At 38.2% G+C, this 62516-nt stretch overlaps 6 protein-coding genes, 1 non-coding gene and 1 pseudogene across 11 annotated transcripts; 6 read left to right on the top strand and 2 right to left on the bottom strand.

Moving 5' to 3' along the window:
• The first annotated feature begins 356 nt into the window (after positions 1–356).
• LOC149007220 (vignain-like) lies at positions 357–1959 on the top strand (annotated as a pseudogene). The gene is made up of 4 exons (XR_016175144.1): positions 357–859; positions 979–1211; positions 1299–1437; positions 1539–1959. The product of XR_016175144.1 is annotated as a vignain-like (transcript).
• A 922-nt stretch (positions 1960–2881) lies between these two features.
• GPDHP (NAD-dependent glycerol-3-phosphate dehydrogenase family protein) lies at positions 2882–7287 on the top strand. 3 transcript variants are annotated; one of them, XM_089165547.1, is made up of 11 exons: positions 2887–4568; positions 4874–4950; positions 5043–5115; positions 5209–5426; positions 5506–5613; positions 5824–5887; positions 5979–6016; positions 6101–6221; positions 6338–6392; positions 6491–6539; positions 6800–7287. In XM_089165547.1, the coding sequence occupies exons 1-11, from the start codon at positions 4166–4168 to the stop codon at positions 6950–6952; spliced, it is 1359 nt and encodes a 452-aa protein (XP_089021673.1). In that variant the 5' UTR covers positions 2887–4165; the 3' UTR covers positions 6953–7287. The 3 variants fall into 3 exon arrangements, with proteins under 3 accessions (XP_089021674.1, XP_089021672.1, XP_089021673.1); XM_089165548.1 differs by having other exon boundaries at positions 2882–4568; positions 5043–5426; positions 6469–6539; positions 6800–6848; XM_089165546.1 differs by having other exon boundaries at positions 2884–4568; positions 5043–5426.
• Positions 7288–9940: 2653 nt separating this feature from the next.
• Positions 9941–11310, bottom strand: LOC149007218 (uncharacterized). The gene is made up of 2 exons (XM_089165549.1): positions 11096–11310; positions 9941–10184 (listed from the first exon to the last, which is right to left on the bottom strand). Exons 1-2 carry the CDS (start codon positions 11198–11200, stop codon positions 10098–10100), a joined length of 192 nt encoding a protein of 63 aa, XP_089021675.1. The 5' UTR covers positions 11201–11310; the 3' UTR covers positions 9941–10097.
• Positions 11311–11664: 354 nt separating this feature from the next.
• On the top strand, positions 11665–24384 carry LOC149007217 (uncharacterized). Of its 2 annotated transcripts, none has more exons than XM_089167474.1 (11): positions 11665–12041; positions 12206–12334; positions 12668–12819; positions 12928–13021; positions 15967–16037; positions 16130–16236; positions 17504–17625; positions 20532–20620; positions 21252–21311; positions 22118–22222; positions 23292–24383. In XM_089167474.1, the coding sequence occupies exons 1-11, from the start codon at positions 11894–11896 to the stop codon at positions 23406–23408; spliced, it is 1194 nt and encodes a 397-aa protein (XP_089023600.1). In that variant the 5' UTR covers positions 11665–11893; the 3' UTR covers positions 23409–24383. The 2 variants fall into 2 exon arrangements, with proteins under 2 accessions (XP_089023600.1, XP_089023601.1); XM_089167475.1 differs by having other exon boundaries at positions 11956–12041; positions 12196–12334; positions 23292–24384.
• A 1641-nt stretch (positions 24385–26025) lies between these two features.
• Positions 26026–34159, top strand: LOC149007216 (uncharacterized). Its single transcript, XM_089167476.1, has 5 exons — positions 26026–26639; positions 28116–28152; positions 28248–28484; positions 28581–28628; positions 32845–34159. Exons 1-5 carry the CDS (start codon positions 26338–26340, stop codon positions 33334–33336), a joined length of 1116 nt encoding a protein of 371 aa, XP_089023602.1. The 5' UTR covers positions 26026–26337; the 3' UTR covers positions 33337–34159.
• Positions 34160–37029: 2870 nt separating this feature from the next.
• Positions 37030–38779, top strand: LOC149007215 (Transducin/WD40 repeat-like superfamily protein). The gene has a single exon (XM_089167473.1). The coding sequence runs from the start codon at positions 37046–37048 to the stop codon at positions 38417–38419; it is 1374 nt and encodes a 457-aa protein (XP_089023599.1). The 5' UTR covers positions 37030–37045; the 3' UTR covers positions 38420–38779.
• A 14957-nt stretch (positions 38780–53736) lies between these two features.
• On the bottom strand, positions 53737–53808 carry TRNAT-UGU (transfer RNA threonine (anticodon UGU)). Its single transcript has one exon. It is a non-coding gene; the product is annotated as a tRNA-Thr (tRNA).
• Positions 53809–55944: 2136 nt separating this feature from the next.
• Positions 55945–56379, top strand: LOC149007213 (uncharacterized). Its single transcript, XM_089167027.1, has one exon. It carries the CDS (start codon positions 55945–55947, stop codon positions 56377–56379), a length of 435 nt encoding a protein of 144 aa, XP_089023153.1.
• Positions 56380–62516: the final 6137 nt, after the last annotated feature.

Here is a 62516-nt window from a genome sequence, read left to right as displayed (position 1 = left end):
TGGCCCAATTAGGGCCAATTAAGATGGGAATGGGCTTGGCTTGGCCTGTAGGGCTTAGGGATAAGGACAATAATCATTGGCTTTGAACTAGGGTCAGGGCGGGAATGGGCTCAGATTAGAACATATAGGGCTGGGCTTGGGATTGCAAAAGCCCGGCCGGCCCGGCCCAAGTTGCAGCCCTAATTCTTACCACTTGATTTTGCATATTGATTAATTCGGCTTGTCCCTCATTAATTAATTATGTGATCGGAGAATGCTACAAGGTTTTCCCTCATTAATTAATTATGTGGTTGGAGAATGACAGAGGGAGGTTTTCCCCTGGGCTTCTTCTATAAAAACCAACATTCATGAGGCTAACTTCATCAATATTCCCATCAAAACTAAACTAGTTCTATAGCAATTGTAATGGAGAAGAAGGTTTTTGTTGTTGTTGTTGCTGCAGCTTTATCGCTTTCTTTGCTTCTGAGTTTAGCCCAGAGCTTGGATTTCCATGAAAGGGATCTAGAGACAGAAGATAGTCTTTGGGATCTTTATGAGAAATGGAGGAGTCTTCACCGTATGACTAAAGATCTCTCTGAAAAGAAAAAGCGCTTCAATGTATTCAAAGAAAATGTCAAGTTCATCGATGAGTTCAACAAGCAGGATAAACCCTACAAGTTGGAGCTGAACAAGTTCGCAGATATGACTAACCAAGAGTTCGGGAGTACCTACGCAGGTTCCAAAGTGATGCATCACAGCACGCGGCGTGGGGCTCCGCAAGGAACTGGTGATTTCATGTACCAAAGCTCCAAATACCCTACTTCCATTGATTGGACGACCAAAGGTGCTGTCACCCTTGTCAAGGACCAACGCCAATGTGGTAAGGAATATTCTAATCCTGTTGCATGCAACTTACCAGTATGCAACTACTGGTTTTCAGGTTTGATTTGATAAACCCATTAATGAGATGGTCGATCTGTTTTATGTTATCTATAATAGGTTGCGGCTGGGCATTTTCAGCTGTAGCTGCTGTTGAGGGCATCAACCAAATCAAAACCAAAAAGCTATTATCTTTGTCTGAACAGCAGCTGGTGGATTGTGATGATGAGAATGAGGGTTGTAATGGAGGACACATGGAATCTGCTTTCGAATACATCCGGAGAACTAGAGGAATCGCTTCAGAGGATAATTATCCCTATACGGCCACAAAAGATATATGTGACAAATCAAAAGTAAATGATCTATTCTTCTTCTTCAGTTAGTGTTTTAATCTATACAAAGGAACCGGGCTAGCTCTAATGGTCTTGATCAATTTCTAGGTGAATGCTCCATTGGTGACAATTGGTGGATATCAGAAAATTCCTCCTAACAACGAGTCTGCACTAGTGCATGCAGTCGCATATCAACCTGTATCAGTTGGCATTGACGTTAGTTATCCAATTCCAGTTTTACAAAGAGGTACGATACGCTACGCTACTAATTATAGAAAAAAGCTACCAGAATTCTCAACCTAACTACTAACAGCTGGATTAAATAACGTATGATTGGTGAATATATAGGGAGTGTTTGATGGACCTTGCGGGACAGATCTAAATCATGCAGTGGCGATAGTTGGGTATGGAAAAACAGTTGATGGTAACAAATACTGGATAGTGAAGAACTCATGGGGAGACGACTGGGGAGAACAAGGTTACGTCAGGATGCAGCGTGAAATCTCAGATAATGCAGGACTATGTGGTATTGCCATAGATGCTTCTTATCCCATCAAAAACATCCATGGTCTAAAAGACGAGCTCTGAAGTTAGAAGGCTCATGGCATTTTCGTTCAAGGTTTATCTGCTTATGCTTTGGTTGTTGAATAAAGCCTCTTGAATGCTTCAAGAGAATAATTAATTATTAAATAAAGCCTCTTGATCAATACTTCAAGATCAAGAATAATGAATATTGGCATTATTAAGCAAATCAAAGATATATTATTATTATCTTATTTCCAAGGAGATCGATAAGGCAAGATCAATTTTTTTTTTTTATTGCTGTGTCAAACAGCTCTTTGAAATTATTTTATAAGACTTTTATGCTTGATAATGATTTTTAAATTTGCTAAAATTTATATACTATTATTGGGATGAAACTAATATCCACCCACTATTATGCATAAATTATTTAGCACCAACTTTCAAAATTATAAATCACCTCCAGTTAAGATTTTCTGTTAAGTGATACATAAAATAATCTAAATGTCCTTATTCTCATTTAATTTATTTAAAATTTAAAATTCAAATTACCCAAATACCATTTGAGCAGTAAAATTATCCAAACACCCTTAGGTGGGTGAAGGAATTCTTTCCTATCCCACACCAGAAACTGGCCTACCACACTCCCTCCCCCGCCAGAGAACACTGCCCTCACCACCGGTTTTTTCCCTGCCGAAATACGCCCCGCTAGAATGGGTTATATGAACTTGTTGGAACAGAATACACAATGAAGTAAACCCAGTCAAGAGACTTCATGGGGTTTTCTACAGAGTTCGAATAATTAAATACTTTGAAATGCTATATCAGTAATTTATTTAATTTAAGATGCCAAATGCTTCATATGTATATGCTCGATATGAAAATACATGTATATTCTTTATTTATGCTATTTAATTATAAATAATTTTAGAACAAATTACGCACAGAGACCCCAAAACTGGATTTTTATTGGATATATTTGTCAAATGTATCACCAAAAACCTTTCAGACACGGTTTATTATAGTGGTATTTTTGAAAATAAACAATAATTTAATTGTTTTCAGTAATAAATTTGACAAATATATTCAATAAAAATTCAATTTTGGGACCTCTGTGCTTTTTAAACATAAAGTGGGGTGTCAATGCTTTAAGGCCTCCATTTTACGGTGCCAGTGCAATTTGCACACAATTTTATAAACAATAATTATGCTGAACTGTCATAAAAACTGCCAACCTTCACTAAGGCCAAGATGCGTGGAGAAAATGACCTTACATAGAAACTCCTGCGTTTACACCTTAAACGTGACCAAGATGCGTGCGTAGTGTAAGGTATATGTAGTTATCCTCCACCAACCCTGGTCGCTGAATCTTAACTCTTTAAGGTCCCAAAGCCTGGATCAAGGGGTTTGTTCTTAAAGATCACATCGATCGTACAAGTTACAACACGTGAAATAACAAGTGATAATAAAAACTGAAAACAACTGAACTGCCAACAAGAAACTCTATCCAGAGAGGGATCAATCAGATATCATAGAAGTTGCAAAGCTGCAATAAAGAACTCTGGGGGCTGATTCTATACACTTGTCACAAGATACACAAGTAAGGGTCGACGAAGGTCCGCTAAGATAAATTGACCTTACACGGAACTCCTACGGCTAAGACACGCCAAGAACAATTCGAATTTAGAATGTATCTGCAACTTCCCAATAACAAAAAGTTTTTGAAAATTTATGAATTCGTCATCTCCCAGCTAATCTAGTGAGAAATTCGATTCCCCGGAAGAAGATAATAAAGAAAGCCACGAATCAGATTCAGATAAAATAGTTTAAGATAGAATAACTAAAGGTGGGGGAACTGGGAAGTTCTCTGGAGTTTTAACATAGATTTGTTCTTAGAATAAATGAATTTAGAGTTATAAACAAACAGCTATTGATACAAGTAAGAGAGATGCTAAAGATGGCTAACCGTTCTATCCATGATCACTAAACATTCATCATCTGAAAAGGTTCCTTCTAACGCTTGGCAAACCACACGACCTGATTGTTTATATGAAGTGCAACGATGATTCCAACAATTAAGCTAAAGAAGCCACCTGTTTACAGATGATAACTTCAATGCTGAATCGTCTTCCTCAATTTTCATAATTCGTTAGCCACAAAGAACGGATCATTCACCCTTTTAAACACCTGGAGAAAAGGGGCTTCCAAAAGTTCACAACTTATTCCCAATTCTGAATACGGCCAACACCAAACCCTGATCCCAGAAACTTAAATTATGCAAGAAATCAGAAACCCATGAAGCAGAAGAGAGTGTCGTTGTGAAGGTTTAGCACCGGATCACATAAATATTCAGATCTCTGAATTGGGCAACAACGGCTCTGAAGTGGGTCTCTCTGTCGATCTTCAGTTTGACTAGAACAGAAAAGAGTGATGATCCACAAACATACGGTCACATGATTCCAGAAAACGTGTTCGTCAAAACATCTAGTCCTCTTTTTCAACCTGTATTGATTATAAAAAGTACCCCTTTTCGTGGTTTGCACATTCATTCGCCGCCCAATGTTTCACAGAAACGACCAGCAGATCTGCTATTTCCTTCTCTAAGTTTGATAACTAAATACAACCTTCCAGCCCCTCCCTGTTCCTACCCATCTGTCTACTCAATGGCTTCAGCTACGGAAATTCTACAAAAGAGACAATTTGAAGGGGAGATGACCATGCCAGAGGAGAACAGAGCTTCCAGTCGCATCCAACAGACGAAGAAATACAAAGTCACAGTTGTCGGCAGTGGCAATTGGGGTAGTGTCGCTGCAAAACTCATTGCCTCCAATACAATCAAGACGGACTCCTTCCATGGTAATTGCATAAATCCAAACCATCTGCATTTTGTTTTCCTCTGTTAGAATTTCTTATCATCATCAAAATCCACCAACTATATCACATATGAATCAATGTATAGGCAATTATTCCACCTTTATATTCAGATCCTATCAGGCAATGCCACTATGCCAGACGAATCAAGCCATAAACATGATAGCCTACAGTGAATTATTTCTCTGCGAAATACCCACGAACACATGTCACGCGTTTTCCTACTTTACTGAAATTATGCTTAAAAAATTAATTTTCTTTCAAAAATTGGAACAATGCCTCTATTTCAGATGAAGTAAGGATGTGGGTATACGAGGAGACGCTACCTACAGGCCAGAAACTCTCGGAAGTCATAAACCAAAAAAACGTAAACTCACTGTAATCCCTGCTTTTAATGCTTCAATCTCTCATTCCAGGTTTTCTTCTTTGCCTACTCTTTCTCTTCATTTTTCCCAACAGGAGAATGTGAAGTATCTCCCTGGCGTAAAACTTGGGAAGAATGTAATAGCAGATCCGGATCTTGTGCATGCAGGTATATTTTCTCTTCCAACTCTGGTTCCTTCAGTGGGAAATTGCCAAAGTTACAACCTGATGCTTTTTTGTTTTTTCTCTTCTTCCTCTGTAGTGAAGGATGCAAACATGTTGGTTTTTGTAACCCCACATCAATTCATGGAAGGAGTATGTAATCAGCTTGTTGGGAAGATAAGAGGAGATGTTGAGGCCATATCACTCACCAAGGGAATGCATGTCACCCTTGCAGGCCCACGCTTGATCAGCACCCTCATCTCTAAACGCCTTGGGATCGACTGCTGCGTTCTCATGGGCGCAAACATAGCTGATGAGGTAAGATATGTATTTGACATGACTTGATTACCCACCCATTTCTTCTGTGGATTTACTAAGACGAGTCTGCAATTCACAGATTGCTGGTGAGAAATTAAGCGAAGCAACATTAGGATATAAGGATAATAAAGACATGGCTGATACATGGGTTCATTTGTTCTCCACTCCCTACTTCCTGATCACACCTGTGAGTGTGTTGTCTCTCCTCTTTCCTTTCTTTCTCTTAATCCAAATCTGAATTCATCAATTCACCAATTCACAGTCATTTATGTTCATGATCACATAAAAACCCATTAAACCACAAGGTCTACAGGACCAATAACACTTCTACTGCATCATCACTCCATTGCTTCAAATCGAGTGACAGCTCTACTGTTCATGTTTCTTAAAACAACAGGTTCACGACATAGAAGGAGTAGAACTATGTGGGACACTCAAAAATGTAGTCGCCATTGGAGCAGGTTCACATTGCTCAGTTCTTTTCACTCCTTCCCTTGCATCTTTCTTTTGATCTCTCCAATGAAAACAGAAATCTAACTTTTGCTAGCCCAGGTTTTGTTGATGGCTTGGAGATGGGGAACAATACAAAGGTAGTAGACAATTACTTCCTGCTTCATTTACTAATTTACTTATACAGGTTTCCGATTAAAACAACTGAGCTACATAATTAACAGGCTGCAATAATGCGAATGGGTCTGAAAGAGATGAGGAAATTCTCTAAGCTGATGTTTTCATCCGTCAAAAATAGCACCTTCTTGGAGAGTTGTGGGGTAGCCGATCTGATCACAACATGCTGTAAGGAACCAGAAAAAATTTCTTCACTCCCCCTGATTCCAACACTTATTATTCTTCAACTACACATATACCACATACCATCAAGAAATATAGTAAAATACTTCTATTAATGGCAGTAGGAGGAAGAAACAGAAAAATTGCAGAGGCTTATGCAAGGAGTGGTGGCAAAAGGTTCTTCTTTGGCTAGCTTACTTTGGAAACAGAATCTAGAAACTTATTTTGTGAATTACTTTACCATTATCATTAGATGTGTTTATCTTCACCAACAGGTCTTTTGATGAACTTGAAGCAGAACTGTTACAAGGGCAGAAGCTACAGGTAAATGACAAAAATAATAAATGTAGAATATTACTTCTCTCTCATATCCCCATATCACAACCAGAAGAGACCTGAATAGAAGCCCCTGGAAGGGAGCTCCACTGCTGTACTCTTCTCTGCATTTCTCCTCTCTTTTCTTCAATTGGCTATTGGTGCAAGTTGCATTTTTATAATCCCTCCCAGTGCTATGAAACACAGAATCATAGGCATTTCTCTCGCATAACTTCATCACCTGATTCTATTTTTACTCTTTGATGAAGGGGGTTTCAACAGCTAAGGAGGTCTATGAGGTTTTAAGCAATCACGGATGGCTGGACTTATTCCCTCTCTTTGAAACGGTGCACAAGATCTGCATCGGTGAACTTCCTCCCTCAGCCATTGTTCGAATCGGCGAAAATGTAGCCAGGCTTTAGCTGATGGAAGATATAGAAGCACTACAACAGTTCATTCGGAGGTCACATTATCACAAAACAGATCATGTCAATTTGCCACACAGCATTCAGTAGGAACTCCAAAAAGAGAAATCTCCTGCAACAACTTATGAAGAATTCATGACCCACTGATTCTCCATTTTCACGGCAGTGTCCAATACCGTAGAGCTCCATTTTACTTTGAACCACTCTGATGACCAAAACTCTAAGCTTTACCCAAACCTAACCCCACCAATTTTTCCTGTTCTAAATAAGGACAGATTCAAGTTATTATTATATTCGTAATGAAAAATTATGATTTAGGCACAGGATTCCAACTCTTGGTGTAGGAGTTCCAACTCGCAACTCGCAACTCGCTTAGCATCCAAGCTAATCATTTGAAAACAAAAGCGTAAATGGAGATTCACTCATAACACTCCTCAATTTGTACCCAAGATGGGAATGTCAGTTAACTAATGATCGGAAGGCGAAAAATGAGTCACAATATGACAAAGTGTCACTTTCTCACGTACAAAGTGTCAATCAATCTCAATATGCTTTGTCCGAGCATGGAACACCAGATTGACCCATATGTGAAGAGCATTTAAGTTATCGCAAAACAAGACAACTGGATTGGGCTGAGAAATTCCAAGATCACCTAAAAGATAAACTAATCAAGTGAGCTCAGCAGTGGTGAAAGCCATGGTCCTATACTCAGCCTTGTGCTAGAGCCCGAAACAGTAGGCTGCTTCTTGGCACTGCAAGAAATGCAGTTAGCACCAAGAAAGGTGCAAAACCTGGTAGTAGAACAACGTGTCTATGGACACCCAGCCCAATCAGCATCAGAAAAGCCATAAAGACGAAGAGAATTATTTTGAAAAATACGAATACCATAATCCAAGGTACCCTTGATGTAACGAAGTACACGTTTGAAAGCAAGAAAATCACTAAAATCTTGGGAAAGTCAGATAAAGAAATTACAATTAGATATATAATATATCCGATTTCTGAAATTTATCCAAACATAGGTATGATTTCATCTGTTTACACCATCGATGTTGTCCAGATGGTGTTATTCCAAAGAGCTCCTGATACATTTTGAATGCCAAGGTCATCCACAAATGCAACAACCAAAAAAATTATAGCCCCATTGACTTCCATTATCTCATTTCTTATTTGTAAACTGCTAATACCACATTCTTCTACCCAAAAAAGAAAAAAAAATACCACATTCAACCATTGAAATTCCTTACCAATCGATTCTTCATCAATAAACAAGAAATAACTTAACCACACAAGAATTCATAATTTACATCAGAATTACCTCCAAACCAGCCCTATCCCCAGCAGAGAGCAGTTTACTTTGGAATTCTTTATTCCCCTTCCAGACTATCAGCCCCATCAAACAAATAGAAATACTGACTCCTTAAACAAATCAATCGTTTAGCCTTTAGGATATGCATAACAAAATTCGAAAATGATTATTTGATCCTGTCCTCCTCCCAACACACTTTTTTATTTTAAGAGAAAGACCCCTCCAAAACACTATTCTGTTTACCCTGTTGAACTACATACAGATCCCTATAATCGAGTTTATTGGGTTCTTGAGCATCCAGCTGACATAGAGGGGCTTCCAGTGTACAAGGCTATCATCACTGAGGGGTCTAGGGAAGGTCATATTCTATGCATTATTGACCTCCACTTCATGGAAAAGCTGTGGTTCAAACCTGCAAACACTGAATTGCAATGGAGCAACCTCACCATTGAGATACCAGATCTCAAAAGATTTTCCAGTGACGAAATGGTTTACGGTACTAAATTATCCATCTTCATTATTACTGCATGATAAACAACTGTGTAAGACAGAACAACAAATCAAGCACCATGGGGCCTTATGTTCTTTGTACAACAAAATCTCTAAAATGACCACACAAGCCACTCTCAAGGTTTTCAGGTCTTTCTATTCCTTCCTTTTTTTGGTGGTGGTTGGGGGGAAGATTTAATGAGTAAACGGTATTCTTACTTGGTACTACTATACTGAACCCATCTGACAAAAAACCACACACATATCAATATCTAAAATAAGCAAAATAAGCAAGGAAATTTGCTCAAACTCTTAATTTATAACATTAGAATAATTATCAGAATGTCACAAAATGAAACCTTTTGGAATTTTAACTACTTTTTCTACACGTTTTAAGCTGAAATAGAACCAAATAAGACGTTTGCCTGGACCTCAATCAAATAAGAAATCCATATACTGTCAAAAGGAAAATGGAGAAACATTAGATCAGTAGGCACTGTGACAGGGAAGAAAACCCTCATTTTTATCTTTTTCTATTTCTGTTTCTAGATAGCAAGCCCATCCTTCCCAGTTGTTCAAAATAAGATTGAAGACAGTTTTGAAACCAAGCAGGTAGTATAAAACAGAAATATCATTGTTCTGTCATTTTGTCAATAGTAGTTTTTCAACAACAGATTTGACAATCACAAAATCAGAAAGACAAATTAGTCACAATCAATTAATAACCCCAACAAATAAACCACTCGGAAGAATAAAAAATGAACTGTTCTAAGGACAAAATATTGTATATTAAGCACAACAAAACGCCAGATGATATTTGGCTTCCCCTATTGCTGAAGGTTCAATGAACATGTGAAATAAATTACCATTCCTCATTTCAACTCATGCATTATGCAGTGACCACATAAAACTGATTTCAATCACTAAATACTCAGCACAATTAATGACAACAAAAACATGCCTGAGAGAAGAGAACACATTAACTTTCCACTGATAGTAAACCATTCAGTTTGAAATGTTTACTGTGTTTCTGTGTGGAACCTGTAACCAAGAAATTAGGAAGAATAACAGAACATTTCAAAATAAGATGCTCTCAAGCATGTTATTTGAATCCATACATGATACAGTCACCACATAAAACTGATTATGATGAGCAAACACTCCAATTGACGCCAAAAAAACATACCTAAGAGAAGAAAACAATTAACTTTCCACAGAATTAACCATTCAGTTTGAAATGCTACAATGTGTGGAATCTGTTATTAAGATAACAAGGGGGGAAAATAACATAAACAATTCAATTTTGGAAGCTCACAGGCACAGCCCAGCTAACAACTGAGAAGCTTATGCTAGAGAATCATTTTCCTTGGCTTGCTGCAGTAGTTCTTGTCGAACCCTCTTGATCTCCATCTCTCTTTCAATTCTCTCTTGCTAACATAATGAAAAACAAATAAAATTATTAATCAAATGAAAAAAAAAAGTACTTGATGCTAAAATTTCAAAGAAAAAGATAACTGAAGACTCCCCTATAAAGAAACAGAGACATTATACGCTAATTTGAAGAGCCCCAAAGGCCAACTAAATCTATCATTTGAATCGAAGGACGCCATCCACATAAGAATACCCAGGATTAACACTACTTCGATAAATTCACATAAAACTTGGATAAGAAGCGCTTCATATGAACATGATGGTACAAGCCATTGATTACAGACAAAGTGATGCACAGCCAATCCAATGCACTACCAACAGCACCCATGAGACCATGAACCGACCAACATTTAGGAACACCGCGCAATACACTTTTGAGAAGCATGTGCAGTAATATTTTGATCACCGCACATTTGGAGCAAAACAAAAATGACGCTAACAAAGTAAAATTAACGTTGAAGACACAAAGCAAACATGACCCCCATAAATTTTATCATTTTATGATTGGTTCTGTTGTTTAGATGACTAATTTGATCGGTTTGAGCTTTCAGAAGATAGAAAGATGGCATTGGTCGACTCCAAGCTTGTAGGAACAGAACGAGACAAGCAAAGGAACCCAATATCAATATCAACGAATTTGTACAAAATGCAACATACCACCAAGAAACTACGAATCTAGCTATACTTGAAAAAGACATACATTTTTATTACCTAGGGTTTTCAATTCCACCCATCCCTACCTTAATCTGATCTGCAAGTCGCAAGATCGAGTGAAAAAATAACAATTGTCAAATATAGAGAAATAGGACCGCACTGATCATACGTGCAATGAATCAAAATCCATTTTGAGCAACAGATTGTAAAGGAAAGCGTTTTTTTGCAGAACAAATCAAAGGGGAGAGAGAGAGAACCTTCTCGTCCTGATGGAGAGCAATCCAAACGTGGAGTTTATCCATGGATTGCCAGAAAGCGAAGGCAGCGAGTGACATAGCAAAGTATGTTGAGACTTTCACCATCTTTCTCGCCTTCTGCTCTTCGGCTCTGCTCTTCTCTGATGTCCTTCCTCCGCGCAGGACTCTTTGAAGCGTTGGTGCCTGTGAGGCTGTAACAATTTAGGCACTACGACGGCCTTATGACGACGGATGTGCATCTTGAATCAACGAATATCTACCATCTATCTGTCTGCAATCGGTCTTTACCAATACTCATCATCGCCGTCCATTCTTCTCCTCCCTTTTTTTAGTTTTTGTTTTTTAAAAATGATATATATATATATATATATATATATATACATCAGCACTTAATGATATCATAAACATAGGGGTGTTTTTTATATAAATTTACTCTATGGAGGGTTTGCTTGATAACTTGAATAACTCAGGGAATGCGATTAAATTTAGGGTAATCTGGGGGTGGCGATGAAAATTTGTCAATTTAAAAAAATAAGGCGGTGCTAGGGCTAAAGATGGTCCAATTCATTTTTATTTTCCAATCGGGTCCGTTCCATTTGCATCCCTTCGTCTTCGACTGAGTTTCTACTGAAATCTGTGACATGGGTGTTGAGTAGCTTCCTTTGCTCCCTTCAACCTTCGTCTTCTCCGGGCAGTTATCATTCTCTCTGGATCCTCCCATTCATCAATATTACCAAAGAATTCCCAAGGGTAGACGCTGCTGTTGGAAAAGCAATCTCATTTGCCCAAGTCCCTAAGATGCAAGTCGCCTCAAACACTCGTAGAATTTCAAGGGTTGTGAGAGCCCAACTTCTGATTAACCAGGAGCGTTTTTCAATCTACAACGATGTCGACAAACAAGATACAATGCAGAGGAGCTTCGCGGTTCATGCATCCAAAATAGCAGGTTATACTTTTTCATCTTATTCAATTCGTCATTGTATATTAACTGATTGGACTGAACTATTGAAACACACCTAGCCATCTGTTTTGCATAACTTCTACATTTCTCTAGCTGATTTTATTGTGTCTCGATGAATGGACGAATAATCTGAATATAGTGAACGGCAGGCACCATTTGTGGCGTTTCATCACCGGTATCAAACAATGTAAAATTCATAGGGCATCATCCAATGTGCTCTATGATGGGTAGGGCTTATTTTTCGTCCGAAGCAATTGCATCAGAAGGAGGCCCTTCAGGTTACTATTCCGTTTTAGTTTAATCAGTGGATCAACTATTGCTTTCTACTAAAAGCTTTGTTTCTATATACTTAAAGAGAATAGTTCTCTGAAAGGCTCTTGCTATTATGACAGTCATAAAAATTTGTCATTTTGGATAACTTCATTTTTTTTTTTTAATTTGTAATTTTCTTTTTTGGGATGGGGGTGGGTTGGTGCGTGGTTGCCCTCTCCACTGTGGATGACTTCATACCCTGGAGTGATCAGCCTAGTAGAAAAAGTTCTCCATATTTAAGATTTGCTTTATTTATGTATATTAACAGGGTGATATCTCTTTGCAATTGATGATTGTAGAGGCAGTGAAGGAGGTGTATGAGAAAATGCTTAAGTCTGTTGAAGCTGGAACTATGCCTCCAAATGCGTGGATGTGGTCATTGATCGAAAATTGTGCAAATCGCGAGGACATTGGACTTTTATTCCAAATGTTGCAGAAGCTCCGAAGATTTGTATTACATTGAACTTTTTGCCTCATATATTTCTTCCCATTTATTCTAAATGCTCCTTTGCACATTAAATGGTGGGTTTTGAATGGATTATGTCTATTTTGGCTACAGAGACTCTCAAACCTTCGTATTCATGCAAATTTTAACTGCAATCTTTGCTTAAGAGTTGCTGAGGCATGTGCACGTGTTGGGGCCATTGACTTTGGTACGCATTTGAGAATCTTTCTCCTGTTTGTAGTTTTCACAAAGTTATCGTGCCATTACTACCAGAAAAAAAGTTACTGTGCCATGTTTCTCTACTCTGAAGATTCTTCTTTCTTTAGTCTCGTTACTGGATATTATCATGGGCAGATGTAGTTGGATCCCTCTTCCTCATTGTTTCACTAACAGTGAAAAGAAAAAGACAAAGAAAAAAATCCAATTAGAGGGCATCTATCCATGAGGAAAATAGGATGGCGGCTAAAACTAAACTCTTTCCTGTACAATTTTGTTGCCAAAATAACGTCCACCTTTGTATGATGCAAAGTACAATTTTAGTGAACTTAGAACTATTTGTAATGAGTATGATTTTAACCAGGAAACTGTCTTCTTCATCTGAAATACAAATCTCTCCTAAAAAAACCAGCTCACTTCCTGTTAGTCCGTGCTGTAATCCCAAAGACTTACGTAACATCCTAAATGTCGAATGAAGCATATAGAGTTCACCCAGGGTAGATTGAAGTTCTCAATAGTTTGCTGCCTTTCCTCTCTCTTGAAGGAACTATAAAGTGGAAAATAACTTTAAATTTAGTCCTTGAAAAGGGAATGAGTATATTTTCATGTCTCTATCTGTTTCTGATATGATGATTTACCACAAGGATCTTATCCCTTGTGGAGTATTTTGAGCTGAGAATAATGCACTATCCCACTTCTTGGTTTTAATATTTGGTGCAATATTGGATCATTAGCATTTACTTGAGGACACTGACTGTGCACATTAATGATTCATTTCCAAGTGTTTCGTTTTCATAGTTCTATTGAGATATTGAGATCCCTTATGCATGATAACGTTACCAGATCTTGGCCAAATATTGGCAGGATTATATTTCTAGCATGTGTGTTTCTTTTTCCTTTCAAATTCTGGCAAATGTTGGTGAAACAAGGGAAATTTGGTTAGAAGCTGCTAAAATTAAAAATAACTTTTTCTTGGCTAGAGATGCTAACAACAATGTCTTAAAATTAAAAAGTAAAGGGCTGCTTGAGAAACCAAACCACCTGCAGGAATGGATCAGAATCTGTCATTCTCTCCTATTGTCGTTTTGTTATAAATGGACAATGAATTAGTGTCATAGTTGTCAAACATCTCTCCAGAATCTTCCATCAAATAAGGAAAACCCTCTTCAGAATCTTGCATTCTCTTCTATAGCTTCAAATCCACAAGGAATAGAGCCCAACAAAACTATAGATGTGTCAAAATCGTGAACAAATTGATGGATGATTAAGTATGTGGTCTTATTAACAGAACAATCCTACTTCAACCCAAATAAGAACAATGAAACGGGAAGATCTTACCCAAGATGTAAGATTAAGTCTAGAGGGTTAAACTGTAGTCTAAGGCTCTTTTTGGTATCAATTCTCATTCTCTAGTATGCCTATTTAAAATAAATAAGTACAAGAATTCATTATTGGTCAAGAATGAAAAATGGTTTGGTGAATTTTGTCAAAAATAAATTATGGAATGAAAAATAAGTTTGGTGTCAAAATAAAAAATTGTTAGTAAATAATAGTGAGCAAGTGATAAAAGAGGGAAAAAGTATGATTTTTATTAAAAAAATGTGTATTGACTAGTTTACCCTCATTTTAAGTAAACTTGTGCATAAATGAAGAGAATGAAATTCTCACCATAATTCATAATAGACAAAAAGTTCATTATGAATTTTGGAAGTTTTTCCATTATTTTAAATAAAAATAAAACTGATAATAGATGCCAAACAACTTAAAATAATTAAAAACCTCATAATTGAGAATGATAATTGATACCAAAAAGAGCCTAAGAGGGTTTCTGGGTTGAGCCGGATTTAGATGTTTTTGGGATGAAGAATAGATTGGGATAAGCAATTGGTAGATTAGGGTTGAGAAATTGGTAAAAGCAGTTCAAGATACATTGAGAGGGTTGCAGTGAAGGAGATGTTGACACACCTTCACAGAGTTGCAAGAGTTGTCACAGTTTGATAGATGCAGAGATGGAACTTGAGAAATCAATCCGACCTTTACAACAGAGATATAGTGCGAGAGAGTGAGATAGAAGGAAAGGTTACCCTCATTGAGAATCATGGCTGGGATTGAGAAGCAGAGAACATGGTATAACTTGGTTCCTTTCACAGAGGTGGCAAATGGGATTGTGAGGTGTGAGTGAGGTGAGACACAAATGGTTTTACACAGCAGAGAAGGGTTGTGGGAAGAAGATTGAAGAAGAAAGAGAAATAGTAATTGTAGGTGAAATTTGGGATCAAACGGCATTTTTGTCTTCCTGAGAAAAATGTTAACTGCTTACATCATCACTTAACAGAGATTTACTAATGGCGGGGGTCTGAGTGATAATGTTTCATTCATTAAGGGGTCTCACTGGCCATTTGGGTAAACTATATAGTGGCATTACTACTAGGGGGTAACTCAAGGGGTGGCATTGATAATTACCCTATCTAATTTCGATCTTCGTTATTGTACTGATCCTGGCTGCAATCAATCTCCCACTGTTTTCCGCAGTTCAAGGTTGACTTTTCCATTTGCATAACCTAGTGAGTTGTGTGCTAGCTTCTTTTGTATGCATTGATTTTTCCATGCCGAAGAATAAATTCGCAGTAGCGAGGCATTATTTTGCAATAAAAGATTATGCAGTTACCGATCCCAATTCCTTCCCCCCAACTCCACCTGCTTTTCCTAGGTGAAGAAAAAAGAGACCTACTAACAATTGTTTGGTGTGTAAGCTGTTACTTATTGTCTATTTCTTAGTGACGAGTTCCCTGTTAAAATGTATTTCCTGCTCTGGAATCTGGACGTATGGAGTTTGTCACTTATTCTCTATCAATTCAGTAATTGCTTTATGAAGTATTTAATTGAGGATGGTCTGTTGAAACTATTTTAAGTAATTGAGTTGTTATGCATATGCAGGCAAGAAGACGCTATGTAAGCATAATGTGTATGGATTGACCCCAAGTGTTGCATCTGCTCATTACTTATTGGTAATATAGTGGTCCCAGCTTTTTATGATTGACTTGAATTTTGGATGCTTTCAACGTGGGTTTACTGACTGTTTTGGTTCATGAGAATGCAGTTGTATGCTAAAGCGCAGAAAGATACTAAGCTTATGGTGGAAATAATGAAACTTCTGAAAAAGAATTCTTTGCCATTACAACCTGGTACGGCAGATATCGTTTTCAGGTACTGTACTTATACTTTGATTTCACTGTATAGTTGAGACTGAGGTGCTGGAGGCAAAGTTTGACCTCTTGAGGCACCTCAGATGGTTGTAACCTTGTGTCCAAATGATTAGTTTTCTGTCTGACACTGCAACTTTGGCATAGACTTTGTTATTTTGGAAAGGTGATTGAAACATGGGGTGTCATCCAAATCAGAACAATTTTGGTGGCCATAGCTAGTTTAACCTTCAGCGACCTCTGCTTTACGAGGTTATCTCACTGTAAACACCTTGGGTAGCATTTATTGGTATCCCTTCATCAATTAATGATCTAACTTGCCTCTGAGTTGGCTGTTCTTATTTTCCTCAACCTCTCTCAAGCCTGAGGCTGTATCTTTGTTGCTCTTTTTCCTGTCATGTTTGTAGTGGATTGATTCAACCATTAATGCTGAAGTCTTAACAGTTCATGAATACCCTTTTTTTTTTTTTTTTTTTTTTTTGGGGGGGGGGGGTTGGAAGGGAAAAACTGAAAAGGAAAAAAAAGAAAAGCTGTTGTGACTTAAATAGATTGGAGGGCTTTTGAAATTTAATACAACTCCCTATGCAAACCTTGGTAATAAAAGTTTCCTTTTACTCTTGGGTTTCAAGATGTAAGTGAAAGCCCTGCCCTCTAGCGTCACACTGTCACTTCATCTTTAGTTGCTGTGTGCCATGCTATGCTATCCTTATAGACTGTAATAATTTGTAAGAGAAACTTGAATGGACTTTTCATAACCTTATGTGCTGCTTTTGTTAAATAAATTTTCTGACATAATACTTGAACTTCAACAAGTAAGATATCTAAGATGGTCGCGGCTTGTAATGCATAGGAATCTTATTGCCTAGTCATTCACCTACCAACTTGGATTATACGGGTGTTGTTAAGTTACAAGCATCTAATTCTGTGCCCATATTGAGCAGCTACTTCATGGATTAGGTCAGCTTGCCTAGACCTGGTCTGTTGGAATCTTTGGACTGACTTCACTGTGTTAGAAAGAAAAGTTTGCTACATGGTCTTTCTGTTTAAAGATCTCCATTCCTCATATATTGGTTCCCTTTCTGTGCTTTCTTGATCCATCCAGTCTTGAAGTTATCAAGCATGATATTGATCCAATCTTTTGAATTACCGAATGGAATCAATAGAAAATGATCTTTTATTTATATTCTTGCTGTTGCTTTTTGGAAAAGTTTAATATACTTTGGCTTGTCATTGATATGCATTATGATTATCATCGCCTCTACGAATTGCAGAATTTGTAATGAAACAGATAATTGGGAATTGATCTCAAAGTATTCAAAAAAGTTCATAAAGGCTGGAGTGAATCTTCGTCGAACAACTTTTGACACCTGGATGGAGTTTGCTGCCAAAATTGGTCTCTGCAAGTATTTATTTATTATTTTTTCTTGAAAAAGAATTGCCTGGAATTGAGTTTTATGAAGTTCCCTGGCTTCTCAAGTTGTTGTGCAACATATGGAATTGTTGGAATTTACTTTTGGATTAAACCTGTTGACTTTTTTTTTTCAATAATAATTTAAGCCACATAATGCATATTAATTTATTTCACATTGCTTTTTCTAGGATGTTCTTACTTTTCACGCTTATCTTGGTTTAGTTACCATTGAGATGAGGATAGAATTACAAATGAATTCATGTATGGAGTAAAGTTGCATCAAAACAAGATAAAGCTGACGGAAAATATGATTGAGATGGTTAGGTGACTTTGGTTTGTGCAATGAAGGCCATGGTTGTATAGCTGATTCACCAAGAATACTGCAGGTTGAAGATATTTAACAGTTAAGGGGGATTCTTATGCCTATAGACTCTTAAGTGGAATGTTGAAAGAGAATTGCTAAGTAGCCAATCTCAAGTAGTTCTGTAGTACAAGTGTACAACTAGCATGTACCCCTACATTAATGCTGGTTCTTGGATGCCTGGACCAAGAAGGAAATTTGGTGGAAAGAGTGTGAGTAAAAACAGACTGATTTATCAATTTGGCACAAAGATGAATGACAACAAAGAATGGTAGAAAGTTAACAGCAAACCAGAAAGATTAGTATCTGAAAATTTTGCCTGCAGGACTATTGAAGTTGTCCAGGAGGACCAGGACTGCTAATATAAGGAGTTCAAATATTTAAATCTGGTTATTTCCAAAGAAAGAAGGTGCTTCTGCAACTCAAGAACTTAGATAACCTTAAAATTGAATGAAATAACTAATTGGGAGTTGGGAAGGGAATAGTTTCACATCTTTCTCTATTTATTGCCATTATGACTATCTTGTGGTCCTAATCAGAGTGAAAATAATAACAAAACCTGTTTTAGGCTTAATAGACTTGTTAATATTCAAGTCATTAAAAGAAATCACTTCAGTGTTTTGGTTTTGCATTAGTAGTGAAAGTTGAACCTTGGAATTCCCTCTTTACACTTCTTTTTGAGTGCCATGAAACATCATTTTGCAATACATATAAAAAGACACATAATTATTTGAGATACAGTTCAAAATTTGTTCATGTAGGATGAGTCCAAACTCAAATAGAGACTGCCATTATTTTAGAATTCTTATTTTTGTACTTTCTATTTTCTGGTTGACTCAGGTACGAGTCATATTTAATGTAAAGCTTTAGAAGCCACCCCCATGGTTTTATGAAATGAAGAAGAATTGCAGAATGCTGTCATTCCTTGTGTGAGTGAAAGGCTGAGAGGCTTGGCTGTTAAGAGCTGACACCCCTAGGGTTGAGAGAGCCTTACATCTTTTCCTCCGTTATCTTTTATTTCCCGTTCTTTCAACAGATCCTTTGCTACTATCATTGCTGTTAATGTGAATCCTGTCTCTGTTGCTTCCTCTGTGGAGGCCGGGACCCCATCCTTGAAATTTGGTGCACATAGTCCCCTCGATATCTCCTCGATGATCCAAGTTTGAAGAGATTCTGTTGGCTGGTTTGGTCTCTACTTGCTAAGTAACTAAGTCTGAGTTTACATTCTATACTAGTGACTTGCTAGTTATCTTCATCTCCAGTCATCAATCAAATTGAGTTTTTAAGGGTTTCTTCACCCATGTTGGACCTTACTCATTAGAAATATCACTCCCACATGAGTTGGGAAACTAGTGGTTCTGGAGTTAACAATTTTCTGGTGTTGAACCTCTGTTTCAGATTTGCAGTGCAGTGTTTTGGCTGTAATATGGCTGTTTGTGTTGTGCGTATTTTGGGTCTAAATTAACCCTAATTTAGCCTTTTGTATAGACCTTAATCTAGATCCATTAGGATTGGTCTCTGGATTCTGAACTATCTTTGATTTAAGATCTTGTTATTGGCACTGTTTGAGTCATCAATTCAGTGCTATGTGCCTTGGTTGTTTTCATAATCCAAAGTCTTTCTATTTTAAGTTGATTTATTTGTTTCACTTAAAGATCTTTACCAAGTGAGTATTTTCTCTTACTTAGCTAGGATCTTCCTTTTTAAGAAAAACAGCTTTTAACTTACTTTGGCATCCTACGATTTTATTAATGAAGCAATTGTATTACCTCTTTGCTGCTGTGAGACTCAGAGTTAAGAATGTGAAACTCTAGGATTAGAGAGATTCTGATCTAGGCCTTGTTGGTGGGAAAAACCAAAGGCCATATTGCCTTCTCTATGTTCTAATCTCTCTTCAAATGAGCACTGTGTTTTGGTATTATTTCTCAAGTTTGTTGAAAGTTATTTAATTCTGAAATTTGGAAGGATTTTGTCTACTGTTACTTTTTGGTTAAATGCTGTTATTAGTGTTATATAAAATATAGCGGGCACCACTGAGGCTGGTGGCTGACCTGTTTTGGGCCCTTTTATCTGAAATTGATAGTGCTCATTAAAGGGAATATATCCCTTAGATCTTCTCCATGCTTGGGGCATTAAAGTGTCACTGACTCACTGAACAGTAAACAGTGACCTTTGACCAGGTTATGAAGCTAATCAGATCTGTTGATGCATCAAAATCTCCCAAGTTTTGGTTGTTGGGTCTTATAATATACTGTTTTGACTGTTGATCTAAATCTGACTGTTGAAAAATCACAGAATTCTGGGATTTGTCTATTCTGTTGAAAAGATTGACTTTGCCATGGTTAACCTAATTTCCGGTTTACAGTTTCTATGCGATGCTGTACAGTCTTAAAGGGCTGTAATCAATTATCTTCTTTTGTTTGTTTCTTCTTCAAATCATAAAATAGATGTCAGAATAATTTATGCGGAGTGCAATCATATCTTGCTAGTTTTTCATCAAATATGTGTTAAACGTTCACTTTTGCAGGTGATACCGAGTCTTTATGGAAAATTGAAAAGCTTAGATCAGATTCCATGAAGCAGCATACACTTAAGAGTGGATTTTCTTGTGCTAAGGTAATCTCTCTCTCCAGATAAAGATGGGAACCTACACCAGTGACGCCTAAATAAGACAAGGAAGAGATGTTGTCTTAGTTCTTATAAGTTACCAACAAAGAGAAAACAAGAGGAAACGGTGTTTAAGATGTATGTTTGTGCGAAAAGCATCATTACCAAGTAACTAATTTATGACTAAAAATCACTAGTATTGCATGGTATCCTGAACACTCAGAAAATAACTCTTTTTGTATTTCACAATGCAGTATCTGCATCCTATCTACAAATACATTTTGCTTTATCATCTTGTGTCTACTCCCTAATCTGTGTGGAAGAGTTATGCTGATTTGTGAGTGTATCAAAAAGCATAACAAAGTTAAGATGATAATCATAATATCTGAAATTAAATTTGCATTTATTATGTTGGCCACAAGTTGCACTACACTAGTTTTGTTTTAACTCATAAAATGAGTGGTTTATACCTTCCTGGGAAATGAAGAAACATGTAGCAGTTCTGACATAGCTATGTGGAGCTAATAATAAACAGGGGGTTAAGCTGATCAAAAGATGAAACTATTAGTTGCCTTTCTCCTTTTACTTTACTGGTTCTATTCTTTCAATGCATGCTGTTTAATTTGCTAATGTACTGCAGGGTTTATTACTTGAGCATAAGCCTGACAGTGCTGCTGCTGTTATTCATGCCCTCCATCAGGTACCTACTATTTTCCACATGGTTTAGACTCCATGAAACAGGTTTTCCCAGACAGTTGGCTCCTTTTTGCTAAATATTGCTCCTGTTGTTCACATTTAACTTGATCAATTGGTGATATCTTTCTAGCTTTGGGATTCATAATCAAATAGCTACTAAATATTTCTTATTAATAGATGGGATAAATTGTTAGTGATCCTGATATATAGGATACTCATGTTTTCATAGCTTACTGAAGTTTCTTTTTTGATGGTGGGTTGGTTCATGTGGAAGAACTGGATCTTTCTGGGTTGAATTATGAAAGACAGATGGGATTGGTGATTGATTTCAAATTTATATCTATGATTTGTTATCAGTGATGGATATATAAGGAGCGTCCTGCACAGGACTTTTGCACTTAATCGTTAGTGGTTGGAAATTATACATCCACCTTGATGTTGGTTGAGTTTTATTTACGGACATTACAGTGAAGGCAGAGATATTGGTCATTAGTTCATTCTTATCTCAACTCCATTTTACGAAAACCTAACCCAACAACTTGGGCCGAACAGGAATCCTGTTGTGACTTCCTGAACTATGAATTTTGAGAGTTCATTCCCAACTTCTTTTGCTAAAGATTCAATCAGCTGCCAACTTGAAGCACAGCCCCATCTTCATCTGGCTTGGAACCAGATATGCAATGGGCTGGCAGAGTTTGCTTTAGTCTTTTTTTCCCTTCTTTTCTTAAGAAAGTTGAACTTGTATTTTACCAAGAACTATTTATTTATTTTGGGAGTACAGATGTTTACTGTCATCTGTTCCTGCAACAGAATCTGCCAGACAAAGTGAAGCCAGGTTTTGCAGTTGAACTTGAGACGCTGGTGAGCAAATGGACTCATGAAGTTGTTGAACACAAAAAGAAAGAAGACAGGAAGGTATGCTTTTGACATATGTTACTAGGTGTTTCTTGTTGTCTTTGCTTTAGAAGTAATGTGAATGTCATAATGTCACTGTGGGTTCTGAAAAACAAATTTCCCATGGTTAATTTTCATATGAGGAATAAATGGCTGAAAATAATTTCACAGTGAGATACTGGCAATGAAGTACTACTCAGATATATATCCATCTAGTGATAGATGTTTGTAGGAGCATTTGAGTCCTAGGAATTATGCCATTATCACCTCAAACAATGCAAATGTCAAGGATTAAGGCTACTGGGTTGAATCCTTGTTTTGTTGTTTTAGGGGTCTGAGAGTTTTCATAGTGGTTGGCATCATTGTCAAGGTGTTGCATAGTTGTCCATATGCTACTCTCTTGCTTTTTTTGCTGATGTCACCTTGTTGGCATTGCCTTGTGTTTTTTTGCCACTTTAAAGAACGTGGTTCACTTGAAAGCCATAATGACTATGGTAGTTGGTCAGGTTTGCACTTACCGGTTGCCGCTTGGCAAACATTTGGTTGCAAGGGGGTGTGATGCAGATCCATCACCGAATTGGCATATTTTCTTTTAAAGTCAACCCAGATTGATGGGTATGGATGTTGGGCCTTTGTTTGATACTTTCATGGGCCTATTCTATGGGTCCAAAAGTTTAGTGCCTAGGCTATGAAAATAGTTGAGTTATTTGCTTTAATTAATAGAAATTCTGTCTAACTTAAGTTATAAGGGAAAAATAGTCATTTTCTGTTTAAGTTTAGTTGCCAAGTGGATAGCCATGTGGTAGGTATAAAGTGGGTTGTTTGTGATGCTTTGTTCAATTGTCATTGTGCTGTTGCATATTTATATTTGATTACATGTTAGTAGGGTAAGCTCTGTCTTCATGCTTGACCATAAGAGCAAGAGCAGAGTGCTGGGGACTGCTAGTAACCAAGGCATGTAATGTGTGTACTGAGTTCTCTTGTTTCAGCTGAGTCTCTTTGTTGTTGTGCTGGATTAAGAAGCTGTTCCCTTTATTTCTTCCAGCATGTAATTCTGTACTTTAACTATATATTTTTTATCATTTTTCAGGCATTTGCTAGTTCGTTGGTAAATGATATCTGTGCAATGATTACTAGTCTCCAGAACATGGGATTAGAGGTGACCGTGAACCTAGAAAGTCTGACTAACGAAGCCATTCCATCCTGAACCATTAAGTGGTAATCATGCATAAAAACAAGTTCCCTACCCAATCTGGACAAAAAGAACACAAGAAAGAGGATGTTTGTATTTCTTTGTGGAAAAGGACTGCTGGGAATCAACTTTTTCTGTGGAGGCATAGTTCAAATTTGCAAAGGCTAATAACATCCTCTGATTCACTGAAAATTTTGGCTAATCTACCATAATGCTTTGATGTTTCATTTTACCTATAATTCTTTCAATACTATATTGCCATGTCTTTCAGAATTTCTAGCTATGGATAATGATAGGATTTCATGGTATGTGTTGTATTCCAGTTTTTACCAGTGAAGACACTCTGCTTACTGGTGATAGCATGTTTTTCTTCCTCAGGTTCCAACTCTTCTCCAATGAAATAGAAGATCTGTATGTTCTTAATTTGAGTTGATATTAGTGTTGAGAAAAACACAGAATGAAAAAAAAACACTTCTCTGAACAATTTCAAATGCTCCATGGTAACATTGCTAAGTAATTTTACAACCCACCCATGTCACTGAGAAGGAACAGAGCCAGTTTGCTGCTTGCTTTAGTTTACTTTTGAGGTTAAGCAGCTGAGAAACTAATCTTGGTACATGCAGTAGCTCCATAATTGATCTCAAACTGCCCTTAGCTCTCTATCTAGGAGACAGCCCAGCTGAATTATCATCTTTCACTAGTGAAAGATGATAATATTTTGGCAGCTAGCTTTTATGATTTAATAAGAGTCTTCACTGGGAAAGGAGTGGACATCAATGACTCAGTCAACATCATTGAGAGGATATAGGTAGGTGTAGGGACCATATATCACTATGTCAGTTAAAGTGTTAAAAGAGACAGTTTTTCTTTCCTGCAAAAGAAAAACTACATTCATCATTGTTCCTAACTGTAAAATGAAGCTCCATTGTTGGGATCACATTCCTTTCTACTGAGTGGAGAACCCAAGAGGCACCCAATGGTTGAATTACTTTGCACAGATACCTAATCAGTCATCGAGATATGTGTAATACAACCCAATCATTGGAAATCTAAATGGTAAGAATCTCGAGTTGAACATCCATTTTTGCTTGAAAGTGGAAACATCTATGTGCTTATGAATGATCACAGTAATAAAGTATCACATATGTGGATTCAACGATGGACGCTTGAGCTTAAAATCAAAATCTAAATTTTCTCCTTGATGTGAACCAAGAACAACCCTGTTGGCTAGATTGCTTGTCATCTTCCTTTTTTTTGCTGTTTCCAAACAGCAAGCTCATCTTCTCAAACAAATAATTATGGAAAATGGGTCCCAATGCCTAGGGGATTGTTTTTGGGGGCGAGAAGGGCCGGGTTGGATCCGTGGGGCCCCGACAAACTCCTCGGTATTCTCTCATGCACCCTCTTATTCCTACTCATGCATGTCTTCTTCACTCTCACCCTCCAACACAGACACTCCTCATCAGATTCAGTGACTTTTGCTTTTTTTTTTTTTTTTTTCTCTCTCTGAAATAGGAGATTAGATTAAGGTTTTGTTGCTGTTTCTTTCTTAAAGATTTCAGTTCTGAGAGAGAGGGAGAGAGACTTCTTGGAAACAATTAAAGCATAGTTGAATAGATTATGTACCTAGTACTAATAGAGTTGTCTTTTTTTCTCTCCCTTTTCTAATATAAATGGAGTCAAACACTTAATAGAGAATACCACTTCTCATAGAAAGAACCTGAGATGTTCAATTCATGAATTCATCCATTATTAAGTTGGAATATAATAGTTGCTTGGAGTTTGGAGTTAAGACTGGGTGGTGGGTCTATAACAATAATGAAATGAGACCTCTTCAATCTCCCATGATCTTTGCTTCAATTGCAAGCATGTCTTGATTACTTTTGAACCAGCAAAGGAACAAAAATCAAGATAAGGACGGGCAGAAAAGGTCAAAACTCTCTCTTCCCAATCTCCCCTATTGGCTCTCACAATTTTGACATTTTTTTCTGACTCTTACAATCACGAGTTGGGATCTTCTATCTTCGATACAGTTTCAGAAATTTATATATGACGTGAAATTAGAGGGATGAGAACTCTTGGAAGTAGAGACTCTTGTGGTGGATCCCCAAGTTTGCATGAACTACAAGTGTATGATTTTAATGAATAATTAAGTTTATAAGAATAAAAATGTCATTTCATAAAAATAAAAAAAATACAGCTTCAAAAGTGTTCAGGAGAATTGGGATCTTTCATCTTTGATAGATAGAGGTCTGTGATTCTGACACATTTCTCGATCAAACATCTAGAGGAGACGCATCTTTACTAAATTTGCTAACAGGGTAACTTAGTTGACAAAGACCAATCCTTTCGACTAAGAGGTTAAGAATTTCTTCTTTTTATTTAAAAAGAAATTTTATAAAGCTATCCAAAGAGAACCGAAAAAAGAGGGAAAAAAACTACCTTAGAAGTTAGAACTTAGAACCTATAAATTTTTTCTTTACAGAACTACCCTTACAGAAAGCACTTTAAGCTTCATTTCTTGAAGACAAAACTACCCTTACGGAAAGCAGCAACTACAGATTTCAAATGCTTTTGATAAGCCCATGAATAAGGTTAACTTTGGTCTTTTCACAAGGTTCACTTTGGAGTTTGGAGACAGAGTAAAGACATTCCAAGCTTCCAGCTGAAAGGGTCACTGTGGGGCTTCATCTTCTAGTTCTTCTCCAGAAAATAAAAACGGAAAAAAGACAAAAATAAAGGACGGATGAGAGTAGAAAAAGATCGAGGTGGGAAACAGATTTGAACAAATCCAGTTATAGAAGTTCTTTTTTCTTCTATCTCCTTCTACTAATAATCTCAATCGATCTGGGTCTGATTCAATCAGAAATTCAGAGTTTTTTTTTTCTCCAAAAGATAAGAGTGACTTCAACTGTAGAGAGAGAGAGGGGAGAGAGAGAGAGTGATGGGTGGTGTAACTTCATCCATGGCAGCCAAATTTGCGTTCTTTCCGCCCAGCCCACCTTCTTACAAGATGATTACTGACGAACTCACTGGTCTCTTGCTGCTCAGTCCTTTCCCTCACCGTGAAAATATCGAGGTTCTCAAATTGCCCACTCGTCGTGGAACCGAGATTGTGGCTATCTATATCCGGCACCCTATGGCAACCTCAACTGTTCTCTATTCGCATGGAAACGCTGCTGATTTGGGTCAGATGTACGAGCTCTTCATCGAATTGAGCATCCACTTACGCGTCAATCTTCTAGGGTACTCTCTCTCTTTCTCTCTTCCTCTGGATTTTTCTCTATGATGGAAAGTGTTTGGTTGCTTTGTCTGGGTTTTGATCTTTCAAGTCAGGGTTTTGTAGAAAATAGTAGGAGGTAGTGAATTCTGGTGATTTTAGCTTAAGCTTCTCACTTCATCTTTAATAAGTCCTAGTTACATGACTGTCCTCTTGGGATCCTTAGGGTTGTTAGCTAGAGGGAGGAAAAAAAAGGCTCTTTGAAATGAAAAAGAAATTAAGGCTCCCAGCTTTGGTAGACTTGGTATTGAGTAAGGAAACTACGAATTTTTGGTAAATTGAGCTTTTCTTCCACTTGATGCTGTCGCCGACTGGTATCAGAGCTAGAGTGTTTGATTGCTTTATAGTTATTTTGAATTTTAGCTGTGGACAGTCCTTGAGTATCTGTGCCGTTTAAGGTTACTTTGCATGGATTAGCACCTTGGTTTGATATGGGAATTGTTCCTGCGGGAAGTGAGTATGAACTTAGTTAATTATAGATAAATCTATTTCATCTGCACGGAAGGGGAAAAGAATCTAACCCTGCAATTCGAGAAATTGGTCCCTGTTAGAATATATTTTTGCTAGTGTCGCTTGCAGGTTCTTGTATCTGGGCTTGATTGCATAAATTGACTTTGCAGTGGGGTACCCAAGAAATGAAGATATCTATGGATGAATAGTTATTATAATTTCTTTGTTTTTTTTTTTTTTTTTTTTTTTGGGGGGGGGGGGTAAGCAATAGTTATATTAGTACAAGGAATGTGCAAGATTTATGGCATACCTAGATGGGTACAAAAGAGAGAACAAAACTATGAGATGATTTTATCCTCAACCCTCCTCATTAATGGCATTAGCTGAGGGCAAGGACCATCACAAAGAGAAACTAGCCAACACTGCACATTCCATATGATATATGTAATGTGAAAAAGGAGGATGGCAAATCCAAGAATAAGAAAAGTTTTGTCACTGATGCTATTTTGAATAAAGTAACCAGCAAGTACCTTAACCCTATGGCAGTGAGTAATAATCCATGAGATACTCTCTAAATGACACTCCACCACATTCTACTTTATTCTACTACATCAAGGATGGATTGGCCTACTGTACCATCAACCACTAATGATGAATCATATTCTATCCATAAGAAAAACCTTTCTCCTCCGCGAGCAGCACTTCTAAGTTCTAATTCTGCATTAAAATTTGAAGAAACCCCAATACATCCAGAGAAACATACCAGCCACTGACCAGCTGGCAACATGGACAGGGTTACATTCTATTTCCCCAAGACAATGGTTGATACAGGAAGTTCTGGTGGGTGAAACCACAGGAAAGATGCCTTGGATTGATAACCTTCTTGTTCTTCTAAACTTTCATCTAATGAAAATTGCTTTGGATAGTCTTAGTGTTGTATACATATTAAAGGAAACCATAGGAGCTCCCTCACACATTTCAATTTCATTCAGGTATGATTATTCTGGTTATGGACAGTCTTCTGGGAAGGTTAGTCAGAATTTTAATTTTGCCTGATCACAGTCGCTGCAATGTAGCATTATTTATTATCATAATCTCAATTTCAGTTTTTTCCTTTTCTGTAGCCGAGTGAGCAGAACACTTATGCAGATATTGAAGCCGCCTATAAGTGTATTGAAGATAATTATGCGGCTAAGCAGGAGGACATCATCCTTTATGGTCAGTCTGTTGGAAGTGGCCCCACATTGGATCTAGCAGCTCGCTTGCCCCGTTTACGAGCTGTTGTTCTGCACAGTCCTATATTATCAGGTTTAAGAGTCATGTATCCTGTGAAACGCACATATTGGTTTGACATCTATAAGGTACATTCATTTTATCCACTTAATCTTAGAGTTGCTCTGTTGGATCTTTTATGCATGGTCTTTGTTTTGAGCATTGTGTTGTGTTTTATTGTGCAGAACATCGACAAAATCCCACTGGTTACTTGCCCTGTTTTGATTATTCATGTAAGTATTCTTTTTCTGTTCTTGAGCCCTTGATTATTGCATGACTGACTGTGAACCCATACAAATGCCTTTTCAGTCAATACAAATCTTGTTGAACTAATATGAAGTAATTCCAGTGGATATTGATCCTCTGTCAATCATAACAAGATTTGATGTGATTGAGATACACTGAGTGCATTATATATATATATATATATATATATATATATATAATATATATAACAATAATAATAATAATAATAATATAAATTGTACCCTTTTCTTCACCTCTGGTGAGGGGTGCTAAGTTTTCTTAGAAGACTGAGTTATGAAAACAGAACTATGCTCTGATCACCTTCTATAAAAGGACTTGCGGAAATTAGGCTTGGGATCATTGCTGAAATTAAAAGTTAACTGTCTTGAGTGGTTCATTAAAAAAAATCTTGGTATTTTTTTATGGTGCACTACTCTTAAGCTCTTTTTGGTATCAATTCTCATTCTCTATTATGCCTATTTAAAATAAATAAGTACAAGAATTCATTATTGATCAAGAATGAAAATGGTTTGGTGAATTTTGTCGAAAATAAATTATGGAATGAAAAATAAGTTTGGTATCAAAATAAAAAATTGTTAGTAAATAATAGTGAGCAAGTGATAAAAAGAGGGAAAAAGTATGGTTTATATTAAAAAAATGTGTATTGACTATTTTACCCTCATCTTAACCATAAAGTTTTAAGTAAACTTGCGCATAAATGAAGAGAACGAAATTCTCACCATAATTCATAATAGACAAAAAGTTCATTATATATTTTGAAAGTTTTTCTATTATTTTAAATAAAAATAGAACTGATAATAGATGCCAAACAACTTAAAATAATGAAAAAACCTCATAATTAAGAATGATAATTGAAACCAAAAAGAGCCATAGTTAACGCAAGGGAATGTTTGTGGGATGCAATATGGATACTTTTGGCTTATGATATTGCTTCATAGTTTTTTATCCTTATTACCCTTTTTGTCATTGAAATGCTTTATTGATTGTTTTGGTCTTTGATATGTATCCCTTATATAGCAATTACTGGTGTCTTATCACGTAGCTTACTGATTTCATAATTTTCTTATCTCAAAACATGTTGCTCCATTTAAAAGATGGGTTGCCTATTGTTCTTAAGTGTTCCAAAGCTAGTCTCCATCAGTTTCAAAATTTTGTCTTCCATAATTGCCCCTCCATTTATATGACAAGCCCATCACCTGAACTCTGATGGTTCTGATTGAAGGTTTAGATATCCCTCTAATTGACCTTGTGAGGTGAAAGTCATGAAAAGTCGTGCATGATGTTCCTTAAAAAGTTCTCCCTTCTTTTTTCTTGTGATGATAAAATTAAAGTTCAAGTACTAGGATGACTACAAAGTGAGTCTTGGGTTACAGCCAGACGGTAGCTCTTGTTGTAGCTCCAAGTGCAAGATATTCAAAAGTTTAGATACAATTCATCATTTGCACTCCGGTTGATGCCTGATCTTGTAAAAAGTAAATGTTTGAAATTTCATGTGAAATCTGGGTGGACGGGTTAAACATTCCCGTTTCTCCAGTGGTTGAAATCTGATTAAATTTGCAAAATTGCTGAGATTTTGGGCAAAACTGAAACTGGCAACACATTTTGGTTTTCCTGGTGGTTGAAATCAACCAATCGAAAATGCTGAAATTGGTAAACAGTCTGTAACACCCCTATGATATTTGATATTCATATGCCCTTAGGCCTTAACTACTTCGTCTACTAGTTTTCACTTTGTTTTGTTAGTAATTTCACATCTTCCTAAGTGTTCATCGAGAAAAAGGAAGTAAGTGAGAAGTTTATTTATCCTTGCATCTATCCAACCAGTGATGCTCAAAAAAGTATCATAATGTACATTCAAAACCTAGACCTCTCTCTGCAGTCTAAGATTTACTAGTTTCCATCTTGCAAGCCCTAATGAAAAAACTGTGGGCTTGCGGAAGGGGAAAACAGTCATGCATGAAGGGATTCTGTGAACTTAAACATGTTCTACTAAATGCCTGGTTCTTTAGTAGAACAGAACCATGGGTCCTATAAATTTATTAGAAGCTTGGGACAATTTTTCTCTTAATCCTCCTTCTTGGTCATCTTCTCTATTTTAGATGAAAAAGCCTCACGTTCTCTATCTAACTGCCAGTTTGATGGGAGATCCCTCTGACCGAAAACTTGAATAGTGACAGATGAAGAGCCCCACTTTCTCCTATTGGATAATTTGTTTTTGATAAAAGGAACAACCCAACTTTTCACTTTTTTACTTGACACCCTTCTTTTCTCTAGGATATACCATAATACATTTCTGGGGGGCTCTATCATAGGCTTTTTCAAGGTCAATAAAGACCATATGGAGATCATTTCCTTCTTTATATCTTCCCATGAGTCTCTTAAGTAAGAAAATAGCTTCAATCATGGATCTTCCTGGTATAGAACTAAATTGGCTCTCCAAATAGTAGTTCCTTTAGGTACGTTTTAACATCCCTCTCCTAAAGCTTCATAGTATAGCTATTAGTTTTATGCCTTAATATTTATGGTAGCTCTGAATATCACCTTTATTTTTGTAATTGGCAATTCTTCTTCTCCCTTCGATACAATTTTTTTTATGTGGTCATCATTTTACTTAACAGTTTGGTTAGGGTGGATGAACAACGGATCCCCAAGCTATTCCATCCAAATTTTTTTGCCATCTGCTCTGTTTTTGGCTTCTAACAGCATTCCATCCTTTTGGCTTCTCAGTACCACAGTAGTTAATTAATTTTATTTTCCTGCCGGTACGCTGTCGTGCTGTTACTGGATTATTCTCATTTGTATATTTTGAAGTCCTATAAATTATCAAGGGTTTGCTTCCTTGTATAGTATCCTTACGGAGCCAAGTCTAATTAAGCTCCATTAGGCAGTTGATTATGTTAGGTTCAAACAAAATCGTGAAATTTCATGGTTAAATGGAACACTACTTGTTATTTGTATCTTTTCATATACCATTCTTTGATATTCTGGGAACTGTAAGTTTTTGATAAAGCAAATGGCATGGACATGGGCCCAGTAAGAGAATCTGCAGAGATGGCTGCACCTTATTTTGTCTTATGGAAGTCTGATGTGGCTAATCTGATAATTGAATATTTCTGGAATCATCTAGGTTGACCAATTGCAAATTTCAGCCTCAAATTTCAATCATCTGTCCTTTTTGATTGTCGTGGATTTTTTTATTACTTTATTTTGCTTCCTGATGACCAACTGTAGTTGGGCTGAAACTTGACATGTTAGCGGGGACCTTGGGGGTCTAAGCTGCCATGGAGCAAAATTGAGCACTCATCCACGGTTTCTATGTTTGGGGGACCCTCCAGAGAACTGCCCTCTTAATGTTTGTTATGGTAAATAGCACATATAGCTAGCATAGATGTGGTTCACCTTTATCATCCTGGCACTGGCAAGACAAACCTAGTGGAAATACTAGCCTTTTCGCCCATGATACAAGAAGAGCGACTGCCTTATCCCAATCCAATGGGTTTGGACGCATAGATTGTCGCCTACCAGTCTGCTTTATTGAGGGTCATACCAGATGCAAAACCTTAGCCATGCATGATCTTGCCTAAAATACCTAGGGATTGCCCAGGCACAGGGTAACATAGAAACATGGAATAGGTATTCTAAAATAACTATTACATGGTTGGATCCCTTGACCATGATATCATTCTCGGGGTGCTTATATATTTGTGTATTATAGTAAATAAGTCAATGATAGTCATGGCCAAAAGTGACATTCTGATTCTTATTAACAATCTTAAAGTTTTACTTTTCTATCTCAGCCTTCTTATAAAAGCAAAAATTCTGAATTTTTCTCTACCAAAAAATGGGTGTAGAGAAGAAAGATCAAGAGAGGGGGAAATGACTATCTAGAAATTCTTTAATTTTGTGGTCTTTCCTTCAGCCTTGGAGCATTTTAAGTTTTGTAACCTTTTGGAATGGTAATAATAATGGACGCAGAGAAGGGGGAGGGGATGGGGATGGGTTGGGAGGAGAAGTGCTTGTTGGTGAAAATGTTTCTTATTTATGATTCTTCTTCTGATGGAGCTCTTCTTTATGTTTGTACACTGGTGCGAGTGGTGCATTTCTTCATGCTGGTGTTCTCTTCGGTGCTGCAAAATAGGCATATACCTGGCTTCTCTGAACTTCTTCTGTAATGTTTTGCAGGGTACCTCTGATGAAGTTGTTGATTGTTCTCATGGTAGACAGCTTTGGGAGCTGTGCAAAGAGAAGTATGAACCATTATGGCTTAAAGGTGGAAACCATTGCAACTTGGAGCTTTATCCAGAGTATCTTAGACACCTCAAGAAATTCATATGCACAGTTGAGAGTTCTCCTTCTGAGCATGTTAGTGCAAGGAGAAGCACTGACAGGTTTGAACAGTCACAGCGAAGCACTGATTGCTTTGAGCCCTCAAGGAAGAGCACTGACCGCAGAGAAAAACCTAGAAAGAGCACTGATAGAGCTGAAAAATTGAAAAGCCACGAGTACAAAACTAATAACATTAACAGGCTGGAAAAGTTTAGGTTCTCTTTTGACCAAATGGAGAGATCTAGGAGAAGCGTGGACTGCTTTGAGAAGTCTCGAAAGAGTGTCGACCTACAACCGGAGAGAGCACGGCAGAGTGTTGATCGATTGGATAGAATATGGACTGGGTAAATTCATCTACACAATGTAAAAAGTTCATGCATGAGTTATTGTGGAAAAGTCATTGGGGCATTTTTATTTATAGGTTTCCGGCTGTGTCCGTTTGCTTTTGGGAGTTCCATATTGACTAGCATGAAATGAGAAGTGGTGGTGGTTATGTCATTTTTTTCTATCTTTTCTCCCAACTTAATCAGGTGTTATGACATAAGTTTTCCGAAATACACTTCCAGTGATTATAATTGTCATATAGGGAATGTCTAAGCATAAGCATAGCTTAATCATCATGGATGCCAGTCGTCATCAATCCAAGCATCATCCCTCCTCTATTTAACCAGTTCTGAACACATAGGTGTTCCTTAAATGAAGTTGCTTCCTTGTGAGAGTCAGGGTCATTTGTCATACTATGGCTATCTTGTAGTTCAGAAGGTGACTCTTTCCCCAGTTTCTTGGTTGTTTCTACTACATTGCCCATGTTTTGTTATGTGTATGGTCAATGATTATACCTGCACTAATTGTCATTTGTTCAGTTACTCTTGAACTAGGTTGTCTGGTATGCTAATGGGAAACTTTGGGTCTGTAAAAGGATCATTGGATTCTTCAGTATTGCACACCAAATTCTATCATCTGAATCCAAGTTGTGGAAACTACAAGGGTTCTACCTTCTACTTCACTGTGTAAATCTTTTGTTTTCGAGTTGTTTTAAATTCGAACCTTTCTTTGCTGTGGCGCGGGAGGTGATACCGATATATAGCCTTATTCCGATGGTTATGATTTACAAGGGCAGGAGAGATCACAACTCCGGAAAAAGTCATGTCACAGAGATGAGTTCTTCGCCGCCTGGGCTGTGATTGGCTAACCATAAGTGATCCAAATCTCAGAGGATCTCCATGAATGTTTATCCTGTTGAGGTTCTACAAGAAAGCCATGATACCACATCAAGTGTGAATCAATCAATCTGAAGGGTTACAACTTACAACAACTAAGGCACTTTTGGTTAGTATTTAAAAAATTCCAATATGCTCAACCCAGAACGAGTAACAACAGAATCAGAACGTTCCAAGCATCCAAGCAAAAAAAGACTTAAACAAATGAATTAATGATGAGACAAACAATCCTGAGTAGGACCAAAAAGAGCAAAGAGACGATGCTCATTGCTGGCAAACATTTGATAATTAACTCAGTTTTAGCTTCTCCAGAATGTGAAAATGCCGCCCAAATTTCTACTGAAAAGTGCTCTGCCTGAGACCCCACAAGGCATGGTGTGATGTGATTCCTAACGCAATCTTTGCATCTCTGGAGCTACCTGGTTGAGTGCTTTTGAGTTCAGGAACTTCTACCAACTCCACCAGGTGATCATGAAAAGATATTCTTGACCAATTCCAGTAATTTTTAATGTTTAATAAAGCAACACAACAGAGTTTACATCTGACACCTAAAAGAATTCACCAAATCATCTTCTTAGAAAATGATTAAAAAACAGAAAAATGAAAATAAAGAAAGAGATCTGAATCCAACTTTATGGGGTCAGCATCCCTCTGTTTCAGAGCGTGCTAGCAACCCTGAAAAGATAAGAGCTGCTGTTAGATGAAACTTACAGTTATAGGCTTCGAATGCAAAACCCAGACTCAATTCCATGAACCTAGCATGAAAGTACCATCCTGACCTCATGAAATAGAAAATTGAATCTATATTTTCTCTGGTAAAGAAAAACCCCACATGATTAAAAAATGATTGCTTCTCCTTTCTCTTATTCTCTTATTCATACTACTTTTCTTTTGATAATTTATTCATATGATTAATTGTGATGCTATTGGTGGTGGGGCGCATGAAAGATTTCCTAACAATTGATAGGAGGAAGATTAGTATTCATCTAGGTACCCATGAAGCAACAGCTACAATTCCATTGTATGCTCTTGACCAGGTATAAGCCTTTTGTTTTCTATGTTAGAGTCTAGATCTTTTATCTGTGTCAACGTAGAGGTTTGTATTTCTTTTATATTTCTCCATCATACATTAAACAGAAGTTACCAAAAAAAAAAAAACATACATTAGAAAGATAACTCCACCTCTAAATTGAGTTCGGATCAGCAACCCTATTTGTGCTCCTGACCACAGAATACCAGGGGCGGGGCCACAAAATACCATGTGGGCCCCACCCCTCTTTAATGTATTATTTTTATTTTGGGGCCCACCTAATTTTGTGGTTGAGAGAGGGGGTAAACGGACCGGATCGACGGAAGTGGAACCATACCGCACCTAATTCGGACGGCGGATTACTTACGGTTTGGCGGCCGGTTCGGATGAACGGATGTTATTTTCAAGAGACTTCAATGGGCTGATTAGTGCGTTTGCTCCTGTTCCCTCCCTTTTTTGTGAGGCTGGTTTGATTAAGATTTAATCTTGGTGTTATTTTAGAATCTAGAAAATAGTCCATATCATGGTAAAAATTTATAAAACAAGAATAAAAATCCAATAGTCTCGGTTTTCGGCGGTTCGGGGGGTCTTTCCGTCCTTTAATTCGGCGTTCGTCCCTCGGTGCGTGTTCGGGTGGTTTCGTTATCCATTTACACCCCTAGTTGAGAGGTGTTAGGGTGGATGATCTAGACTCTAAGTTTTGACAAAATGAATAAAAAGTGGACCCCTAGTGTGTGATGGAAAGGTTAAAGATTTGGATCTTGTGATCATTCAATAATTTTTGGATTGACATTTTATTTTTGATTTTTTTATTATTATTATATGTTTAAAATTTAAAATTTATTATTCCTTTTTTAAGGGTGCTTCATAAAAATTTAGTGGGAATTTTTTTTGGGAGGTATTACATATATGTACCTTGGTTGTGAGAGACAAGTAGTTTGTTGATGTGGCAACTCAACTTTTCCACTTCAAATCATTTTAAAACTTCACATATTTGGTGGAACTTTGTGAGAAAGTTGGGACCCACCATTATCAGTTTTCTACAAAACCCTTTTTTTTCCTTTACTTCTCTCTCTCCCCACTATACACGAGACTCACATTTTTTTTTTTTTTTTCTCATTCCACCTTTACAAACAAATGCAGTAATTAACCTCATAATAATAAATAGAGCCCATCTATAAATAATCAAAGCTCGGCTCAGTCTCATATGGGCCCCACTCTTTTTTATGTGGCTGAAAATTGTTCTTCAAGGAAGGTGATATGACTCATTGGTCATTACGATCAGAGCTGACATTTGTTAAATATATATATTTATTTATTATTTTGCAAAATATATTTTTTTGTTTATGAGAAAGGGATCGACAAACCTCCCATGCCAAAAGCCAGTAGAGAATACCAATGAGAGGGCAGGAAAGTTGAATTGAGAAGGAAAGAAAAGAAAACAAACATATACATACATACATACATACTCATATAAAAAACCCGCCGTGAAGTGAAGTAGCGGGTTTACCCAAAAAAAAATAAAAATGAAGTAGCGAATAGTTACACCAACTCGTTTCCCGACACAAACTACCACCACCAAGCCCACGTGGGGTCCAATAGGACAGCATCTTCTGATTCATCTCCCTCGTCTCGTCTTCAACCTTGGACAACTCGAATCTCTCTCTTCTTCTCCATTCCCTTCCTTGCAGGGACACGTGGCACCCTCGGCCCTGTCATCTACAACACACCACTCTATATAATTCTCCCTCAGGTTTCCTCCCCAGCTCCCCTTCTTACCCATTCTCTCTCTCTCTCTCTCTTGGCAATGTCAGCGACGGTGAGATCCTGGTTGGCCACTGGATCTCCTTCCCCTGCCGGCGACGAACTCATCTCATTTTCTCATGATCAGTTGAAGCTACCATCATCTCCCACACTCTTCGCTACCCACATCAGCAGCTCTTCCGAAATCCTCACCAACTCATCCGCTTCCCAAGAAACCAGTTGCAGCAGTTCTCGATCCAACCACTCCGTCCAATCACTAATCTCCATTCCTTCTCTCCAAACAACCTCTACCCACTCTAACATCTCCGTCTCCTCCCATTATGTTTCCTCCCTGAAGCCCCAAATCCAACAGGGTATTAGTAGTATTACTTGCCTTGCCGTCTCCGCCGATCTTCTCTACGCCGCCTCCGGCAACAAAATCCACGTCTTCACCTTAACAAATTATCAACACATCAACACATTCAACGACAAAGATTCCTCTTCTGGGTTTGTCAAGTCAGTGGCTTTCGGGGAAGGAAAGGTCTTCACGGCTCACCAAGATTGTAAGATTCGAATCTGGTTAATAACGCCGACAAAACATCACCAACTGGTGGCGACGCTCCCTACAGTTAACGACAGGTTACGCCGTCTAATCCTACCCAAGAATTACGTCCGAGTCAGACGCCACAAGAAACGCCTCTGGATTGAACATGCTGACGCCGTTTCCGGCCTCTCCGTAACGGAGGGTTTGTTATACTCTGTTTCTTGGGACAAGAGTCTGAAGATCTGGCGAACCTCCAACTTACGGTGTTTGGAGTCCGTTAAAGTTCACGAAGACGCCGTCAATGCCGTGGCAGTATCGGCTGACGGAACTGTTTACACGGCGTCAGCCGACAAACGGATCAAGGTGTGGGGCCCAGTTAGCGGAAGCCAGAAACGGCAGCACCGTTTGATGGCGACGTTGGAGAAGCATAAGTCGGCGGTGAACGCATTGGCGCTGAGCAGCGATGGATCCACACTGTTCTCTGGAGCTGGTGACCGTTCGATCTTGGTGTGGGAGAGAGAAGAAGATAGTGAGAACCATATGAGCGTCACTGGAGCATTGAGAGGGCATAAGGGTGCAATATTGTGCTTGATCAACGTCTCGGATGTTCTGGTGAGTGGGTCAGAGGATCGGACGGTCAGGGTGTGGAGACAGGGGGAGAATCAACGGTACAACTGCATCTCGGTGTTGGAGAGACACGAAAGACCGGTAAAATCGTTGGTGGCAGTTGTGGAAGAGCCGATAACCACCGTATCGCCTTCGTCTGTGACGACGATTTCGGTTTATAGTGGATGTTTGGATGGTGAGATAAGGGTATGGCAAGTCATTTTCTCTACTTCTGATTGCCATCTAACAAACACAAATCCTGGTTCCTTAAACTCAGAAACTTTTTAGTGGGTCACGATGGAGAATCTCTTCACCCGTCATGCATGTACTCACCATATGATTGGTTTGCTTTTACATGAGTGGATAAAAATAATTCTTGATATAAAATTATTATTATTTTATTTTAGTTCAATCAAAGGTTTGGATTCAGGGGCCAATGAGGTTCTTTTGAGTTCTCACTATGGGTGAAGAAAAACTTGATCTAAATTCGAGAAAAAAATGTTATTATTATTATTTTGGTGTATCATGTATAATTTTTCTTCCAAAAATGATGGACTCATGTATTTACACATCATAGTTTTGTATTTATTTGGTTATGTAACATTACCTATATGTTCATTGAAACGTGAAAAATTCAAAGAAGTCGAGTTATGAGGATTCATTATCTTGCAATGGAAATTGACTACGTAGTCGTATGTATACGTTGTCAACATTGTTTTCATATCCTAGTAACTTAAGAGCATGGGTGTCAACAAAAAGTGAAGGAGACTTAGTGTGATACTTATGTGGCCAAAGAAGCGAGAATTCAACTCACATTCTATTGAGCTACTTTATCGCTCCACAATTTAGATTATTGACTCGTTATGGTAGATTTTTTACTTCAAGAAGTCAAGATGTAAAAACTACACTAATTGAGTAATATTCTCCCACAAAAGGAGGAGAAGGAACACTAGTTACGATCGACTTCTTCAACAACATAATTCCGTTCTTGAATAAGCTCCTTTAAAACTGTTATCATGGTCTTTTTCTACACATCCCAATTCATTTACTTCAAAATCATCCTAAGCCACACCTGGAACACAACTAAAGTACAAAGTCTTGCCGCAGTTCTTGCTGAATAATTTGTCATTAATTACATTTTTCTCACAATAGTAATGTGAAATCTTCCATTCCATTTTCTCCGATGTGCTTTTGTCTTTCGCCAATGCTGTAAGATAAACCGCATACGTAACCTTTCTCATACCACTTCAGTCAAGTCACATACAATCCACAACTTGTGAACATTCAATGACATATCCCATTCTTTCTCATGCATTAGAGCTTTGAACTCCACCTCATAATCTGTTTCGACTCCTAAATAAACTCTATAGGAGACAGAAATTTCATCAGAAGTTGATGTTATGCTTTTGTTTTAACTTACTAGGTCTGGGTTTACATATATATGGTCTCAGTCTCAGGTTTATCCTTGGATTTCCTTGTAAAGTGTTAAATGTGAAGAACGAAGGGAGAGATGCTGGTTTAAGAAGAACTGTATGCATTTTAGCTCTTCTATTCACTGTAAATGAAGACAGCTATTATCCAGCAATAGTAATCGAGCTGGTGCTCTCTCTCTCACTCGCTCATTGTTTCATTGTCAATGTTTCAAACATGACTCCCTTTCTTCTTTGAGCTTAATTAATCACTTCGTTTGCAGAAACGGATTAACAATTCTGATTAATTATGCAAATTCAAGCCTACAATTTAATTAATTAATAAGCCAAGTACCAACTTTGGTCTTGGACTAATGGTTGAAAGGTAGAGGGATGTGCATTTACGTCATGGGTGAGATCATTTGCAACATTAGTTCTGAAACCCTAAAACCCAGGAGCTCCACTTACACTTTCCTTCATTAAACTAAACCAATAAATCATAATGGGAAGGATTAGAATAACACCCTTAATTTCGAATACTTCCAAAACCTAACCAAGTTTACGCTAGACTTGCTGTAATATATGGACAAAATACAAGTAATTAAATCCACAAAACATCAAAGAGATCTCACACTCATTCACAGTCAAAGTTTCATTGCTGATGTTCCCTTCATGGTTTCGATTCCTTTCTTCTTTGAGCTTATATATTGGAAGAAGTCCATTTCAGAGACGCAGTTATAAAAAATAATCAATCATACGATTTCTGCAAAGCTAACAATTGATAAGCGAACAAAAACAAGAGCAGCAACGGCCCAACCTTGGTAGTTGACTAAGATATTGTGAGGCAGAGGAGTGTGCATTTACGTCATGGGTGACTTCATTTCCACCATTATTCTCAAACCCAGAAGTTGATTATAATTTCTTCACTCATCAAATTAAATTAATAAACATCATAACTCTAAGAGAATTGATGCATAATCACGAAGAAAAATACATTTATAATAGCAAAGAATTTATAGTGATTTGAAAATTTTATTTACGTTCATTACAAGAGCTTGACATAGCCCATTTTTTTCTCATGCATTAGAGCTTCAAACTCCGCCTCATAATATTTTTAACTCCTCGAGTCTTGCTGGAAAATCTCGGAATGAACATTATAAAAAAATTTCATCAGAAGTTGATGTTATGCTTTTGCCTTAACTTACTAGGTCTGGGTTTACATATGATCTCAGGCTCAGGTTTATCCTTGGATTTCCTTTGTAAAGTGTAAATTAAATGTGAAGATCGCAAGGGAGAGAAGCTGGTTTAAGAAGAACTGCATGCACTTTTGCTCTTCTATTCACTGTAAATGAAGACAGCTATCCAGCAATAATTGATCTGTTGCTCTCTCTCACTCGCTCATTGTTTCATTGTCAATGGAGTTTAATCACTTCGTTTGCAGAAACGTATTTGCAGTTCTGATTAATTATGCAAATCAAACCTACAATTTAATTTATTAATAAGCCAATTACCAACTTTGGTCCTGGACTAATGGTTGAAAGGTGTGTGCATTTACGTCATGGATGAGATCATTTCCAACATTAGATCTGAAACCCTAAAACCCTAGTGCTCCACTTACACTTTCCTCCATTAAACTAAACCATTAACCAGTACACACCATAATGGGAACGATTAAAATGACACCCTTAGTTTTCATTAATGCTTCTAAAATCTAACTAAGTTGTCAATGCAGGGTTGGTTGAGTGGTAAGATTTATATTTTTCAATAGAGATTGTGGGTTCAACCGTAGCGGACGGCACCAGTACCAAAAAAAAAAAAAAAAAAACCTAACCAAGTGTAGCCTAGACATACAGTAATATATGGACCAAATACAAGTAATTAACATCAAAGAGATCTCACACTCATCCACTGTCAAAGTTTCAATGCTGATGTTCCTTACATGATTTCGATTCCTTTCTTCATCGAGCTTATATATTGGAAGAAGTACATTTACTCAGTTATAAAAAGAATTGATCACAAGATTTGTGTAAAGCCAACAATTGATAAGCGAACAAAAACAAGAGCAGCAACGGCCTAACTTTGGTGGTTGACTAAGATTGTGAGGTAGAGGAGTGTGCATTTATGTCATGCGTGACCTCAGTTCCGCCATTATTCTGATACCCAGAAGTTGGTTACGATTTTTTCATTCATTAAATAAAATTAATAAACCTCATAACTTTGAGAGAATTGATGCATAATCACGAAAAAGAACAAAAACAAAACACACTTATAACAGCAAAGAATTTATCATAGGTTGAAAAAATTATTTATGTTCACAACAAAAACTTTCAGTATTTCTTGAAAACCTCAATACTACTATCTACACTTTACAAAGCATTATCTTTTGTTTGACCTCTTTTTTTTAGGTTATCCCATATAGACAATATTATAATAGAACCCAATACCCTAAATCCTATATAATTAGAATTTTACCGTTGTATAAATAATTGACTCAAAATCCATTTTAATTATAATGATAGTTAAACTTTTATTACATAGACCTACTAAATACAAATCATGCTCAAACCTAAGAAGTTGGGAACTTCAAAATCAACAATGACCATATGTCCTCATCTCTGAATCTTCTTTTTCATGAGGTGAGTTTGAAATAATAGCTGGTTATAAACAAGAAACCCAGTTCCACCAGTTTCTCTTTCGAATGTGATTCATGCCTAGCTCGAAGGGTGAAAAAAAAAAAAGAAAAAGGAAAGAAACCGGTAACTCAGAGGCTCCTTGATCCATTGTAATTGGTTGGTTTTCCTGATTAGATCTGTTAATCTTCTTTAAGTTGATGAAAACTTCATCTTTCGAGGGCTACATGTGACGAATGAAGTTAACCAGATTAAATTCCCTAATTATTCTCCTTTTAAGATAAACCAAAAGATTCTGCTTTCAACCATAAGCTGCCATCTTGGGGCTCTCTATTATTCTTTCGAGATTTTCTTAAACATTATTAATCAGACAATTACACATGTTAATAATCATCGATACACTTATTTAAAAGTATACAACTCTACATATTACATTGATCCTTGTGTCTTACTATCAATTATTAATATATGTTTAATTAATTTTTTGCATTCCAGGGAGTGAGAGCATGTGTAAATTAAGTGCATATATACTATTATTGCCTTCATGCATGGGCATATAATTTCAGTAATTAATACATAAGCAGTTGGGTAAGATAGATTTTCATTCTTTTGGAGTAAAGAGGATGATATGGATTAATTCCCTAATCAAATATTAGTTACTTTACTTTAAGGACTAAACATGAGTAATTGAATATCATTTTACCAGCTATAAGAATCTCTATCTCAATTGGCTAAACTTAATCTTATTCAAAATGAGTTTACCAATGAAACTAGATTAGATAAATCATATCATTTTAAACTAATGCCGCCATTAACACCGACATAGCTGCTAATCAATTGGGTTTTTGGTACCAAATAACTACTATTAGATATTAAATGTTCCTAATCATCTCACTCTAATGACTGATTCCTTCAAATCTCAAACGTATTTTCTGATTTAAATGCAGCAAAAGCAGGAAGACTGCCGACCAAATCCTTATAAATAATTCCTTAATTGAACTAATCAAAATGGTGTAGAGTTATTTAGCTTTGTCCTCACTATGATAAAAGGGTTAAAATACATTTGAACTACGCAAGGGGTGATGGCAGCACCAATCTTGAGAATAAAATTAGTGTTGTTTAGTTAATGATCCAGATACACAACGCGTTGAAACCTGATTCATATTAATGTGGATTTTAGATTCTGGTTGGTTAGATTCTTATATCTTGATTGGGTGATGGCAGAGCTGGGGAGGAAGTTAAGAATTGAGAAGTTGTCTATTCTTCTAACTTTGACTCTCAACTTGGAAGTGAAATTGAAGAAACACAACATGTTCTGAACAGAGAATTTAATAAGAGGCAAATCAGGAGAACGGTGTGGCAAGGAAGGAACCACTTGAAGGTTTTAGTTTCTTCTTGCTCTTAAATTAATTAGGAAAATTATTGCCTGGGGTGAAGGCTACAGAGAAGCCCAATTCATGTTTTGAAAATATAAATTTGAGACTACTGAAGAAGAGTAAGAGGAATTGATAAGGTGGGACTTTTAAGAAAGATGATAAGTTTCCATCACAGATCTATTGCAAGTTTTTTGTTAACTTTGAATTTGAAATTACTATTTTGCCAATGGGTTGAAAGAAAATATAAATTTTTTTTTTTTTTTACAAAACTTCATTTAATTTAATTTCCTATTGTTATGATCCATTCCAAAAGTCATCAGATGGTCCAAGTCACAACGAGTTCGACCTTGAGTTTCTTGGGAACACAAAAGGAGAGCCTTACTTGGTTCAGACAAACATGCACGCCCGTGAAGAACAACTTCTAGATCAACCCTACTAAGGCTACGTTTGTTTGCTGGAATAAACGTGGGGTGGGAAAATTCTTAAAAAAAGTGTAAATTTTTCACTTTTCCTTTAAATCCCAAAATGGTAGATTGTTTGGTTGCTTGGGGTGGGAAAGTGGGAGACAAGTTTCCTTGAATCAAGGAAACTTGTCTGCTGATGTGGCAGCCCAACTTTCCCACCCCATGCCATTTTAAAATCCCACCAAATTGTGGAAAAGTTGGGAAAAGTAAAAAGTGAGACTCACCCTATCATTTTTCTACAAAACCCTTTTCTTCTTACTCACTCCACTACGCATGGGACCCACATGTTTTTTTTTTTCCCACCCCACTTTTGCAAACAAACGCAGCCTAAAGATCTCCATTCCTATTCCATTCTCTGGAACCAACGTCAAGTGATTTTTCTCATAGACGAAACACCGATAAGGGTGTTTAGGAACAAGGAGAAATAGGGGGTGGCATTTCCAAAAGGATCAAGCAATGGGCATGTACAACTCCATATGGAACTCTTAACAACTGGGCTCTACTCAGAGAGGAAGCATGAAGACGAACTGGTCACATGCTCCATTTGTGGCTTCTTACAAATGGGATATGAAGTAAATCATCCTCTAGACAATGGGATAGTCTGGTTGAGGGAAATCAATTAACAGCAAGAGGATCAGTAAGAAATCAGAAGTCAGAACCGTCCAGTTGTGACGAGTACATGAATGCTGGGATTAAGCCCCCCAAACAACTGGTCACTATAGGAAAAAGAAGTTGGCTACTTGACTCTTGTGACTGAACTTGATTTCTCCAAGTTACTGCGGGTTCAAGTGACTGGGAAGAAAATGGGAGGTTGGTATTTAGAACTGGTTTTCAAAATTAAGGTTTTGGGTTAGAAACAGAAAGGAGAAGAAGTTGGAAAATAAAAAGACCCATAACAACCAAAGTGGACAAAAGTAATGGCAACAATAACAGACGATGAAAACAAGCGAAAAGTAGAACCTGGGAGTTGCCTAGACTCCATGGCCAGTATTCATTGAAATTCATTCAATATAAATCCTACTTCAAGAGAGTACATACAAACACACTCTCTTAATGACCAAAAAAGAAGAAACTAAACCTGCTTAAAAACTAGTACATAATTTAAATGAATGGACATAAAAAAAAAACAAGGGCAAATTACATAGAGACCCTCTGTGTTTGCAATCAATTACATTTACAACCCCTGGAAAAAATGAATTACAAACGCCCCCCTACTGTTAAGAGTTGAAAGTTATAAATGGACAGCCCTGCTGACGCAATAAGGGGGAATCTGTAATGAATTTTTTTCCAGAGGTAGTAGATATAATTGATTGCAAAAACAGGGGGTTTATATGTAATTTGCCCTAAAAACAAACACTGGCAAACACACCCACAATACATAAAAAAGAAGGGACAAATCAACGCAAAATAAGCCCAAAACTACTCAATCTTGCTTATAACTGAGTGAAGCCATTAGTTTGATTTGATCACATGAAAAAGGTCAAACCACTGCCATCTTTCATCTGGAATCTACCCGCAAGATCTTTTCAGTTATGCACCTGCATCAGATCAGGTTTGCTTTAACATAATGAATTCTGTTAGATGCTGATTTCAATTACAAAAGGAATCTTTTGTATCCTCTTCATGATCTAAACCTTAACATCTTATACCTAAAGACCACTCAAACCGGAAAATAGAAACATGCCAATTAAAACCCCACAAGATCCGACAGTATAGTACAAATGTACAATCTATTTTAACCTGTCATCACCCTAACCTTCTACATCCTTCCATAATAAGGCTTGCCTTTCCCAATATCCTTCATCGGTTCAATACACTGTTGAGTATGCAGCAACCAATGCTTTCAACCAAGTATGTCAGAGATATCATCTCTGAAAAATGGGGAACCTATAATCCTGAAAGAGACTCAAGGCAGTTTCCTGGAAAAGTTAAGGATCACAGAATGTGGAACTGGTATTTGACAGATCCATCCTTATGGAGAGAACAAAACTAGTCAACCATGAAATTAAGGAGCATCATTTTTCTCAAGTACACACAAACCAGCAGTTGTTGACATAATAGAGAGGCACAATATCAATTTGACTTTGCCAAAGTTCAGAAGCAAACTATTTCCACTGACAGGAGCTCTCTACTGTACACATGACACTAACTGATGTAAACAGGGTTGACCCCCCCAGCCCAAACCCTAAAGTGGACCCATCTAGGGCTGGCTGAACCCTAAAAGGGGTATTTGGTCAAGACAAGCCATAAAAAATTGCTGGTTCTTATTTTCAGAATTTTCTCTTTTAATTTATGAAGAGTTCAGTCAGTTTGGAAATCCAGTTTGAGTTAAATAAGAGTCCTTGAGTCTTTAGTTCCTTTTAATTCCAGCACGTGTCAATTGAAGTTTTTAATTAAACTGAATTTAACGTGTCAATTGAAGTTTTAGTAAGATAGGATTTTATTTTGGCACGTATCAATTAGAGTCCTTTGGATCTTTATTGTTTGGTGGTCAGTTGAGATTAATGTGGTGGGATCCTTATCTATAAAGGAATCCCACTTAGAGTTAGGGTATTTTAGTAGGCTATAAAAGCTTATTCTTTCTTTGTATTCCTTAAGTCTGGCTATTGAATAAGAATATTGAGTTTGAAGGGCCATGGTTCCTGTTTGTGGGGGCTATGGCGGATTTACAGCCAAGTTCTTCAACATCAGCAACCTACTCTGTCAAGCACTCTTCTTCAGAAATTCCAGCAAGCTCTCAAAGGTCTCCAAGTAAGTACAGCAATCACAACCCCTACCACCCTTCTGCCCTCCCATGGCAAGGCTCCCCTATACCTTCCCCTTCAACCTCAGCCTCCCCCAGCCCCTCCCTCCCTTTCCCCTGCCATCGCAAGTCCCTCCCCCACCCTTCCCTGTTTGCATAACACACTCATCCACTCCCCCTTGCTGCCGCAACCTGGAAGCAGCATTCCCCAGCCCCTCTCCCTCACCCCTACAATCACCCCTAACCTTAGGCAGCCCCTCCCCTAACCCCACCAGACCCACCACCCCCTCCACACCTCTTGGGCCTCTCTTTCTCTCTCTCTCTGCCTCTTCTTACTTGCAGCAGAATTAGAAAACAGAGAAGAAGAAAAAAGAAAGAAAGAAGAAAATTAAAAGAAGAAAAGCAAAAGAAAAGAAAAAAAAGGAAGATCAAGGAAGATACAGAAGAGATCCTTTTCCCTCCTCAAACCCAATTCTATTTTGAAGACCCTAATTTATACTTTTCCCAATTAATCCCTACCCATACAGGTCTGTTAATTTTTTAGGTTATCCATCATCTCATAAGAAACCATCTATTGTTCCCTAGAGTTTCCATCCAACTCCCATCTATTTCAGAGCAGTCTTTAGGTATCCCATATTGTTATTGATTTAGTTGCTAGAAGATTTTGGGCAAAACCCTAAATTTTAGGGAAATCATCTTATAAACCGTAACCCTAAAATTCAGTTTCACATCACTAACGCTTCTTATATTCAATAGTATGAAACCCTGAGTCACAAATATATAATATGGAACTTCCAACAAACAAACCCAAGGAGTGGAAAGTCCCCACAACCAAATTTCTATATACTGCTTTGGCTCCAACAATTACATTTACATTCAGTCAATCAAAAGTGTGGGAAGGAAGTAAGAAAAGCCTCATGGTTCTTTTGAACAAAATATAGAAATATTTCACAATTTTAATTAATCAAAGAGATTTATGTTTGCCTACATCAAAAAAAGTTAGTGAATCACCTCTTTATTCAACTCAAAGTAGCAATAAGTAACTACCTATAGGACAATAAGCTGCTAGGATATTTTGAGTTTGCCTTTCTGCTTTAGCAAGTAGGATTTGTAATGGCAATAGGGTGGTCATGTCGCCCACAAATCGACTACGCACTTGTATGCCATTAGTATTCGAATGAAATAACTCGTCATCCATGATCCAAATACACAAGGTCAGAAATAAAATTAATGATCACAACAGAGACCATTAAACAAGGATATTTGAAATGGGTGGCTGGTTGCTTATAAACCAAAATTATCAAATGTTGACGAGTGGTAGGGGCAAAGACAGTGGCAGACTCTGCTTTGCTTGTAGCTTTTTGCCTTGTTTCAGAACCATGTACACCAGGAGGAAGAATCCTGTGGATCTGATTCTTTTTTGGCTCCTAAGCCTCTCTGACCAGAGGTAGGGGGAGACTGGCAGAAGGTAGAAGAGGGGTGGTGAGTCGAATCCATGATAAACCCCACGAGGGGATGTTGGTACAGTAATTGCGTGGGAGAAGATTCTAGATTATTATATCTTAATTCAATAACCCAAACCAGAGACTAATTATCAGTGATCACCAACTATTTCAAAGAGACCATGCACATCACTCCCACTACATGATACACATGGAGTGATGCATACCATAGAATCAACAATTTATGCATCCAAGAGTGCATCTAGACCAATCAATGGGAAATGGATACCCAATCATTGGAGCTAATCACCAACTTTTTGTCCTTAACTATAGCAAAAGGTAACCTAGATCAACAGTTTGCAACGACTAAAAGTATAAGTTTCAATATTAACAAACATCTGCAAATAGGAATATGCCACAACCCAATGGTAAAAGTTCGAATAATACCAAACATCTCCAAATTCATATAAGAGCACCGAAACTTAAATATTGAGTCTAAATGATCATAGGCATGTCTAGATGCAATAATTCGTGTCTTTGCACAAGCACATCAGTATAAAGTAGCGTTATAGGTGGTTCTGTTATTCACTTATTAAAACGAAGAGATGCATTCTTGGTTGCAATAATGAATAATACCCAAAAAATGCAACGGCAAGTATCACAACAGCTCAATATCCATAAATTGGGTCAACTTTAGGTGATTTGAATTACTCTCAGAGTCTCAGATAAGCACACCGTATCTTTCTACATTCAGAAGAACCCATATAAACTGTCCAAAACACAGGCGATACTAAATGAAATATTCCCCACTAACCATCCCTAATAACAGAATACACTGTAAAGGAGAATGGATTTCCCACCAGAGTGATGAAAAAAGAAAATCTCACCACAGAGACCTATGTCTTTCTACGCAGACGCTTCCTCAGCTTCTTGTATTTGTGCTTGTTCATCTTCCTCTTCCTCTTCTTCTTGACGCTATCTGCCCAAACAGAAACGTCGTCACCAGACACGATATCTTCAGCATCTTGAGAAACCATCGGACCAAACCCCGTTGGAGAAACATGATTCAAACAATAACCAAACGGAAAACTTGGGTAGATCCACAAGGGATGAGAATTGGAATTGGTTGGTTTCTCTCCTTGTATAGAGGCCAATATAGGATTTGGATTAGAAAGATAATCTGGCCTGCTTTCACTAGGAGGAGTTTGATGGAGAATGAAAGAACCAGCAAAGCTTGATGGTTGAGAACGATCGAAGCTTGAGATGATTTTCAGTGCCGAAGGTCTTTTAATGAACTTCTGCAGAAACCTAGCCATCGCCGAAGAGTAAATAGCTTCACACCGTTTCGATATACATGAAGTCTACTCTTGACCTAACCGAAGCATGAGTCTGGTAGAACTCGTGACTCTGTGAAGTATTGGAAATTCACGCATCGAGTTTGGACTCGGAAATCGGAATCGGGGCCCAATTCGTCACAGCCGATTTGCATCCGGTAGGATAAGAATCGGTGCCAGACGTAACCGAAATGAAAAATGTAGGGAAATTTGTAGATATCTCCCAAAGGTATGGTGTTATTTCATTTTTATCCTAACAGTTTTCAAAATTATACATACCTCCATCTTCTTAAGTACTTTGTGTTTTTCTACCCAAAAGATAATTTGTGTTTTTAAATTTTAACCCCTCCACCAAGAGGATAAATTTATCCGTTGTACAACAACAAAGATGTAGTGTTTCCTTGAAGACCCGTGTAAAAATAAACAGAGCATGACTGAAATGGAAAAAGTGATGATGAAAAAGTTAAAAAATAGGGCATAAAACAATGAACTCTAAGCAGTTGCAGTAACCATACGATGGTGGTTACTGCAAAGTGTCAAAGTGAGAGAGACAAAGTCGTTCTCTCACCAAACACCGCCTGAACTCAACCCGCCACGCTGAACGCCCTAGCCTCCCTCCAGCCTCTCGCCGTTTGAGGCGGAGAGCTCAGCCTCGGCGGTCTCTCCGCCTCCGCCTCTCTTTTCTCCACCTCTCCTCCTCTTCCCACCTTCTTCCCCTCCCTCCTCGCTCCGCATCCGAACTTCGGTCGGCATTTTTTTTTTTTTTTCTTTTTATTTTCTCTTTCTCCGGTTTCGCCCCGATCGCGCTCTTCACCGTCTCTCTCTCCGCCTCTTGTTTTACCTTCTCTATCACCACCCCCACCCCTCTTCCGGCTTCTCCTCTCGTGCGGGTTTGAAAAAAAAAAAAAACCCTCCATCTCTCCGCTTCTCCTCTCCCGTTATCTTTGTCTCTCCACCGTGATCTTCGGTCTCCACGGATCGGTGTTTTCCTTTCTTTTTTTATTTTTCGGTTCCCTACCTCCACTACTCACTTTTTTTTTCTTTTCTTTGCTTGTCGTTTCTATCTTTCCCGTCTGCTTCAATAACCGGATCTAGGGTTTCCCCTTAGTTCGTTTGTTTGTTTTTGTAGTTTTCGTTGCGATTCACATAACAACTCCTTTGGTTGCGGTTCTTTGGTACACACACGAACAACTCCAACACCGGGTACAAGTTCTTCGTGTCGGCTTGCGTCGCCTTGCGGCGCCGGATGGGAGGTTCAAACCTTCTCCGCACTTCGTTGCTCCATTGCCACACCGTGGAGTTTTTGTCCGCCCTGCGGCGTTTTGTATGTCCCCCTATGGGTGTATGTGTCCCCCTATGTGGGTGTTTGTTTGTTTTAAGGGTTTTGTGGACGTGATCCATTTTGGGCTTGACCCAACCCTTACCCTGGATGGCCCTGTCTATTGCATGTACGGCAGTTTGGTCATTTGCCGCTCCTTGGTTCGGTCCGAACCTTGTGTACTCATGCATATGTGTTTGTACTTTTTTTAGCTATCGAATGAGTGTTTTCCATACGATGGTGGATTTCCTGTCTCCATTAAAATTTAAAAGGCGTTAAATACAAGTAACCACTGAGGTTTGCTTCTCCTCATTTTAACCTTCTGTGATCCAAGGCACATACCTCTTTTTCTTTTTTTTTTTTTTTTTTTTTTTTTGGTATAATCCAAGGCACATACCTTTTGAGCACTAAAGATGGCTAGGTTAAGATTTCTTATTCTTGGCTTGATTTAATGATGGTGGATGTGTTTTTTATTTTTTTTATTTTGCCAAAACAAACAAGTATCGATTAAATTAAATAAAAGAGTTAAGGTGGATGTTTTCATAATGCAGGTGATGCCCTTAGAACAGTAACTGGCAGAACAAACGAATGTTGGAAAAATAATGATATCATGAACAATCGTATAAGACAAATGAAGATATTCAATCATAAAAATGACAATTTATTTTAGGGATAATCAGTTAACTATATATCGAATTTCGGCGAAATTCGCCCATTTCGCCAGTGGGCAAAATAAAAATGAGGTCAAAACCGACATTTCAAAATTTCGCCGGAAAATTGACGATTTTCTTGTGAAACTATGATTTTCTGGCGAAACTTCAAAACCTTTTTTCTTCTTTTTTTCTACTGCTCTGTGAGTCTTAGGTAGATAGCAGCCGCTGCTATTTTCGAAGAGAGAAAGAGAAAGAGAAAGAGAAAGAGAAAAATGACTTGAGGCAGAAAAATGATCGATGAGAACTGTAGCGATATTCAACAACCTTAGGCGGAAAAATGACCGATGAGGGCGAGATAAGTTTCTAAGATTGGAATCTAGTAACGATTTCTATTCTTATTTCCGCTGCTATTTTCAAACCGGAGGGTGAGAAGAAGACTGCCATGTTCCGTCAGATCTTCTTCTCCCTCGCAATGATGACTCCTTAGATCTTCTGCTAACTCACAACGACGACTTGAGACTAAAGGGTCTGGTAGGAAGAGATGGAGTAGCAAAGCAGCAGATCTTCTTCTCCCTCGCAACGATGACTCCTCAGATCTTCTGCTAACTCACAACGACGACTTGAGACTAAAGGGTCTGGGAGGAAGAGATGGAGTAGCAGCCGAAGCAGCGGTCACCGACGAAGAATCACTGTCGACGGTTGTTGTCTTCTGCGAACAAACTGAACAAGCTTTTCGCCGAGATATCGGCGATATTTCGCCATTTCGCTCGGTTCGCTAGTCAGCGAACCAGGCAAAAAGAAACTAAATTTTGTTCTTTGGGGATAATTATTGTTGACCCTTTGTATTATGATTTTATTACTATTTTATCTCCTGTATTTTTTAAAATTACTAATCCAACTTTTAACTTTGTCTAAAATTACTAATGCCCCCTACTGTTAAGTTCCGCTAGTTTACTAATGATATGAAATCTATATTTTTTCCAAAATCTCAAAAATAAACTTTGCAATTATCTCTTTACTTGTTTACTCTTTTGTCAAGTTATAATACTACCCTTAATTAATTATGAGAAAAAAATTAAATTTAAATTAACTTTTCTTTTCTAAAAAAACCACTAAATGATGGAAATATTGGATTTTTCTTCTCGTAAAACAAATCCCGAATAAATAAAATATGTGATTAAATAAAACTTAAAATAGAAACTAAATATTAGAAATATCAAATGTAATTCAAAATTGAAAATCACCTAATATATGCTGACCATTATACGTGTTACCAAATTTCTTATCAATGCCAATGGAGGAGTAGTAGGATGGTTAGGAACCCGCTTCTCAGTGGAGAGGTCATGGGTTCAATTCTTGCCGGCGGCATATGTAATATCCCTATCCCCATATAAAAGCGCCTTTGTACCAAAAAAAAAAAATTTCTTATCAATTAGCATCTTATATACTAATTTGTTTGTAAAACTTCCATCATTGTGATTGTAAAAAAATTTAAATATAACATGAGAGTTTCAACAAGTGTGTGGGCCCGCCAAAGCCAAAATTAATTCTAAAATATAAGATTTTAAGGATATAATTGATATTCAATATAATTTCTATAAATGAGGGTAAGGTCATATTTTTAACTTCTTAATTTTAGTGAGGGGCAAAATAGACATTATATATTTGATGTTAACCGTCACTTAACACCATTAGAAGTGAGGGGGCAACAATGATTTCATAAAGAAAGAGGTTTGATTAGTAATAAAACCAAAGTACAAGGGGACAATAGTAATTATCCATTTATTTTATTTTGAATAGCATGAATGATCTCCTGTTAAAAGTATGGTTGTATACATCCATCTAATGATGCATAAAAGTGACGGAGTTGAAACGTGTTGTTAGTAGTCGGCCCTTTCTTTAAGGTATTTAAACGTCCCGAATAGTGCACACTGGTCAAGAATGCGTTTTCACCCCAGATCAACCCTTTCATCGCAGATGGTGCACTCTGTAATGGATGGATTAAGGGATCCTTAAAGCTATATTCACCAATCCGTTTGTTATGATACAATTTAAAGAAAATCAATGAAAAAAATATTTGCACACAAGAATAACAAACCCCTATCACCTTTGTATAGGAAAGTAAGAGATACCATCAAAGATTGTTTCCAATGGAGATATATACAGGATAGATCGCAAGCATGCTACGCTGGCAGAATTTTAAATCTAAAAGGATTTTTCAAAATAAATTGCAAATTGCCCCCATGCAGGATCGAACTACAGACCTTCAGTTTACAAGACTAACGCTCTACCACTGAGCTATAGGGGCGCTTGTTTTTAATGATTGGGTGAGATATAAAATTCCCAAAATTAGGATGTGGAACTCGCCCTTGGGGGCAAATTTGTCACAGTCGATTAACGAAAAGGCTAGCATAGTAAAACGTACTGAACTCAAAAACAAAGTTAAATAATATCGCCAAAAAATAGCTAAATATCACCTAAAAAATGTCGAATCAGCTAAAACTCAACAAAAATCATAATGAACTTGCAAAATGTAGTCGACCGTGTTCAACTTCATGGTTGAGATCCTTCTATCACTAGCGAAATCCTTGTTTTGATAGAAAAGACAGAAGAAGAAAAGAATTGAAGAAGAAGAAGATGCAAAATATACCTAAAACCCTTCCAGCTTCTATTCTTCACTTCTTCTCTTCTCTCAACGTCGGAATCACTGAAACCATTGCCTAAAATAGAAACCTTCGCCGGAACCACTGCCCTGTTTCTCCTCTTTTTATTTGTTTAAAATCTCAACGAAGAGTGAAGATGTGAAGCCAGAACCATCGCCTGAAACTTATCTGGCTATCCCACACGCAAAAAGAAGAAATATCTTCGACTCACCACTTTGAAAAATAAAAAGAGATCTGACCCACCACGTTGAAAAATAAAAAGAGAAAAAAATATCCCCTTTGACGCAACACTTTGAAAAATGAAAAGAGATTTGACACACCACTTTGAAAAATGAGAGTGATGATAGGAATGGGTTGGGATTTTGAAATTTAAAAGTGGGTGGACCCTAGGATTGCGTGTCATGATGATAGGGTATTATAAGGATTGGTTTGGGAGTCGGGTTTTGAAATTAAAATTGAATGAGGAGCGAGACTTCCGTGGTTCGCCTTTATGGTGTACCTTTATTTTTGTTCTTTGAGTTTTCAAAATTATATGTAAATCCCCACCTCTTAAATACTTTTCGTTTTTGCCTTCGAGATTTCAAAGGAACAGGATCAAGATCAATTAAGGTTTTCCCCTCTTAAATTGGTGATGCGTCCAAGATATCAAACATTGAAAATGCATCCGTCAGAGTCTCTCTAATTGCTTCTGATCTGGTCTATAGGCTTGGAGGCTTGTGCTATAGATAAATCATCTAACTGTTGGGCCTTCGGGGGCCAGGAGCGAAGTCTTTTTCTATATTAATTATATAAAAGCTCTCAGAAGATGTAATCCTGGTACGAGCAAGCTGGCTCAAATGAACCTCAGATCCAAAAAAAAAAAAAACTACTTACCCGAAACTAACTCAATCAGTGATTTGACGAACTAACATAACCTAATGATAAGCAAGTCGAAGTAGACCATACAAAGGAAAGGAAGGATCCACAACATAAGTGAAGCCAACACCTTGGCTAAGGCAGTGTAAATAGTGTTAAGTACTAGAACACAGTAAGACATTCAAAAAACACAACACAACACAACTTAGTTTTCAAATGGATCTTCTCGCTCACTCTGCAACAACTAGCTAGGGTTCTCTATAACACTTGCTTCACTTCACCAAACCTCACATTTAATTGATTGTCCGAGGCAGATCATCGATCACATCGTTCGCCCTGAAGCCAACGATACTTACACAGGAACAGATCCATCAGACGAAGATCCAGGAGCTGATTCTCGATCGAACCAGTTCGGTCAATTGCGACCTCAAAGGAAGATTCTGCAACAACACCCTCCATAGATTTAGAGTAATAAAGTCCATTTCCTCTTTGTTTTTCTCAATCGTTATTATAACGTTTCAATGGATTTGATTGATCTTGTCTAGTTGTCTGGCAAATCCTTCCATCTTTCCAGGTGGTTAGTCAGTAGCATAAGATTGACTTCTAATTTGGCATATCTACCAGTAGAGAGAGTAATCCAATTCCTTGCTTGACCAAACACCATCATAAAACTATTAATTAAGATAGAACGAAGACTTATTTCCTTAGTGGAGGGTTCGGTAGCCGTCAACCTTCTCTGATTCAAGATTGGAACATGCCATCATCTGCGGGGATGGAAGGATAAGGTCACCTTCTCACCTTTAAGTTTTGTATATATAGATACCCGTCTGCTCATTCACATCCACAATAACCAGCATAGCCCCTTTTGAGCAGTTGCAGAGCTAGATTTTTCTTCCATCAATCTCTTTACGTTTTATCCAGTAATCATGGCTACTGATGAGAGAGCTGGGGCTGAAATCATCCGAGGAAAAGAAGCCTGTGATCGATTTTCAGCGGATCTGTTGAAAGAGCTTGGGTTCCCCAGTGGTGTACTTCCCACAGGAGAGCTGGAAGAATGCGGAAGGGTGAGATCCACTGGCTTCGTGTGGTGGAAATGCAAAGCTCCCTATGAACACTACAATCCAGTGACCAAGACCAAGAACAGCTACCTTGCTGAGACCACTGCATATGTGGAAAAGGGGAAGATGAAGAAGATGACCGGATGCAAGGCCAAGACACCGTTGATGGTGTGGGTTTCTATTGTAGAGATGTACATCGATGGCGACAATATCACCTTCAAGTCATCTTTGGGAGTTGGCAAGTCCTTCCCCCTCACTGCTTTCACGGATGAAGAAGAAAAGAAGGCTTATCTCCAAAAGTAAACCCTACTTATCTACAGTTTCTCCTCGAAGGTCTTTTAATTATCAGCTATAATTTCTTATAGAATGTGTTGTATTAAGTTCCTCAACCTATGTTCTTTTGTATGATCCTTTCTTCCTGACCTAATAATACTTGAATTATAATTACCAAAAAAAAAAAAAAAAACTTTGAATTATTGTACAATTTCTTCAAGCTTTCCCCTGACAAAAAAAAAAAATAAAAAATAAAAAAAAAAAAAAATAAAAAATAAAATAAAATAAAATTAAAGCAAGAAATTAAAGAACCAATCTGTGAGAAAACTCCAATATTGATCCTTTGACTATGTATTAATCAATTTGATTGACAAGTAATCATTTTTTCTTTTTGAACGAAAAGAAAATATCATATCATATAAAAGAAGTCCAGGAGATCTGCCTGGTCGGAACAAGCGAATGGTCGATAATAAAAGAGGTGGGACGACCACCGACCGAGATAAAGATAGTTTCTTTGCACCTAAAGCAGGAATCGCAGATGATTTTGCTGCCTATTAATATATACAACTTTAACGATCAAAAGAAGTACTAAGAACTAAATTTCTGAAAGACCTTGATACCATCAGTGTATTTCCTTGGTGAACCCGGCTTGAATCGGTTGGATGGCTGTGTTCGGTTCACGCGGATTGCATCCCTATGCTTCAACTCGGGGTACTATCCTGATTTAGCACGAGACCGAGGAGTCAAATGATGCGGCCTGACCTCCTTGGCGTGAGCATCCCGCTCGGTGATGAGGTGGGTGAACATCCTCGTTGGAGATGGCTGAGGGGAGGGTGAGAGCACCGTGCATTTGCTTCGCATTAACTTGAATTGGATTAGAGTCTTATGAAAGGATTTCCCCTTGAAATATGAACCTATTCCCTGCTTTTCGGATGACCGTGGAGACCATAATGTGTCCACCCATTTCGATTCGAAGAACTTCGAAATCGGGTATGAATAAAATTCATCCATTCTTGAATTGAATTACCGAAAATTCCAACACATCTATTCTCAGGCGAGATTTGATGCTTTAGCACGATCAGTAATGCATGTGCAATTGTTTCAAAATCACGGAAATATAACAATAAGGTGAATGAGAACTCTTTCTATGGAGCAGAGGTTGATTAAGAGCAACGCACCATGACCCAATTTCCAAATAGGTTTTGATTTTTGGGAGAGTATGTATAGTCCAAATCGCCTTCCAAGTAGATGTTGAAGTGGAGGGGGACATTGTGAGTCGCTTAGCCAAATGGTAAGCGGATCTAACGAAACCCGATTTTCTAAACTCCAAATCCAAGAATCATGACTAGGTGAGTGGGTAGGGAGAGTTGCAATTTTTCTTGGGGGAGAGGGAAGTTAGTCTTTCATTCCAGAGAGCTCTCCCAATTAATTAGGTCATGACATAATTGATTCCCGAACCAAGGGGGGGGAAGTTATTCTTTTGAAGGGTAAAGAAGGGAGCCAGGGATCATTATAAATGAGTGTGTTCAAACCATTTCCCACCCTCTTCAACGCCCCTTTTTAAGATCTCTACCATTAAGAATACTATGACCCCGATTCACCCCGCTTATGATGGGCTTCAAGGATAGAGCAATTCTTGAAATACTTATCCTTAACAACCCGAGCCCATAGAGAATTTGGGTAATGAAGAAGACGCCAACTTTGCTTTGCAAGAAGTGCAGAATTGAAGCAATGAAAGTCCCTAAACCCCATACCTCCAAGCTTTTTAGGTTGACACATTTTATCCCAAGCCACCCAATGCAGCCCCCTACCAATCTCAGATTTCCACCAAAAATTCCTAACTTGTTGGTTTAGTTTCTCACAGAAGTGTTTTGGGAGTAAAAAACTAGACATCACATATTGAGGAATTGCATTTGCCACTGCCTTAATGAGAGTTTCTTTTCCGAGGGAAGATGTTGTTCTCTCCAGCCCGACAATTTGGAAGCAAATCGATCAAGGATGTATGAAAAAGTGTCTGATTTAGACCTGCCCAATAAGGATGGTATGCCTAAGTAAACTCCAAGGGATGGGGAAGCTGTGATGTGTAGGAAAGAAGAAATTGAGGTCTGGGTATGAGGTGGGGTACCCTTACTAAACATAATTGCGATTTTGCACAATTAATGTGTTGACCGGAACAAGAGCATAATCTGATAAAATTTGGTCCAAAATGGATGCATTTTCTATACTGGCTTTAGTAAAGAAAATACAGTCATCTGCAAAGAAGATATGGTTTAGTTCTAGGCCATTTCTTGACAATTTAATCCCTGGAAACCTAGGAATCGGAGGTGGAAGATAATTTCGAGCTAATGTTTCATGACACAATATAAAAATGTAAGGACTCAAAGGGCCCCCGTCAATTCCCCTCTTTGGAATGACCTTCTCAGTTAAGACCCCATTAATTTTTATGTGGTATTCAACTGTGGTTATGCATTGCATGACCCAACCAACCCATTTGTCCCCAAAACCCAAGTGGAGAAGAACCTTTTCTATGAATGACCATTCTAATTTATCATCTGCCTTGCACGATCTACCTTAATAGCCATGGACCCCTGTTTAGCCTTAGAATGTCTCGGTGGTGTAAACATTCATGAGTTAAATAGATGTTGTCGAAATGTTTCTCCCGGAACAAAAGCATTTTGAGTCTCACTCACAAGGGAAGGAAGAATTGCTTTTAATCGGTTGACAAGGCATTTTGCAATCACCTTGTAAGGTGTTGTGCATAGGCTAATTGGTCTATAGTGGGTCATTTCAGGATTTTGTTTTTTTGGGATTAAGGAAATGACCGTTCTATTTATGTTGCAAGCATAAACCCCCTATGAAAAAATGTTGCACACCTTGGGTGAAATCATCACCCAAAAGATCCCAGTTTCGTGAAAAAATCTACTAGGTAACCCATCTATTCCGGAGATTTATTCCCTTTAATCTGGAGCGAGCTCTATGAATGTCTTCAGCCGAGAGGGTTTACAAGGTCCGTTTTTGTGCAGCATTTATCGGGTGTGGTACTTTCCACGGGATGGGGTTGGGATGATTCAAAAGGTTAGTGAAATAGTTTCTTACCTCGAGTGAATGTCCGTTCATCCAAGCCATTGTCCCAGAAGACCCGAGTCCTTTTGGTTGCTTTCTGTTTCTTCACATGGAAGTAGGATGTGTTTTTATCCCCCCCAGCCATTGCACGCGGATCGCTGGTGCCATACTTTTCTTCTTGAATGAGTAGAGATTCAAGATTTTTGAAATTCTTCTCCAGCCCTTTGAGAAATAGAATCCGCAGCTTGATTCTAATTCTATTCTAACCTTTGAGATTTCCTTTTCAGAACGAAAGTGTTTTTACTCCGAGCGAAGATGTTTACCAACTTGATAGATTTTATGTTGCAGAGGAGATTGGATCCATTTGTCTCTGCTCCCCCCGCCCTGTGTGTGAGATCATGTTTCCCACTTTGTTTCATAGTGACGTACCGTTTCCTCCCATCCCCGGTCGTCCATTGGAGTGTGATCTAACCACCATAGGATACCCTGTGCTGTAGGCCTTGATAGACTTGAAAGATGTCGTTGCAATTCGGTCCATTTTCTTTGATAAGCTCCTGCCCTCTTCGTTTGTTTGACCATGAAATCGGGCCCCGGTTTGAATTTCCATGAGATTGCAATCATTGATTGTTTGCTGGAAGGCATCCAATTTCCATCGCGCTTTGGGTTTGCCACCTAATTTTTCCTCTCTTCTTAGGATTGCATTAAAATCTCCCACCAAGGAGTGTGCATTGATCTCGCTCACCGGATGAGTTCTCTCCATTCCATATATCGTCTTGCAGCTTTTTGAGCCCCATAAAAGAGAGTAACAAACCTCGCAACAGGTTTTATTAGTACATCCACTATATTTTGATTGGCTGAAGTAATTGTAAATATATACTAAATTCCGAATAGACAAATCCCACCGTTACCTTGGAATCCGACAAAACATTTCGTAAACCCCATTTTTTTATTTTATTCATCGCCTTCTCTTGGTCTCAGGCGTTAGTTTGGCCTTGCCATTCGATTTTCACAAATATTGTCTTGCCCCCCCCATTCCGGAATGCCTCTGCCCCCGTGGGCTGAATTGGCCCCCCCCCCATTCGAAGAGGAGATATTTCATTTAGAGGAGAGAAAATTCATCAGCCTTTTTAACTCTTTCACGTGCCGTTTTTAGTCTCGATGAGTTGACCTTTGGCTGAGAGTTTTGCGTTGGCAAAGCTTTAACGCGTTGATGTTCAAGCGCAGTCTCTTAAATCTTGATGAGGTGGCCGATAGATGGTTCCTTACGTTTGAGGAGACAAGGGATGGGTTCGGGCCCATTGTGAATCTCTTCAATATGCACGGAAGAAGGTTGTGGTTGGATGTGGCCTCGAGTGAAAATCATAATTGGGCTCTTGCAGTTATTGCGAAGCAAAACCGCCGGGCCCTCGAAATATTATGGGCCAAGGAGAAAGCCCCAACTCCATCATGGGCCTTGGGTGAATGGGCCTCAGAAAGTGGTGGTGAAAATCGATGGGTAGAAGAGCGGTCTACAATCGGGTCAAACCAAGAAGGTTCAGGTTCAGCAATCGAATTGCTAGAAGCCGCTGGAAGCGGTTCCCCTAGGGCGACGTGGCATAAGATTCCCCGAAAAATCCCCGAGGGTTGCCCTAAAAATCCTCCACGCCGCCCGGGCCCGACGGAATAAGCCGCAACGAGGGAGGCTTCAAGATCAAAACATCAGGAGTACTCTGCACCGGTGAGATATTCTGTGGTACTGCCGACACTAAATCGACGATTAACCGCAAGATTGGCTGAGGCACCGGAGATGGAGGGCGATGAGTTGTTGGATGGCAGAGCAGTGCGTCGACTTCAACCAAGAGAGCTTTTGCAAGTAGTCCGAGCGGGTTTCCATGGGGGGTAGAGGGAAAGGGCTTCCCATTCTGACCCAGTCACCAAACAGAGAATCGCAAATCGCGCAATCGAAGGTGAGATGTGAGGAAGGTGGGGATAACCGTTCCGATTGACATGGATTTTAGAGTACACCGAGGGGAATCATGACCGGTTCTCTGAATAGCGGGGGGGTCTTGGTATTTGAAATCAACCCAAATCGGAGAGGAATCCGTTCTCATTAGCGCATCCCCACTCTACCGCAACGGGATCCTGCGAGTGATGCAAGGATGCGGTTTCCCAATATCCTTGAGTGGTGGAGGGGTTTTGAAACCGGACTTCCCGAGAGTACTTCCAATTTGCCGTTGAATGAGTCTGTTTGGGGAAGGCGAAGGGCCCAAATATCAAACTCATCAAAGATGTATTTCTCCGGGGTAATCTTCGGGTCCCGGATCGAGAGCTATAGCACCTTTGATTAACCACGTCCTAGAGAAATGGCCATGTTGATTTCATCCCGTTCGACCTTGATCGAAGAACGTGAACCAATTTGTCGGGCTTCAAGTACTTGTTGAAGACGCCAAGCCTTGGGGGATTTAGCAACCGTTAAAGCACCGATCCCGTGAAAATGTCGCCCGACGAGCACGTCCTCTAACTCTCGAGAAACTCCGTCTTCAGATAACTAAGTTGCTTGAGGTAAAATGATTTCAATGGGTTTTGTACGTATTTTCTGTCCTCCATCGAACCCGTGAGTGGAGAAGAGCGAGATCATGTATATTTAAAATATAAGCCAACAGGTATTAAAAGGAGAGAAAGGGCATACCATTTAAAGCTAGCTACGGATTGAAGAAAGAGCTCAGCTTAATGACCTACGTATAAGGTTTGAAATAGCGTAAAAAGAGGAAAGGAAGCATAAGAGAAACTTATCCAAAAGGATGTTCCAGATGTCTCTCCATTAGAGATATCCAAATGCTCTTCGAGAGAAAGGCGGCTTCGGATCTTTGAGACCGTGTCGTAAGGAACACCCCGGCACCCTTGCCTATGGGAAGGGAAACCTCAAAGGAATATGCCCGCCGATCCGCGCTGCTGGATAGTCCACCTCAAAGGTAGAGAAACCCTACGAGGGAGCCCGGTATAGTGTCAAGTAATCATTCACTATCCCTTGAATGGTGGTTTGATCAACAACAATAGTTGCTGTTAAATATATTCAAATTTCAAATATAAAGGGACAAAAATGTTCTTTAAATTATTTAATACAT

Source organism: Hakea prostrata, chromosome 8, assembly GCF_041222555.1.
Source record: "Hakea prostrata isolate BN-2017 chromosome 8, UWA_Hpros_2, whole genome shotgun sequence".
In the NCBI taxonomy this organism is placed as follows: Eukaryota; Viridiplantae; Streptophyta; class Magnoliopsida; order Proteales; family Proteaceae; genus Hakea; species Hakea prostrata.
Note: the sequence above shows the minus strand (reverse complement) of the source record. Positions and strands in the feature narration are given on the sequence as shown.

Bases quoted from the DNA above. Each gene is read 5' to 3' on its own strand.
- LOC149007213 (XM_089167027.1), top strand. From the start codon at position 55,945: ATGGCTACTGATGAGAGAGCTGGGGCTGAAATCATCCGAGGAAAAGAA.
- LOC149007218 (XM_089165549.1), bottom strand. From the start codon at position 11,200: ATGGTGAAAGTCTCAACATACTTTGCTATGTCACTCGCTGCCTTCGCT. The intron at 10,185-11,095 runs GTTCTCTCTCTC...TCATTATGTTAG, and splicing joins CTCTCCATCAGGACGAGAAG to CAAGAGAGAATTGAAAGAGA.
- LOC149007217 (XM_089167474.1), top strand. From the start codon at position 11,894: ATGCAAGTCGCCTCAAACACTCGTAGAATTTCAAGGGTTGTGAGAGCC. The intron at 17,626-20,531 runs GTCTCTGCAAGT...TCACTTTTGCAG, and splicing joins GGAGTTTGCTGCCAAAATTG to GTGATACCGAGTCTTTATGG. The intron at 20,621-21,251 runs GTAATCTCTCTC...AATGTACTGCAG, and splicing joins GTGGATTTTCTTGTGCTAAG to GGTTTATTACTTGAGCATAA.
- LOC149007215 (XM_089167473.1), top strand. From the start codon at position 37,046: ATGTCAGCGACGGTGAGATCCTGGTTGGCCACTGGATCTCCTTCCCCT.
- GPDHP (XM_089165546.1), top strand. From the start codon at position 4,166: ATGATTCCAGAAAACGTGTTCGTCAAAACATCTAGTCCTCTTTTTCAA. The intron at 5,427-5,505 runs GTAAGATATGTA...TGCAATTCACAG, and splicing joins GCGCAAACATAGCTGATGAG to ATTGCTGGTGAGAAATTAAG. The intron at 6,393-6,490 runs GTTCTTCTTTGG...CTTCACCAACAG, and splicing joins GCAAGGAGTGGTGGCAAAAG to GTCTTTTGATGAACTTGAAG.
- LOC149007216 (XM_089167476.1), top strand. From the start codon at position 26,338: ATGGGTGGTGTAACTTCATCCATGGCAGCCAAATTTGCGTTCTTTCCG. The intron at 26,640-28,115 runs GTACTCTCTCTC...AATTTCATTCAG, and splicing joins TTACGCGTCAATCTTCTAGG to GTATGATTATTCTGGTTATG. The intron at 28,485-28,580 runs GTACATTCATTT...TTTATTGTGCAG, and splicing joins ATTGGTTTGACATCTATAAG to AACATCGACAAAATCCCACT.